Below are 68,850 nucleotides of genomic sequence, written 5' to 3'. Positions count from 1 at the left end.
ATGAAGTTCAGTTGCTAGAGCGCTAACGACTGCCTTGTTAAAGGATCGGTAGCAAAGTCTAAATCGTATCCTTTTCTATTTTTTTTTTCCATTGAAATTTTTTTCTTTCTACATTACTTATTTAGATTCAAATACCTTTAGATTTAGATTTATATCGTTGTTTTCGAATTTTTAGGCGTGGATTATAAGAAAAATAAAATTTAGGAATGGATTTATATTGTTGGTTATAACTCACAGTTTTTTTGAAAAAAAATTGAAATTTTTAGCTTTATGAAAATATTGCAAGACATTTGGACTTGATCCTACCATTTATTAGGTCCCGGAACTATTTTTTATTGAGATTTAAAGTTTGAAAACAGAAAAATATCTTTAAATTCAAGTTTTAAATCGTTGATTTCAAGTGTTTAAATATGAATTATAATAGATTTTACATGGATAAATATATTTTAAAGAACATGAATATGATAGTTTGTTGGTATGGTAAGGGAAACAAAAAAAAAATTAAAAAAAATAAAAAATAAAAAATAAAAAAATTTTAAAAAAAAAATTGAAAAGGAGGGATCGGTACGAAGCTAGCGACTTTACTTTAGTTGCTAGAGCGCTAACGACTACCTTATTAAAGGATCGGTAGCAAAGTCTAGATCTTATCCTTTTCTATTTTTTTTTCCTTTGAATTTTTTCTCTTTCTACGTTACTTATTTAGATTCAAATACCTTTAGATTTTAGATTTAGATTTATATCGTTGTTTTCGAATTTTTAGGAATGGATTATAAGAAAATTTTCACTGGGAATACATCTTGTAGAATATGAAGATGATAGTTTGGTGTTGTGGTATGAGAAAAACGAAAATTTAATAAAGTAGGGAACTGTTATTAGCACTCCACAAATCTCATTCTACACTCCTCACAAGTGTATTTTTCTTTTTAATTATAGAAAGTTTGGAGTACAAAATGAGATTTTTGGAGTACCAATAACAATTCCCATGAAATAAATCATAACATAAACAAAATTAATGGTTTGGCATAGGGAGACATGCCCCAAACTCACGTCGAAGCCCAAACTCATCCCGAGAACTCATGCCCTCGAGAAGGCCCAAGGCGAAGAAGATGCAGTGGAGGCCCATGAGGTTTAGGGTTTAGGGGCATGTGAATAGTAACGTTCTGAGTTCAAGTGTTTAGGGCCGTGTTAATAATATCTCCCTGAGTTCGATGCATTTCGGCACCCAATGCACTTGAATTTTTTCCCTCGCCGCAGCGTGGCAGAGAAACGCTTTTTCTAAAGACAAGGTTACTATTAAAACTTACGACTTTGGTGTGAATTCTATCATGGTTGATAGTGGCTTATAAATACCACACCCCCGACAACAATGCTTCGTCCGACCAACCATGGTTCTAGTCAGAGCATCTGTAGGTCTTCGGTTACATGGCCAAACATCTTGACCAATTGTCTCTCATCTTATTTTCAATTGCGATCAGTCATATTTTACATTGGATATCCTTGTTCTAAATCATGTATTTTCTTGTTCTATTTTTATAAATTTATCTCAAATTTGCATACCCCAAAGTTATATAATAGTGGAGTTATACGAATTCATCTGTTAAATTTTTCTTGAATTCTACGGGCACATTCATCTGCTTAACAATCTTTGCTGGAGGAGGATTCTCTACCCTCCTATTCTCATCTTCTTCCATCCCTTATTCTCACACATTACTTTTTGTCTTATTATCTCTATAAAAAAATCAATATGAAATATTGATATGGTTTAACCGTAACTGTTCAAATAGGAAGACATTGAAGATTAGAGAAATTAGGAGAATAGAAAATCCTCATCCTTCTTTGCTTGCTAAAATCGGCAATGTGAATTCTTAAAAGGGGACAGAGCCATCAAGGACCCAAATGGCATTTTCTTGTCCACAAATTCCAAAAGATTCCTGCAGCAGCAACAAAATAATGTGGGGGAAGCTAATGATTGTAGCAAATTTGTAAATCCCAAAATGCCATTTTAACCTAGGAAAATTAATAAAAAATATTTAGAAACTTTAAGTTTTAACAATAAGGATAAAATAAAGAGTAAATTAAATAGTACTATAATTAACTTTTTAGTGTAAAAATATGATTTTTCGTTAAAGAGAACAGTACCAGAAACTTTTCATTAGAGTTCCCTTTTAACTTTTGAATCTTGTAATCATAAGATAACACATAATTCAATGTTTCATGACTTCCCCCTATAAGGCTACACAAGCCTATAGACTAGAATTTAAAATTGAAGCCGAGCGACTCATTCAAAAGTGAGATTTTTTTATGAACTCTCTATTATATCACAGTTTAACATCAAATTTCATGTCAACGCTTTAAAATATTATACTAAATACATGAGGTGATAAAAAGTTTATCGAGAGTCATTTTTCAAAAAGTCCGATTATTATTTCTCCGTAAAATTTACTGGCCATGCCATGTCCATGTCCATGTCCTAATTGTTATTTGATATTCACAATACATTGTTCCTCCTTTGTGTGTGCGGTGAAACCAAAGCCAACCCAATGCCAGAGTGATATCTCACTCTAAATCAATCATTTGTGTTGGATAATGCAAGAGGATCCGAGTATGAATAAGAGAGGAGAGAAGTGCATGGCAGCACCACTGCACCAGCAATCCACAAATTTATTTGAGACTGCTTTCGTAGAAAAAACATGTGCTTAAGACATTAATGTTAGATCCGTTATTATTATAAATATATGTTGAAATATTTTAAAATTTTAAGTACTTTCTGCAAAAGCACTAGCAGGTTTTCTTCAAAAAACGCTTTTATGAAGAAAAAAAATTGCAGTTAAGTTTTTCTATCAAACGTACTTAAGAAGTGTTTTTATTTGTTATTTCAAAAACAATCTCAAACAAGTTCCCGTCTTTCTCTAATGCAGTTAACTACACTAAAATCAAGATTTTCGACAACATATCATAATTTTTAAGCCAAACCATCTACAATCTATCAATCATGTATGAGTATAAAAATGTAGTTGACTGGATGAGAGAAAAATTCTATGCCATATTAAACATAATGACTCAATAAAGAAAGAAGTAGATACCAACCACGCACACATGCACTGATAACTCAACGCAGAGGGTGTCTGCTCTCTTCCCTTGCTTTAACTTGTTGTGCACGGCCAAGCACAAAATCCATCCCTATACCCTTTGGCATATCCCCTATCTAATTAAGCCCACCTACGGTCTACCTCTTCAAACGCAATAGGTTGTAACACAAATTCTAAGGGGAGAGTGAATAGGCTTAATTTAATTTTCATAGATTTATTAATCACGTTGATAAGGTATGCGGCGGAACAGAAAATAAGTTGTGATCAAGAAGTGCTATGAGCGAATGCAATCAGATAGGAGGATTGAAAGCCGATGGTAATTCTGTTATGCAGTAAATAAAGTGCAGAAAATTATATCACAAAACATAATGATTCAACGAGGCAAAACTTCAACACATGGAGAAACATCATCGGGCACACAGTGAGTGAAACAAATCCACTGTGAGAAGAATTAGCTTTACAAGATTCACCTAATAGACTTACGCAAGTACCATGACGCAACCTTAGCCTAGCATGCAAGGACACCCTCGCTATGTCGTCTTTCGCCTTGATGACAATCTCGCTTTTTGACTCTTCTCCACAGAATCTTCCACGCATAATCTCAAGATATGAAATTGTGATGAAACCCTACAAAGATCTCAAACGTGGAACAAATCTTTTAGAAACGTTATAGCATATATATGAACTCATTGAAGAACTGTTTAAATGCGGTATAAAATGGAGAATCTATTCTCTTTTTTACTACAAAACAAAAAAATATCGAGGAGCACAAAGTATTTTTTTCTCTAATTCATTTGAGTTCTCTATTCTGTGTACCTCTTTCACGGCAACAAGCTAGCCTATATATAACATTTCATGTGTGAACCCTAGCATCAAAACTTCGAGTCAAATGGACTTTATTCCACAGCCTTAAATAAAACAAATAAAGACCAGCCATTATCCCACAACTAAAATTCAGGTCATAAAAGGATAGCTTTATAATTATATAAAATAACTTAATCAGTTTAATTCAAATAAGACCTAATTAGTTTTCGGACACCATAGGATTAAAATGACACTTCAATCCTTCATACACAAAAAAACATTTTATGCTTTTAAACCACCTAAGAATGAACGTAGGTCTCTAATTTGTTAAGAATAAATCTCACTTTGATGGGAGAAGTGACTTTACATGGGTTTATAAGTAAGTTGAGCTATTCCCAATATATTGACAATTAGTTTTATGGTGAAATCTTAACTTCTTCATAAGTTTCACTTACGTTCTAAACTTGAAATTGTAACTTAGTTACCATAAGACAACAAACATCGGTTGAGCTTGACCTTCCAAAACTCAATTTACACACCAAGGTTTAGGCTAGGAAAATGGCAATTACAATCGATATGCACTAACAATCTCCATCCCCATGCCACCATTAATTTTTATATGTAGTCCATCTATACCCTCTATACATACTATGAGGGGCAGATGGATTTAAAGACCAAGGTGGTCCTAGGACCACCCAAAGTTCAATAAAGATACATGTCAAAATTTTTCGAGGATTCTCCGAATATTTGGTACAAGTTCCTTTTGTGACAACAAGGTGTTTGATGTAACGTATGCTAGGCATATCTCGACAGGTTGCATCTACAGAACTCTACAAATTCTCTCTAGATTTATCATTAGATTGTTTCGACATATGTCGATAGCTGTGCGCAACTTGGTTTGCCTGAAGACAACAAGTTCACTAAATGTTCAACGAAATACATCTATGAATAAACTGAATATTTTTGTGCGCTTCGCACTTTGATTTTATCTAAAGCCTTGTATTTGACACTGGAACTCTCCAAAGTTCGAATCCTAAATCCGCCACTTTGTGTGCATACGACCCTGAAAGAAACTATATATATAATTTTGATAGCTTTGCTTGTAGTTTAAGAAAGTTGAAGTTTTACTATAAAACCAATTGGTAATATTTGGAGTAGTCCAACTTACTTATAAGCTCATGCAAGGTCCCTCATCTGATCAATGTGTGATTCATTCTCAACACGCCCCTTCATATGTGGCGAATTTTCAAGCCTAACACATGAACAACACAACGGGGTGACATGGAGAGCATGTGACCGTTTGGCTTAACGCGTGAAACAACCTGCTATGATACCATAAAGAAAGGTGAGGTTCCACCATAAAACCAATTGGCAATATAAGGAATATCTCAACTCATTTATAAGCCCATGCAAGGCCCCTCCTCTCATTCATTCTCAACATGAGTAATATTAATCGGTTTCTGTACGTATGTACTACAAACCCTAAAGCAAACTAGGTATATATGTAACACGATTCTGGTTTCTGGAGAATTTCGTACGTTCCTCTCGCTGATCCTCGTCTCTTTCAGTAGTCATACCTTTTATATACTTTCAGTACCATCATTCCACCACCAATCCCCCCCCCCCCCACCCCAAAAAAAAAAAAAAAACGTTTAATTGATTCATCACACACACACACAGATATATCTGATCAACAACTTGTATTGTACCATATGTCTTTTGAGAAAATAATATAAAATTAAAATTTGTATGGTGTATCTCTTCAATGCACATAACAGTACGACCCTTCCCAATACAAAAGAAGAATAAAAAAAGAAAGATGATTTTCACACACCATTTGTATGGTGTATCTCAGAAATATGTTGTGGGAAGTGTCACCCCATACCCAAGAGCAACTATATAATCAGTGGACGCTGAAGTTGGGGACGATTTGACTATTTTACATCAAGTTAATAATGTAAGAAGTAGGTCAACATTCCTCGGAAATTGAAAACAAATTCTTAACAAATCGATGCATGGAATAAGTTGAAATTATCCTTTCCTTCCGCTATCAGTTTTCTCTCTCCGAATCACTTAACAGACACATGCATAGAATTGCTAATAAAACATTTGCATAGGATAAGTGGTATACAATTTTGAGGCAAATATTGGACGCTTAATTTCGATTTGTGCAAAGCGTTTAGTGCGGGTATTCCATAGAGAAGATACTCACTAACCATAGAGTTGTATATAAAAATTGGGAATATGCAATTACCGTTACACACCATTACAGCTAGGGTATTATGCCAATACACTAAAATGTCATCTCTTTATTAATTTTTTTGTGATTGTAGCATTATGTTCACGTGTATGCCTCTAAAAATTGATCATGTGCATTACACGTCAACATAAAGTAATACAATTAACTGTGTAGGAATATTTAGCATTTACATGAATTGTAAGTTTAGGGTGCATTAAAATAATTTTCCATGTAGAAATACTACTGTCAGCAAACCTTGCATTTCCTTTCGACACAAAAGTAATCATTAGATAAGTAGCTATAAAAATTCAATATTCTAATTATTCACGAAAAACATAAAATAACTTTTCATTTATTTGGTTAGTTATTAGGGAATCAATACCATTCTTATGGAAACAGGTGAAGAACGTCACGATTTTTGTACTTTTTTTTTTCTATATGTACATTTTTTTATTTATGTTTTTTGTACTGAATAAATCAAAAGAAAAAAAAAAAAACACAAATAAACATGAGTTTGCATGAAACTAAACAAAAGACGTTTGAGAAAATCATTTTCCCCTCCAGTTATAAGCACGAAGGCATTTTGAACGAAAAATTGCATTTACAACAAAATCCAAGAAAAAAAAAAGAACATACTCCTTTTTTAAATAATTAATATTTTGATGGTCCAAAATAAATAATATCATCACAAAAAATTTATGATAATGTAAAGTACGAAATACTTTTTAACTGTTAGATCTTAATTTTTGTAATTGTTATAGAAGAACTAATAGGTAATAATTTCAAAGTATCTGATATTCTAGAGAAAGAAAATTCCATATCTTCATCTTCATGCCATCGTCATTATTATTGATTTGCATCAGGATAGATATGGCGTGGAGATGCTTAATTGAGAGACGTGTAAGAGGGTCGGGCGCCAACTCCAAATGTGTCAAAAGCTAGCAATAGCTAAAAAAAGGGTTAGGTTTTGTTTTGCACAAACACACACCAGGTTACGTCTGAATCAGATGGAAATTAAAGAAAAGATGGATGGATGGATGTCTGTCAATGCCATGTTGCCACTAACCCTAGCTAGCCCTGAACCTGAACCTGATCCCTCATCGCTCAGTCATATATATAAGCCCCAACACGCAAGCCCAACCTAAGGTAAGCAGCTCTTTGCGTTATCGCCAGGCCTTGTAACCATCTTATCACTCATGTCAGAAAGCAACCAACCAAACTAGACATATAACGCTTCTACATAATATGATTAGCATAGCTAGCAAATCAAGACAAATGACTCAATGAAAAAGTGCGAACATCTTTTTAAAGAAAAATAGAAGGTTCTCGATAGTTTGTAAATTAGGAATCTACTTAATCGTGACCACATATATAATACAAATCTCAACTAATCTGTTTTGGACCCGAAAAGAATGAATAACTGTAGTTTGTCATCCGTTCTTCCTCTTAAAAAAGGAAAAAGCATCGCTAGCTATATAGAGCTTATATATTAGTAACCAGAGTTACAATATTAAATACAAGTTTTTAATTAAGTGGAGGTCTATAACATTTCCATTATTTACATAAATTCTTAATATATATGTCCTCTTTTTTTTTTTTTTTTAGAGAGATTAATTAAGTGGTCCTTAATAGCGAAGAGAGGAGAGGAGAGATCCCAAGCTAGGCAGGTGGATTTTGGGATGTATGTGTGTGTGTGTGTCCTTTTTTTTTTTTTTAGAGAGATTAATTAAGTGGTCCTTAATAGCGAAGAGAGGACAGGAGAGATCCCTAGCTAGGCAGGTGGGTTTTGGGATGTATGGCGATGAAGGAGGCAAAGAAGAGCATGAAATGGTCTGTTTTGAGAACTTTGATGGTGTTGTTGAGGGGACAGACGGCATAAATTTGGGTAAAAAATAGTGGAAAATCAAAAGACATCCACAGGTATATACGGTACGGCTACTTAGTGCTATGTATATGCTCATGCACCTCCATCCCCCTTTAATCAATCTCGTGAAAGCATAACAACATTCATTGGAGGAAGGGAAGCAAAGGAATTTTGGGGAACAAGAAGTGGTTATTTGCAATATTTTTACTACGTTAATCAAACAAGGCCCCTCTTTTTTTATTTTATAATTTATTGTTAACAAAAGAGAGAAGATTTTCCGGTGTCTAGGTGGAGAAATTTTTAGTTGTGACGGGAACACGGATGGTACACCACGTGTTTTTATGTAAGTGGTGGAAAATTTTAATTTTTAAGTTATTAACCTTTTAACACACATAACCCACCATTTATATAGAGACGCGTGGTGTACCACCTCGTGTGACGATCACATTGAAAAATCTCTCGTCCAGGTGGAAGTGCATGATAGATAACTAATCAGTAATTAAATCAAAGTATTTGTCATTTCATCCAAAAGTGAAGCACATAATTAATTAGAATAATGTTAGAAATATCACATTTTTATACCACACTAATGTAATAAGTGATGTATGCAACCAATATCCATCGAGATATATTGATTAATTTATGTGACATCTATGCTTTGGCACGGCCTTGCCACATAATAATATAATACATAAATATAGTAGGAAAAGGTAATCTCCATAGCATTTTTCTATTAATTAATTAGCAGTAATAAGAAAGCATCTAACTAAGTAGCATATACAAATTAGCTATATAGGTATATATACAAGGAGACAAGCAACCCTCTAGAAGAAAATGATGCTTAAAGCAGTTCAGATATTGAAACTAATTAACATATTACAAAAGTCAATAAAAGGTAAGAATTAGACAGGCTCCAGTTAAGCCTTTGTTTGCTTCCAAATTAATGGTCGAAGAGGAATTGGTTACAGAATTACAGTTAATTAAATAATTAGACATAAGAAAAATAGGATCTTAATTAATAAGGGGATAAAATCACAAAAACAAATAATAAATTAAACAAAACCAATATTTATGAGATTCATATAACACAATAATTCAAGATCAATTTCAGTCTCTAACGAAAGAACAAACTGTGATATTGGAAAAGCTAGTTGATCAGGAGCTCCCTCTAGCTGTGTCTTCATTTCACTTGCAACGTCCACAGAGATCCACCCTACTTTTTGCATGTATGCTTAAGACTGATCAGCTGAGTAACTAGTAGGATTCTTAGGAATGTTTAGAGAGAGACATGGCAGAAGAAAAACAGAGAAAGAAATAGTACTCTTCTCTATGAGTAGTACAATTGAGTGAGTTCTTGAAAACACTTTAATGGCAGCTCTTGCTTCTTAAATGCAGCTTTTTATACATATATTTCTCTATATATATATATAAGACGAGATGAAACAAGACATGAAAGCTCAAACCTAGCTATCAATAGAGCTGAAGAGTCAATTAGATACATATATATACTTGTAATTAGTGCCAAGAAGAAACAGAGAAAAGGGGACGGTTCTGCCAACCTAAGAAAAAAGAGTCATTGAAAATCCTCAGCTGGTAACCCTCAGAAGGATAATGAAGCCGCAGCAGAAGCTTCGCCTGCGAAAGCGCAAATGGACTCAACGGTACATTCTCGAAACCCGCCCTCCGCAGCACCACCTCCCAAAATGTCTCGTAACTCTCATGCCGCTGCTTCCTCTTCTCTCCTTCGATTCCCACAACGTCCTTAATCTCCCTCCCGAACCACTCCTCAACCACCAGCCTTTCCCGGCTGTTGGGCGGCAGCGTCGCCTCGAGGGAATCGAAGACGGCGCCGTAGTGGTCTAGAGCCTCCACGAACCGGTTGAAGAAGAGATGGTTGTTGTGGTTGGCTTCTTTATTGGCGATGGTGAAAACTTTTGGGTTTAATGACTTGATCTTCTGGAGGAAGAGGAAGAGGTCACGTGAGTCGTCCGTGACTAGGGTGTGCAGGTAGAGGACGCAGTTGACGGCTAGGACTTCGTTTTGGTGGAGGCCGAGGGTTGAGGGGGAGATTAAGTCCGACGGCCGGGATGTGTTGTTTAGGACGAGGGGGTGGAATTGGAAGGCGAGGCCGAGTGACTGAGCGAATCTCAAGAGACGCTCGCCGGTCCTGAGGAGGAGAGTGAGGTCGCGGCCGGTGGCGGTGATTCGAAGCGTGGGGGGCGGGTGGAGTGGGGAGTTGTAGGACCGCTCGACAAGGGCCTGCATAAGTGGGGGCCACTGGACGCCGTGCATGATGTCGAAGTCGAGGATGTGGATTGAGAGATGAGATGCGTCTATGGCTTCGAGGATGGCTTGATTGGCCGTCAAGTGGCTAAACCGGATGAATGGGGTTATCTGGTTTAGGGTTAGGTAACACGAGTGGAGTGCCTCCTCGTTGTTGTCCTCCTCCTCTTGTAACACTGGCAAAAACAAGTAGTTGGAGGAGGAGGATGCGGACGCACTGGCCGCATTTGTGAGAGCTGTCAGTGGGCCAATAGTAGTGGGAGAGTAATTAGGGTTTATATTGAGGCGGAAACAGAGGGCTTTTACAAAATGGTGGGTTAGTCTTTCAGTGGAGTCTCCGAAGGGGGAGGAGTTTGAGGATAAGAGAGAAATGAGGCGGTGGGCTGAAGGGAAATCGAGGTGGGAAATGAGCTCGGCGCAGGTAATGAGTAAGTGGCGGAGGTGGGTTGGTGAAATGCTTGGTGACGTTGACATAATCAACGGAGGCTGATCAGAAATGTGATGGTGGTGGAGGTGGTGGTGATATAGTTGTAGATCTGAGATGTTGTTGTTGTTTGGGTGGTTTAGATGATCTTGTTGTTGTTGTTGTTGGATATGGGAAGAATTGAATGAGCCCATGAGCATTCACTCGTTGGTGATGAGATCTTCAACACAAATGATCACCAATTATATATTCTGATTGTTCAGATGAGCTTTGAGCTTAGGTAGCTAGCTGCTGCTTTCTTCAATAACTTGTGATCTGCTGGCGCAGTCATATATAGCAGTGGCAATAAGTAGCAGCAGCAAACTGTGATACCAGGTATATTTGGGGAAACTGGTCTCTCCCCCCTCCTCTCCCTCTCCTCTCCGACACACAAATTAATATATATATATATATATATATATATATATTTATTAAACAGATATGTAAGAAATTAATTACAACCTCTGGAAACCTGGAGCCTAGCTCACAAGGGTTTCAAGAGATATAACATTTCAATTTCTGATCATTGTTAAAAGAGAGATTATCATGATCAATTACGATGTTAACCACTCGTCCAAGTTCGCTCCACAATCGATATGAAAAATGAATATGAAAAGTAAGAAGCAAGAGAAAGAGATATATATATCATGACCAGATCTACTGATCTAGGAAGGGTTTTTAATAAGATGTGATCTCATCATGTGTTATGCTGTTGGGAGCAGCCTTCCATGAGGAGGATTATCTACCAGAAACTGAAATGCTTGCATTAGTCAGTAACAGTGTCACTGTACACTACATTACCCTCTCTTACGTACAATTATTGCATAAACTTATTTTTCTGTTCTTAACTTCTTCTTTTTTTATTGTTTAATAAAAACTGTATGATATATATAGTACTTGCATATTACTAACAAGCCCAATGTTCTTGTTCCTAACAAATCAATTCCGGCTGAGTCTAATATATATTAGATACCTGCAGTGAGTTATTATGATATTTTAATTGTACACCTCCATATTGCAGCCTACATAGAGTAATATGTCCAACAATATATATGTGTGTGTGTGTGTGTTAGTAATTTGTTTCTCTCTGCAACAACAATTTACAAGATGTCTCTCTCTGACATTAATATTGTTGATCACATTGAGTACACCATCCAACAATGGTGGGACATCCACAACATACTTAGAAAGTTAAAAGTATTATTACAGGATGCTTGATTCTTTTTATTAGATATTTGGCAGTATGTCAAATTTTAGTGTTATTCTAAATTGGTCTTAACTTTTTTAAATATTGTAAACAAGTGCCTAACTATTGAAAATGTCACATCCGTTAAGTCTCAGTTAATTTTTTTTCATCAAATGTACATGTGGCAACAATGGGTCCTACTTATTTGCTTACTTGGACACTAAAAAAATAACTTTAAAAAAGACATGAAGATGAAAAAATAAAAATAAGTAAACAACTTCACAAATAAAAGGGGAAACAAAAATGAAGATTGCAAAATCTCCTAACAAAGAAGAAGGTTAAGAATTCAGATATGGTTTCAAGGAGATTATTCTTGCTCATGTGATTTCCTCATTCACCAATTTTCGGCTAGTAAAGCGTCCAATTCGTCTTTGTAGGCAATAAAGGTGGTGGTCACATCATGGCAATCCATACCATTTCAATAACTTCCACGATATTTTTCTCAATGTTGACAGCTTGAATTGTAAGGCAGAGTATGCAGTCTTGCGTTGTGTTTGGAGGTGATGGCTTGAAGCGGTGATGGTGATCGTTACTTGGTGAAAGCTATGCTTCCATGACCTTCTATTGATGTTAGAGACAAAGTAAGCCCTAGTTAATTTAACAAAAAATTAATATGAGCTTAATGGATGTGACATTTTCAATAGGTTGGGCACTTGTTTGGAATATTTAAAAAGGTTGAGATCAATTTGGAATGATACTAAGAGGTAAGGGGGGTTAAGGTGCTTAATCATAAAATAAAATTCATTTGATTAAATTCACTAATAGATTAACAATTTGGCGCTAGTGACTCACACGATAGTAGTTAAGAGGAGGCTAAAATATCTATATGAGTTTTTTCGGCCTCTATAATGGTGGACTACCATGACAAAGCCATCGGCTGATCCCTTTAAAAAAAAATATGTAACACTATGTTTATCTATAATTAATCAAAGATTCAAATGTTTGAACATATGTACTGTATTAATACATAAAGGACATGTGAAATGGAGGAAAATACCGTTTCTCAAACCGTACATTGTCCAAATGGATTCTGGGTCAAGGGGAATCAATCGTTGACTTGGGAAGTCAGTTTAGTCGGTTGGATTATTAAATAAACACCCATGCTCCAAAGTATAGCTGCTAAACTAGCTAGCTATTGTTTATGTTGAAGAATGCACAAAGAATTCCATGTAAGAAATTGACAAAATAATTAAATAATTTTTTTTATTTTGTTGTCGCATGGTAAAGAATGATTAAACGCTTAATAAAATTGAGACTTTTTGTTATTAGATCTTGTACTTGATGTATTAGTAGTAGGTGGTAAGACAAAAATTAAAAATAATTGTTAATGTAATTAGTAGTGAGTCGCTAATTTATTTCTTTGAAATCATTATGTTGAAAGGGGTCGGTCATATCTAGTTAATTAATTCACAGTTAATATTCATGGAATAAGATTATTTTTTTTCCTTTATTTTTTTTGAGGGTGCGCCAGGCCAATGCAGTAGTGCAACGCAAAGGCAACGCACAAGAGCCCCAGCAGCAATCTACTGTAACAAACTCTTTCCTTAAAGAAATTAATTTAATATTGTGTAAACTATTGACTCTCGTATCAAATATTAAACTAATAAGAACATATACTACACTTGATCTTAGCCAAAAGGCCAAGAACAAATAGATTCCTTAGCAATAATTTCCTAATAAAGATGCACACACAAATTGAACATGGAGTTTCTAATCTCAACCCCTATCATCTACTCAAACCCTAGCTTTGTAGTCACATACCACAATTTGCTTTGTTTGGAAAACTACACAAAGCTTGGGATTTGGGGAGCTGAAAATACAAGTTGCTTCCTCCCTGAAAATAATTGGATTGCAAATATGGAAATTTGAAACCTCGTTATATAAAGTTTGGTAATTAACCGTATTCACTGTTCATTAACAATAATGAATTAATCAGTTTCCGTGCAGGGAAGAATCTTTCTAGGGTTTGGTAGATAATATCTTTCTAGTAGGACTGTCAGTAGGAGCATGGCTTTCTTTCAGGTCTTGAATCTTGACGAATTATCCTCCTAGCAGCTAGTTGTCATGCATCCGTTTGTGAATTATATACGCAATAAGAAACTCATATTTAAAGAATTCTTTTTATTTAAAAAATCTATATACGGTTTATGCATTTTTAAAGGTGGAGGACGTCATCGTTATTCATTTTTAAACTCCCTATATTCATTTTTAATAATGTACACATGCATAACGTAAACATTCAATGGTTGACTTACAAGCAATGTAACGTTACATATATTGTCGAAGTTAACTGCCCAAGGTTACATAATAATACTTACAGTTAAAATACATAATAATATTAATTGTTATTAGTATAGACTAACCCATTGATATAGGATACCTCCTAATAACTCTTTACATATATGGATAAGCAAAGTGTTTTTAATGGATTTCTATTTGTGCATTTTCACCTGGTAATACTTGGTGGACCCCTGCTATATATATACATGATCAATTGCACGATTGGCATCTTGAGAAAAAATAATAAAAATTTCAATAGCAGCAGAAACAGGAGAAGGCTTCACCAGGATTCAAGGGGACACATAAAACAAAGCCTCTTCTCCCGATCTCTCCTTCTATTCCTCTTACTTTTAGTGGTTTCAATCAAGTGTGTTTTCCACATTAGATCTATGCATATTTCCCAAAGTGTTAATTTCTTTGGAAAAACAGTTGAAGGCTTCACCGTGCTGTCAAAGTAGAAAATGCTACCCCATGCTTTTTTCTTTACAAAACTCATGAGAGGTAACGTAGCTAGTTGAGCCCCACGCACCGCCACAAGAAATGTCAGTGTGTTTGTACGAAAGACTTGGAAAATATCTTTACCTCTTACTTCTAACCCTCCATTTACTGAAAAATAGAACTCTATAAGTGTTGTGGCTTAAGAATTGGAACATTAGGGTTTGTCTTTCACACTACCTAGTACTTTGATATTGTTGTTATACGAACTTAAATTATAGTTTTTATAAGCATGTACACGTGTCATAATAAAAAGAAGATTAAGCATAACGTGATTGTGTGATGGACACGGTAATATCTACTAAGTACAAGATTTAATTACCTAATTAGGCCATCTGTGTACTCAAGAGATTCTATATTTTACGGTTGTTGTAAAATTAGAAGTTAAACAATCGATGATTGGTGTTCAACTAACTACTCATTATTCTAAAATGAGCCATATGAATAATTCCTGTGGTGGTACTACTAATAATTCATGCAGGAGATTAAAGAACAAGGTGTTTCACAGGAGATTAAAGAATAAGGTGTTTTCTGGACACATTTCTTTCAAAGTTACTACAGGATGCCACTTAATAATTGAAACAGAACTAAAAAAGTACACAAGTACAAGAGAAAGACTGTTGATCCTGCTGCTACAAGTAAATAAACATTGCACTTGTATGTGAAATCAATAGTGCAAATGCATAATAAATGTGTACCGGTTCTGCAGGCCAATTGTGATATGAAAGAGCTAGAAATTCAATCAGCAGAGGAAACAAAAGAAAAACAAGAAGATAAGAGAAGCATCAACCAGCAGTAATGAATGAATTAGGAAGTAGGAGGGAGGAGGAGAGAACCTTGCATGGCACAAGTATACAATTATTGTGACGTTTCTTGTTAATTAATTATACAATGTTATTGAAAAAAAATTTACACATGACACTGTATAATTAATACGAAACATATCTATTTCATGTAAGTTCTTAAAAATGAGATAGGTAGGAACCTGAGGGGTGGGAAAAGGAATTTTAGGGCAAAATAAATGGATGGAGGTGGAGCAGTATATTTGTTACTTTTTTTTTTTTCTGCTTCGATCTCCTTTCTGTATTCAATTTTCAACAACAACAACGATTACACGCAAAGCCTTAAATGTGGAATAATATTATTGCTTTTACATGCTTGCTCTTGCTGCACATGTCACCAGCGTTGGCCAAACCCTGATCTTCGCTCAACGCTGACACCTGGGTTTTCCTTGTTTGTCTCTCTTTGTTGGATTCGCTGGGTCTTTGGCATCATCATGCATTCCCCATGTGGATGGATGCGGGTGTGGCTGTCTTTTCACTTTTCAATGTTATTCACTTGGTAAATAGCAAATATATATATATATATACACACACTACAGACACACACACACACACACACATATGATATATATATATATATATATATATGTATATATGTATGTATGTATATATGTATATATGTGGATAAAAGATCATGATAAAGTCAACAAAATGAAATGGCATCCTCGTTTTAATGTTAGGGTTAAAGCATTTTAAGGCTCAAAGTATAGTTGGCACTTGGCAATGTTCTTTTGGATTTATGTACACGTACGAATGTTTATAAAGTCAGAAATGAAACTAAAATCATATCAACATTTTGGTGAGAATCGGAATTGATCAATGTGTTCATAGTCAAAGCCTTGATAACATCTATAAACATCTTACGTTACTAAACAACCAGCTAGATAACATTTCTCAAATTTTAATATTTTACTAAACAGCACTAGTAAGTTTATGCATCTTTTTCGATTGAAGAAATGTAGATGCAGATAGGCTAATATCCGTAGCCAACATGAATGTTGCCCCTAGGACTACTTCAGCCCTAACAAGCGAGATTTTCATTAAACGAATTCAGCATCACCGTAACTTTATAGCCCCAAACACCACGAGCTGTGATAAATCTGCTCCTTATCTCTTTCTCCCCAACGAGCGGCTATATGAAATTTAACCAGGCATTGAGAGAGAAAATTAAAAGTCTCACCCACTGACTCAACTACTCATTGGAGTAGGGATGTCTGCTTTGAACTATTTTATATGCATGCTTAAGATAAAAGGAAAGCACAAAGATTGTAGATGCCAGAAGGAGAAACACCCCACATACACACAGATTGTGAATCTAAAACAGGTGCAAGTTTATGCAAGAATCAGCATTATAACGGCAAACAGTGAAATATTTGAATGAAACATCCAAAATTTACCGTCCAAAATAATTGAAGAAACAGATAAAAGGAAAACACAAAGTTTGTCCAAGCCAAAAGGAGAAAACCCCCACACAGCGAAAAAGTTCTGTCGAATCCATCCCTACAGGTGATGCAATCAATGCTCAAATTACTTGCTGGAGATGGAAGCCCATGTATGCACCTATATATTTTCTGTCAGCAGTATCAAAAGGTACAGGGAGGAACAGAATCAGAAATGATCAATGATCTACACAAGCAATCCCTACAATTCTTCTGTCTCAATGTGTCTTGTGTGGTCCTACTACAAACCCTAGCACGTAGGTGTGGGTATATATGGCTGTTTATCCCGTGTTTTTTGTTTTTCTTTTAGATTATTAAGCAGCTCCCTGCTAAACATAATAAGATAATTGTCATTAGATTGGATGGATCATCAGAATCGGCGCATGCAATAGCAGTAGTGCTCAATCATGTTAACAAACTAAATAAAAGAAAATTAGAAAGAATGATAAGCTACGAAAGTAAAAGTAATCTAGCGGTATACCTTAGCTTATTTTCTTACGTAGAGGCCCTTTTGTTTATTAAAACCCATTTTATGGATTTAGAGATAGTTGTCCCAACTACACATCAAACAATTACACAATTACTTTGCATCCGAACATGCGCGTACAATTAACATTACTGTTCAACATCTGATTGTATCAAGAGGTTTGTTGGTTAGATAAAAATGCACACCTGAGATCATACCTCTGATTTCTCACTCCCCATTATCACTTGTAAAGAAACATCTAATGTCATCCCTAAAGATGGTCTCTAAAATTGACACACCTTATTAAGATGGTCTTTCTAGTTGAAAATTGATTAATGATGTCGTCCTTGAAGATGGGTGTTGCAAATCAATGTCGTCATTTCGTCTAAATTTTGTTAAAAAATTTTTTAGTACATTGACACAGCACATTGTGAACACCACCCCAATATTATGATGCCATGTGGATTAGAGAAGCAAAGTTAATAACCCTTATATTAATTGGATAGGAATTTTTTTTTTTTTTCATTCAAGTCATCATCATCACCACCATCTTCTCCTTTGAAGAAAGTTGAGGTTCCACCATAAAACCAATAGGTATTATGGAAAGTAGTTCAATTACTTATAAGCGCATGCAATGTCACTCCTTTCCCCAATGTGGGATTGATACTCTCAACACGTCCCCTCACATGTGGCAAATTTTCAAGCCTAGCACGTAAACAATACAAATTGGGAGACGTGGAGTACAAGTGACCGTTGAGTTTCACACTCGGGACAAGCTTCTCTGATTCGATGAAGAAAGTTAGGGTTCCACCATAAAACTAATTTGAAATATGAGAAGTACTTAGTCCAATATTGAAATCCACATTTCTCACAGACCCTAAGAATGAAATTCACATGGCATCCTAATATTGAAATTGGGGGCCTCACAATTTTCCATTTTATCACATTAACAGTTTTTTTTTTTATGAAATTCAGACAACTTTGCAACTCTCATCATATTCAGGGATGACATTGAACAATTTTCAACTTTAGAGACCATCTTGATATGGTAGGTCACTTTCAGAGATCGTTTGTGATAAAAACTCAAAAAATTATATTTCGTTCATGGCTTCACCAGTTTACCATTATTCACTTTGCAGCATGCATGATATGCCAGCTGAGGTGAAAAGACATCTAGGTTAGAAACAAATAACTAGCAAACAATAGTATTAAATATGCAGGGGAAATATAGAAACACTTGCTCCTAACCCTGTATGCACTATTAAGCTCTATGTAGAAATCAGTGTGAAAAAAATGAGTTAAGAGGTCCCTGAAGGTCCTTTGCCTGCTCGCACAAGACGAGAAAATATTTCATAATTTGCAACCTTTTTTCTCTCCAACTTTCATTCCCAGATATATGTAGAAAGCACAAATACAGAACTCTTTTTATCCACATTTTCTATTGGCTTTCACAAGAATTTGTTTATTAATTAAAGTGCATTATACAGATTTGTTTTCTTGATTACCAAATGATCAAGAAACGCTTGATCACTTACCTTTTATTCTCAATCTTTAATATCAAATTAAAAGGTGAGTGATTATAAAGAATGAGACTGATAATTATAATTAATACAAGTTTATTTTTTGTTTTCTAACTTTAAGCTTCAGGGGGTATGCTTTGTTACAAGTGCATGCATTTCCATGATTACTGAGTATATAGCACAAAATCATGCTCCTACCTGCAGAGGAATCTTCCGTCTTAACACTTTTGAGCACTGTTAGAAACAGTAATGAGCAAAGGATAAAAGGAAGGTGGCAACAGTGAAAAACAAAAGAGCATCAAGGTTTAAATATGCAAACATAACAGAAACCAACATATGGATCATCAACTGTATACAGAGACCTCTCTCTCTCTCTCTCTCTCTCTCTCTCTCTCTCATTGCCTGTGGTTTTTCTTGATGACTAATCATTGTTATTTGCATACGTAAACGTAGCCATATTTGTTAGAATGAATGTGTTATTCTTTGCATATGAATTTGAAATCTTTATTTTGCAGTGTCTATTAGCTTAAAACAAAAAATTGCTTGTGTCACATATAAAGTTAATTATTGTTGTTGTTATTTCCTTCGAATCACAAAGGGTTTTTTCCAAGCTATATATAAATGTGTTTTTAGTCTAAGTTTATACGGAAATATACACAAAGAAACCGTTTGCAAACTTTAACAGAAAATGGAACGTAAGGTACACTAAGACGTCAATGGGACATTAAATTAACCCTAATTTCTATACGATTTATTGTCTTTTTAATTGTTTATCTTGTTCTGTTCCCAATTGAAAGTTCGTAATCGATCTTATTTATATATATTTCTCAAATTTAAATTACTCCACGCCAACTCCATCAGGGTATGACCCAAAATTGCAAATTGAGTTCTTCAGCCTAAAGCGGATGCACCACGGAATAAAACCCATCATTGGGCCAAACCCATTCTAGCACCTTTGCTTCATTCGAGAGGCCTTTACATTTGACCAAAACAAAATTTTGAGAGGCCTTTACTACCCCAGTACAAAAAGGGGTAGTCAGTAACGAGGACCCGGCTTCTCTGCCCTCTCAATTCTCATACATTCTCATCTTCTCTTATTTTGTGCGGTCACGGTTAAACCATGTCAATATTTTATATTGATTTTTTTATAGAGATAATAAAACAAAAAGTAATAGTGATATAAAATGTTGACGTGACTTAACCGTGACCACACAAATAGAAGCGGATGGGAGTGTATGGGAACTGGGAGGGCAGAGAAGTCAGGTCCCAGTAATGAAGTGCGTCAACCGTGACTCTAACCGAAACAAACCATAACTTGAGTTATAGCAACAACAATTTACATTTAGAGCTGGTTTGGTATTGCTGTGCATTGAAAAAGAAAAAAAAGAAAAACAGCTTCTGATGTGCTGTGAGAATAAGCTCATTTTTGCTGCTTCACATTTTCAGCTTTTTTTCACCCAAAATTGTGAAAATAAGCTGTTTTTAAGTGTTTACCAAATACCCTTTTTAGCTTAACTTTTTTTTATATCCATTTTTTATAAAAAAAAACCTCAATACCAAACTAGTACTTAACCTCCCTTACCAAATAATCTTTCAGCTAAAAATACCACCTCTTCCCCCAGCAAGTATGGAGGGTGGGTGCTTCAGTAGAATCAATACTCTCCAAGTGCATTATTGAAATCACCCAAGAAAACGTACAATCAATTGGTTCGAAAGTTCTATTATGCTCGGTTTAGCATGTTCTTGATGAATGTAGAGTTGGATGTGCAGCCGAAGATCCAACACCTAAAGATCGAATCGTCAAAGATCCTGGTGCCTAGTGCATGCTAGAAAACTTTTTAAAATTGTGAAAATTCTACTATGCTCCGGTGATCAATTCTTGTAATGAAATTGTTAGAACAAGAACATTTCCTTCTCATTCGGTGAATTTCATAGAGTCCAAAGTCCCATATTAATATATAGTAAATCAGATGTCATGTCATGTTAAAAGAAAGAGGTATTCATCAATTTCCCCCCTGAACTTGTGACCATTAGCCAATTTCCCCCCTCAACTTTAATTTTGGCCAATTTCCCCCCTCAACTCTCATAATTAGTCAATTTCCCCCCTCAACTTTAATTTAGCCAATTTCCCCCCTCAACTCTTATAATTAGTCAATTTACACCCTACTGTTAATTTTTTTTAATTTGATCATAATCAAACAAGTGTGTGTAAGAAAATGTTAATCATGTTCCTATATCTTTATCCTATTACAAATAGATTAAAATTTAGAATTTTACAATTTATCATAGATAGTATTATTAGTCTGAATAAATCAGTATGGAGTAATTTTATTTAATTTTTGACTATACAAAATTGATAACGAAAAGGATTGATGTGTAAATTTTTGTATGTGAATACAATTTTCTTTATAAAAGTGAAAGCTAAGTTCAAGTAAATTGCGGAAAATCGAGCTTTAGTGAAAAAATGGCTAGTCTATTCATAATTTTCGAATCCTTATTAAGAATAACCCATTTTATTGAAATAGGTCTGATCCATGAGTTTAGGATTATTATTTCTTTTTGTTCTTATTTCTTCTTCTACATGCTTTAAACCCGATTCATAACTTTTTCTTATAATAAACCCATATCACATACTAACTATATTATGTTTTTGTACATTTTACCCTATATTATGCAAGTGAGTTTATGTTAATTTTAGTACTTTGTTGGAAGTTATTAGAAAGATTGAAAATTAAGAAAAGAATAGATGGAAAATTAAAAAAAAAAGAATTAACAGTAAGGTGCAAATTGACTAATTTTGAGAGTTGAGGGGGGAAATTGGCCAAATTAAAGTTGAGGGGGGAAATTGACTAATTATGAGAGTTGAGGGGGGAAATTGGCCAAAATTAAAGTTGAGGGGGGAAATTGGCCAATGGTCACAAGTTCAGGGGGGAAATTGATGAATACCTCTAAAAGAAATATAGATGTCACAACATCCCTTTAAGCTTTTGCCTGATCAAACTATCCTTAAAACGCCTCACCAACGACTTCACCTTTTAAAACATTATAAGTTAGATGTCACTAACATCCCAAAAGAAATAAATATGCCACCAGGAAACACACAACATACATAGTAAGTTGAAGTCAAACAGTACATTGTGTTGATCAATTAGAAGAGAAGTAATCTCGGAGAACCGTGTAGCCATTCCCCTGAAAGTTGCATCCCATCACTTCCATCATGACCGTTCAACCGAAATCTAACGGTCGAGAATTAATCTACTTTCTTTTTCACTGTTCATCTTCTTCCTCTCTTCACTCTCTCCGACTCTCTTCTCCCTTTTTCTTCTCCATCTCTCTGTCTTTGTCCAGCTTCAGAATTGAACGGTCCAGATGGAAGGGATCGGCAGAGAATCCCAGTCCTGAGCATTTGTGTAGTTCGGTGAGGTGTTGCATAGCTTGGGCTAGGTGAATTCATCAGATTATTGCAAAACCAAATCCTCAGCTGTGTAAGGGATGTAAGGGTATCCAACCATTCTGGCAAAGTCTCCACTCCGTCAAATTGGTATACCCCAAAAAATGTTAGAGACGTCAGGTGTTGAATTTGTAAGGCCCGTAAGGCTACCCAACCTTTTTGACATCCACCGTATAAATTTCATAATTAAAACCGTTCATTTTCGTAATAATCACTAAAAAATTATATCTACAAAAATTCACTCATCGGTTTAGTTATCTATATATGTATCAAACAAATGAATGATTCATTGTGAATAAGTTACTTGAAACCAACACCGTCATTTTGCTCTTGTTCGATACATATTGATGACTAAAAGTTCCCTGATGGATATTTGGTAGCCTACAAATTGATCCAAGCCCTTTGAATTTTAGTTATATTACTTGCAAAAGGATTGAATTGTGTTCGAAGCTGGAAAATTCAATTTACATAGATTTGATACGTGGAAGGGGGTTCACAACCACGTGGCATCTCTTATCCAATAATGCATTGCCAACAAGTGTTTCTCCACATGACAATGTATTATTGGATCGGAATGCCACTTTGTGCTGAGATTGAAATGGAAGGAGGGGCCTTAGATGATTCATAGCCACTTTTTTCTCCAATTGTCACCAGATAAGAGTCTGGGAAGGCTTAACAGACTATTGACCCGGGTAACACCTTCCAAGGCCGACCAGTCCTCGTCCTCTTTTGTTGAAATGCGTTCTGCTAAACTTCTTTTAGACTGGCCCTCGAACTTCGTTGGAAGCTTTTGTTCCGTTGAATCAGATATGGGCACAATCTCTTCGGAGCTTCGTACAGTACCCGAATGCTCAAGAACAACAGCATGAGAACTACCGGTTTTTGAATCATCAATATTCACATCTGTGATTGCCATCCTTTCCACTGCCTCTCCGTTAATCTTCGTCTCGTGGTCACTCTTCGTCTCGCCATTAATCTTCAGCTCTTCATTAACCTTCGTCTCTTCATTAATCTTCGTCATATCATTCTCTGTCGCAGCCTCATCAGCTGCAGACAAGTGATCTAGAAAAAGGCACACAACAGCACAATCATCGTTCTTGGAAGTAGGGTATTTGAGCCTCCAGGCTCTAACGGCACAGTCTACCAGAGCCCTGGCTGCTGTTGTATGACCGGGGGCAGAAGCTACAATTTCAACAGCCTCCTTGTTTGAAAGGACGTCCCAGACCTGTATGATGTGCAATTTATTGAGCACTTTTAGGCCACAAGAAACCAAAAGTACAAAAAGGAAAGAAGAAAGATACCCCATCGGTGGCAAGAATTATGAACTCATCTCTTTCAGTAAGATGGCGATAGCAAACATCAGGGACGGAAATTAAACCAAAATCCTTTAGACAGAAATCTCCAAAGGCTCTAGCCATTGCCAAACCAGGAGAATCATTATTCGGCAACCATACACGAGCAACCTCTGGCTCATCCTGCAAAGCAAATACCCTTCCCTTGCATTGATGGATCCTCGCAGATTCCGCTAAGTACAGGCGAAATAAATTTTCATCAATGGATAATGTACTTTTTATTTTTTGCAGTTAGTTATCAGTTTTTGTACAGAGAATTGTGAGAGAGAGTTACCCGGAAGATCTGGCTTTAAGTCTACCGTCAATTGTACAGCAATCAGAGAGTTGTCATTGTCTCTCGTTGCTAGCACAGCCCTTGAATCCCCAACATTTCCAATCACAAGATTCTGACCCTGAAAAACCATACATCAACAAATTAGGTTTTTCAACACTCACAGACCAAGTTTTAAATGCCTTTCTGAAGTTCTTGATGTTACCCTTGATGACAAAAAGCATCAGCACATAAGCTTCTTAAAGCTTAGCTTTCTGCACATTTTCCCCATTTTTTGGCAGGGGATGGCGTGAGGGTCTTTAATTATCATCAACACAGAATAAGCATACAAGAATTACGTTCTCCATTGATTCACACTATTTTTAACACTTCAAAATCTTTTACTATCAAATATTCGTGTATGCATGCATGCAAGCACACACAATGACACATACAAACACACACGTCTAGAAATATTGATTGGTATGTGTGTGACAGAAAAGCATTAGAGGATGTTTCATGAGCAATCACCTGCTTTACCAATGTAACAGCAGTCGTCCCACTGCAGAAGCAATCGATTGTTGGATGCAACTTTAGTTCCTTATCCATTAACTTGAAAGCTTTTAAGAATGACTGTTTTAGTGGTAGATACATGTCAGGTAGTTTTTCATTTTCCTTAACCTCCAACGACTCGCACCATTCATCATCAATGCTTGGTGATACAGGTTCCTCAAAATTAGAGCTCCCATTCGCATTCTCAGCCTCATTGAGATTGCTCAGGTCACCACTTGAATTAGCTTTCCACTGAGTGCATAGTATAAGAGGAAGAGAATCTCGAACTTTCTTGGCGACCATATGACCAAAAGGACCATGCCCGTCAAACACCCCACAAAATGTTGTATCACTTCTTGTGGCCAAATTCTATAGCACGAACATAATAAAGAAATCAGCACAAATTGCAAGGAATCGATTTCATATAAACTAACAACCTTCTAAAAATCTTGGTAATTTGACTTACTAATTCAATGACGTAGGGAAATCAACCTTACGCTGACGAACCATTATGTTGTAAATGAAAAAATTACAAGGCTTGCTTATAAGTAATTAAAACTATATTGATTAGGTATTCTTTATCTTTACATCGATAAAAATGTCTCCTTAGCCTCACACAGGTATAAAACCTTGAAGAAGGGTCCTTCCCCAAAACCAGCTAAAAAGAAGGTAAAACGGGCAACTAAGTACGGTACACCTACATGTTCGTGCCGACATTCCTCACAAGGGTCATTACAAGATCACAGAAATGTCAAATATATTAGTATATGAACTCAACTGGATTAGCAAAATCTTTGCTGTGTGAACAAAGTTAAAAATTAGACTAATGTAACTCACAATTCAAGTAATTCCTGAATAAAATAGCACCAACAAAAAAGCGACCTAGCAACTGTGCGATTGAAGCAACAACATCCATTTTTCTACTCAATCTTCCAAACCCAACAGCAAAAATACAGTGAATTTGCAGAAATGGGTTTTGACATTGGGGTCAGATCACAGTCAAACATGTGGTCACAGCTGATGGTAAAGCAGCAAAAGAGCAGTAAAAGTTAGAGAGAGAAAGTGAAGAGCAAACCAACCTCCCAGACAAGCATGGCGTCCTGATTGGTCCCTTTCTTTCCCTGCTGGGTATACAAGCAGGCGACTTTGCTGCTTCCATTGCCGATCAATCTGCCCGGAATATCAATCTGATCGCCCAAGTCTCTGCAATCCACTTGCTCACCTCCCGGCTTCTTCCTCTTCCACCGTTTCGAGCCGCCTCTGGCCTTCGGAGAAGCGTCGTCTGCATAATCCACTTTGCTCTGCTCCTCCACCGTGTCAATCCTCTGCCCCAAGCTTTTCTGCGTTGAACAACACGAACCCATTTGTTATTCCAATTTATTCGGTGCTCCGGGAAACACCCAGTTCGCGAAATCGGATCCGGAGATTCTTTTGACGCAGAGATACAATTCTAAAAATGGAGCACAGCGGAGGACCATAAGTAGGTGCACGCTTTGTCAACAGAGTCACAGCCATATAAATTTTAAATAAATTAAAACAGATAATAATATTAATGCTAATAATAAATTAATTAAAATTAAATAATTAAAAAAGATTCATGACAATTGTACACAACAATGACCCATTTGCAAGAATTTGTTGACCTTCAATCTTCATCCACCTTCTTTCTATTTTAATTCAGTGGTCTCTTAAAATATTTGAGCTAAAGCAGGAATAGTCATAATTCAAGATAATACGGGAGAAAATTAGTTAAAAGGTTTAAATATGTGAACTGAAAATCAACCGATGTTTCGATCATAAGACAAACTTTCAGAGAAAAATGAGTAGAGGAGAATTTAGGAAGACTTAAAAAGAGACTTTAAGATAAGACATGAAATATTTGAAGCTAATAAAAGGCATGACGCAATATCAAGCGGCTGATATTTTAGAATTCATATAACCTATCACACTTAGTTAGATAAGGATTTTTTTTTTTTTTTAATGTTGTTGTGGTTTCTTTCTTTAATTTGTGCTAAAATATAGAGTATTTTTCCATTCCCTTAATTTCCACCTTTGGGAAGAATAAAATACGAAGGAAATAAATTAAAGTTTTCTTGTATAAATAGCTCATCTACTCCAATTGGTCCATTGCACAACATTTAATAATCGGTTGTATCGTGTGACATTCACGAGAAATACACCGAAGTGTTATTAGGCCGACGGCAAATATGAATAAAAAATGAAAAATAGTAGTCATTTAGTATTACGGTTTAGTGTTATTTTCTACATTTGTAAGTGAGAAGTTTTAGGTGCAGTTGTCACGAAATGCGAATTTGAACCACATTATTACTAGCTCCTTGTGAAGCTTAACAGACTCCCACAACCTCTCAGTATAGATAATATCATTTGTTCAAAAAAAATATGTAGTGTTATCCACACACTCCTTATTACTTCTCACACTCTTTTTAATTTTCAACAGTGGAAATCGAATGAATTGAAAAAGATCAATGACAAAAAATTAAAAAGCATGTATGGACGGTAAAAATAGGTGTATGAATATCACTATCCTTTTTAAAATTCATCGAATTCATAAATCAATTTGACCCCTTTGTATTTCCTTTTTATGTGGTCAGTTAAATAACAAGTTCGTCCTTCCAACTTCGAAGGATGATCTTCCAATGATGGCTTTTAAATTGATCAATCTAGATCAACATAAGTATATAAAAAGAATTAAACAAGTTCTTAACGTCGTATTAACTTTAACACTTAGGTTGTCGAAGAAATAACAAGATGACTTTTGTTGGGAATTTGACATACGGAACTCTGAAGTGTCATTTGTTATTTGTGTAAAGTGAAGTCTTTCTGAGATTCCACATTTTGGCATTGCCATCACCGTCGCAGCCGGAAGAGTTAGACTCTTCTTTCGTGGACTGTCTAATCAAGTGGTGGGCAGTGAGGGATTATTTGAGTCACTTTTTGTTTCATTGGACGTGGATTTTGTTGTGTGCTTGTCTTGTGCAAATCACTTTGACAATGAAGACAGCAAGATACAGGAGAGAAACTTAATAGTATTTTTTTCAAGACTTTGACCATGTCAAGAGAGACAAAAATATTGTTGTAAAGCCGGTAAGTTGTTATTTATGTAGAAAAATCACGCAATACAAGACGCTTAAGCGAGTTGCATGTAATCGTTGGGAGAATGTGAATGACAAAGTCTCACATGGGTGGTGAAACACTTTCAATATTACTAATTGGTTTTATAGTAGAATCTCAACTTCCATGTGGTATACGTCAACAACCACATGTGGTATACGTCATCCAATTTGTGTTTGTTTTTTTTTGGTGAACAGAGGAGGTGAAGACATCCCAAACCAAACTAAGTCATATCATTAACAATAATAGAGCAGCCCATAAGGACACCTACAAGATCATCTGTTAAATGTTGCATAAGTCATTGAGGAATGAGCTCAAAAATATGCAAACTAAGGTCAATTTATAGCTCTATTTGACTAGTTGATATGTAACATTGTTCAATTCCTTAAAAATATGTTATAGCTCATAATCCGTGTTGTTTATATACTCGTGTAGAGGGATACTTTATGCCCCGTACAGATACACTTAAAGTGATGCTTTTTTCTTTTTCTTTTTTTGGTCTATAGGAGAATAATTGCACATCCATAAATGCATCAATGAGCTGGCATATTCTATAAAAGGTGGTGTGTTTAGTCGTTGGAATAAAAATTTGAATGAGAATGGGAAAGTAATCGATTCCATTGTTTGATTGATAATGAAAACTAGTCAAATAATCAATGTTCAATTTCATTCCATTTTCTAACAACAACGAAATTTAAAATTTCATTATACTGTTTGGTTAAACGTCATGATAAATCACATAATTAAGGGTTAATTTTGTTATAAAATCAACAGTGTGTGCAGTATAATAAATAAAATAAGACAAAATTTACGAGGTTTCTCTACAGTCAGTGTGACTGGAGTATGTCTTCGGGGCAGCGGTAGTGCTTCCATTGTAAATTAGAATAATAGGAGTACAAAAGTAACTCTCTCTATTATCTCCTCTCCTCTTCCTCTCTTTTCTCTCTTCCTCTTCTTCTCTTTTCTCTCTTCCTTTTTCTTCTTTCACAATCTCTTTCATGAACCTCTTCTTCATTTCTCATCCATTTTATAAGCAAATAGAACACTATTCACTTTATAAATTTTCCACAAATGAATAGTGAAAATACTATGCATATATAGTAACAAATTATTCATGTGGGCCATCCACATTATTCACAACAAATTTAGGATTATCGTGCTTTTTTTCAAAACTATCTCTGCTGTGTTGTAAGAATAAATAACTTTAAAAGAATAAGTAAATATTCAGTAAACTATAATGTTAAAAGTGTTTTTAGCAATAAAAAGAAGAGAGTAGGATTGTCAAATTTTTGACACTTGGTCAACGTCCTAGGTTTGACATTTGAGTCATTTGTGCATGATTTCCGGGCTTAAGATCTCGACCGTAGGGTATTAAGTTATGGGTGGTATCTTTGGGATCTTGCGTGTGAAATTTTAATTCGGATACAAAGTTTCATTTCATATGTTGTTATTGGTATTTAAAAAATATCATTGTACAATTTATTTATATAAATTAAGGGTGTTGCGCATGTTGTCAAAATTACATAAACGCAACAAAAAAAGGACAAAAACAAGCCCAAGAAGAGGGCAAGAAACAAGCATACTAACTACCAATGGGGGCTTTCTACTCTCATGAAATAGAGTCGTCAGCGATAGAATGAACGATTTTTAATGAACCGAAGTCTAATAGTGAACTTAATTAAGTTGAAAATCACTGCAACAAGTTGATAAGAATTTTTCAATCTATGATTGTCCCTCTCTTGAAAACAAATTATGTTAGGTAAACAAGACATTATAGAAGATTATCCCTTCCAATAACCAGCAGCTCGTACAATAAAAATAGGCCAAATGAGCCTTAACCAAGATACATAGAACTTGAAAGGCACTGAAAACCAAATACCCTCGATAAAAGGGCTTCAAAAATGGGATCATAGACGCGAATATGATGACCTTAAATTCAACCCCTTGAATATAGTTATGATGAAAATTTCATCATTGCAAAAAACACTGTGCCAACATATACAAGTGGGATATAAATTAGTAAATCACCAATGGATTGATTCTAACGAGATTAAGAGCTTGTTTGAAAGTACTTTTAAAATGATAGAAAACGTTTTTAGTGTAAATATTTTTGGAACCAATCTTTAGTTTAAATGCAAGTAAATCATGAAAAAATACTTAAAGTACTTACTAGAAGAAACACATAAATTGTATTTCTTATAAAAGCGACTTCAAGTGCTTCACCATTTGCTCTAAAAACACTTTTAGTAATTTTAAAAACATTTCCAAACGAGTTCTATCTAAAAAGTAAAAAAGTATGGCTTCTTTTACAATGTCATTTATAATTGTAAGTTGCACTCAGTTTCTTTTCTTTGCAATTTGATTTTCCTTTCAAGTACTCGGTTAGTACTTACAAGTGATTTTTCATAAATTACAAGTGCAAAAAAAAAAAAAAAAAAAAAATCCAATTCAAAATTGATGTTATATTTTTATTTTTATAAATGAAAGTTTAGAGGGTTTGGTGACTCTCACCACTAGCGTAAGGCATATTCACAACCTCGTCGCTGGAAGGGTTTACATATGACACCTATCTGCCAGCCGTCACTGACATTAATTTACGTAGAAATTTACAAACCGTGCATCAAGGAGGGCTGCAACAACAAACTCGAACCTTTAGGAGGGGGGCCAAAGGAGGGGAGGCACACAAGGCAAGGGACCTTACCAACTGAGCCAACCCTCGTTGGCAATTGATGCTATATTCTTGCTTTTTAAGAAGAAGTAAAATATTTTATTTATTGAAAAAATAAAATACACTACAAATATATATTCATGAAAAAATATAGATTTTAATGGTCTTTACAAATTAGATTTAAAGAGATCACTCGCAAAGCTATGAGCAAACTTCAAGGTTAAAAGCTGAATTCATAAAAAATCACAATATACAAATAAATAAAATCGTTAAATCTCATGTTATATTTATTATATGCGAGGACAAAAACTCTCAAATCATATGAGAAATAGTGCTATATATATATATATATTTTTTTTTTTTTGGTTAAAAGTCCAACAAAAAAAAAAGCAATTCTAAAATGAATACGGTAACCGTTAATTTAGCCCGGAAAAAAGAACAACCGTTAGATGACTTCAGATTCGCGCCTTTTCAGACGCGTGTCAGAGGGAAAGTGGATAACGTGACCTAACGGTTTACTTTATCCATTACAAACGCCGTTAGAGAACTCAATGCCTGAGCAGCTTCAGGTGGCATAAGAAGTCAAAAACTAGGTCTCAAGGCTACAGGTCTCCATCTCTGTCTGAAAGCCCAAGAAAATTTGCATCTGCGTCTCTCCTCTCCGGTAATTTTCTCTCTCTAGCACCACCTTCTTCTTCTCCTCCAACCTTTTGCTAGCTTATCAAATCTTATCTGTAACTTCGATGGGTGAAATAAATCATTGGTTGATCATTTCTGTCGTTTAGTGATAGATCAAATCATTTCAAGTATCTTTCCATTTTTTCTACTTTTTGAAGGAAATTAAATTCTGGGTTTGAAAGTTAGTGAATTTATCAGATCGATTAAGTGTTTCTTTGCTTATTGTAATCCCACATCGGAGAAGTGTTGGAAAGGTAGTGGGTGTGTGTGTGTGTGTATTTGAACTGTTGGGAACTTTATACTGCAAGCTGGTATTTTTCAGTGGAAAGTTCTATCATGGGATTTATTCATTTATTAATTTGGAAATTGAATATTTGACTTGGTCAAGTTTTTCTTTTGAAAAAGAAGTCTTGATTGCTTTAAGTGCTTATGGGAGTTTTTAGAAATTTGTTTTTAAAAGTCAAGCTTTATTCTAACCAGATTCATCGAACTCTAGACTTTAGATTGACTACCACACCCTTGAAACTCTGAAGTGCTTAATCGATTTGGAAAGTGCTTATTTTGGTATATGTTGCTGGACGCAATAACATTGCTGGGGTGTTTGGCTTCCAAGAAACTACCTTCGTTTATTTTAATTTTCCTTAAACTTTTGGTTCATGAAGTTTTGGTTGTATCATTGCAGTATGAGATCTAAGTGTTTGATGTATAGGGATGCAAAGCTGAGGAGTAATGCATTGTGACGGAAATCATTCATCCGTTGAGGCAAACTAACGTTATGTTGTATATGAATATAACCTGTATCTTCAGACAGGTAAAATGCAAGGAGCACTTAAAGCTTTTACATCACACGGGAGCGTTGTGAAAAACGGAGTTTTGAGACACATCCGTCTTGTGAATCCCCTGCTTCAGCCTGTTGCATTTTCACGCTTTGAGTCTGCTACGCCTGCCAGTTCCAGCATCGAAGAGCATGGTTTTGAAAGCACCAGAATTGCAGATGTCTTGAAAGGAAAAGGTAAAGGTGCTGATGGTTCTTGGCTCTGGTGCACAACCGATGACTCTGTTTATGATGCTGTTAAGTCGGTAAGCATAGTTGAGCTTTATGAAGTTCGTGTTCTTGCAGTGATTTGACAATTTTTGGCATGAAGAATTTAAGTCATAACTAATTAATCTTTCCCTTGCAGATGACCCAGCACAATGTTGGAGCCTTAGTTGTTGTGAAACCCGGAGTGCAAAATTCTCTTGCAGGAATCATAACAGAGAGAGGTAGGCTTATGTAATCTACTAATATATACCGTGCCATGCTTGTTTGAGATCATGATGCGAGTGGTCTTTGTACTGGGAGCTGGATTTCCGTCTTGTATGACCTTACGGATATTCTAGTCTGAAATTTATGCATTTCAATTTCAAATGTTTCAGCAGCGCCCTAGGGACTTGTTTAGGTTCTATAATTGTTTTTCCAAGAATTATTTTTGGAAACAATGGTATAGATCACTTTGATATCGAGCCTAACTCTTGAAAGTAGGAACGAATTCATAAGTTAAAGGTTGAAGAAAAGAACCGGGCACGCGCAGAATGAATGAGCTCATACATGCACTTGTTTCTGAACAATAAGCTAAAAAGAGAATGGTAAATTTGGTGACCACAGATAGTTGGGAAACATTTGGGAAAGTTTGAAGGGATAATCACTGTTTATAACTTTGATTACGTGATATGCTTAGAACTATTACTGCTCAAAAGCAATTTTTATTTTGGTTGGCCTCAATGTGACTAGAATTTTGGCGGTTGAGTGATGGTAACAATGTCGGATGGTACTTTTGGGTTCTCCATAATTAATTGTATTTCTGTTTGGCGGATAATTTTCAGATTATCTCCGGAAGATCATAGTTCAGGGAAGATCATCCAAGTCAACAAAGGTTGGGGATATCATGACTGAGGAGGTATGACTTCTTGTTAAAAGTTTCATCCTCCTTTTACAGGAAACTCTCTGCCATCTTACTAGGATTTACATCCCTTAACATTGTTGAAGTTTCATGAATGTTTAACATCTGATCGAAAATGCTAAAACGCGGTGACTGCAGAACAAGCTTATCACTGTCACCCCTGACACCAAAGTGTTGCGGGCAATGCAACTTATGACAGGTATTATCTTCTGCTTCTTGTAACAGAATTTTCTAACTTAAAGCTCCTTCATTTCGTTATATTTTCCTTCGATGCAAGGAAGCTTTTTTAAATTGGAAATTTGTGTGTACTATGTGTAGATAACCGAATCAGGCACATTCCAGTAATAGACAACGGGGGAATGATTGGAATGGTGTCCATTGGTGACGTGGTTCGTGCTGTGGTGAGCGAGCACCGGGAGGAGCTAGACCGCTTGAATGCTTTTATTCAAGGTGGTTACTAGATAATGATGATGACGAAGACGTGAGACGCTGTTTTAGTTGACATGCCGGAATGACAAACAGAAATAAGCCCGAGTGCTTGTATAAATTGTGTGTTCGTTTGTGCATCTCCGGTTGGTGTTGTTTGGTTCTGTACTTCCAATCACTGTCTAATTACAAACCTGTGGGACTGTCAAGTACCTAACAATAAACTGAGTACGTTCTGTTTTTGCTTAAATCCTCACTCTCTGGTAGATGGTAGCGCGTTTTGTATCACACACGTTCACACGTTCGTGTCAGTATAGTACTAATTTTTTTTATTTCACAAGAAAAAGGATCAGCCGATGGCTTCACAACATTTCATCCTGTTCTTAGCCATCATCGTGTGATTCATTAGCTGGTGATTTTGCCACGATAGTCTACCATTTCAGGAGTCGGGTAGAATTCGTTGCAATTCATAGTTGGCAACGCAAACATATTCTCATCTTACTTGGAGTAACACAAAGCACCAACTCAAAAACGCAAAACAATTTGAAACATGCATTTAAAACATGAGCACACCTACAACTTTTTTCCAAGTATTAGAAATTTTGAAGGAAACCTCAAAATAGAGAGCAAATTTAAAATAAGTTGGTCGACACATTGTCATCGAAACTAGTACTCAAATTTGACCGGTACATCGAATGCCCCGTACAAAATTGAACCACAATGAAAATTGTACTATAGCATACATTTATTATAAGGTACACAAAAAAGTTGACAACGTGACGAAGGGTATCAAAATTGGACCTGGCTTTCCATACACTCTCATTCTTTTCTATTTTTGCGATCATGATTAAGCTACGTCAATATTTTATATAATTATTGTTTTTTGTCTTATTATCTCTATAAAAAAAAATAATATAAAATATTGACGTGACTTAACCGTGATCGCACAAAATAAGAGGGAATGAGAGTGTAAGGGAACTGGAAGGGCAGAGAAGCTAGGTCCATCAAAATTAGCTCAGATATTGATTTAATAAAGAACACTTAATAATCAGTAGCACTCAGTACTATGGTCTAGCGGTATTCCTCTTCACTTGAAAACAGCACGCACACGAAGAACAATAATCTCACACAGTCGTTTGGGAGTGTTTTTAAAATGACTTAAATCATTATTGGTGAAAATGTTTTCGAAATCAATTCTTAGTGAAATCCAAGTAGATCTTGAAAAAACACTTGAAGTTCTTCTTGAAAAAAATATATATATGATGCTTCTTCCAAGCCAATCATTTTAAAAACATTTTCAAACGAGGTCATAATAAACTAAAATGATTTTATTTTTTTATTTTAATAAATGTAATAAACTTATATTTGAAATTTGTTCAATACGGTCAATATTTCTATAAAAATATTAGAAAAATCAGGAAAACATATAGAAAAGAGAGGGAAGTCTCTATACTTATTTTAGACCCTACATTATAATACAACAGCGTCCAAACTCAAAAGTCAGTACGCGTCATCTCGCTCGCTCGCTTGGACGTGGACAACGAAAGGGCATAAAAGTTAGCCTACAGATTCTAAAGTATTTATTCTTGTCTTTAACTTTATTTATATTAACTAATTAATTAATTAATTTTGTTTATTTTTTTATGCTCTGAGAATCAAAACCCACCAGGCCACGAAAGCGCTCAAAAGTAGAAAACATTGCATAAAATTCCAAATCCAATATCCATTTTCTCATCTCTTTGCTCTTCCCCGCCCGCACTCAACTCTTCAGCTAATCTCCGGTACCCTTTAATCCTTTCTCAATGAATATTATATGGTTTTTTATATATATTTTCTGCCTTTACTGTTCTTTTTGTGGTCTTTGTTTGACTGGCTGGTCCTTCCACTTGATTTCTATCTGGAAAAAGCAGAAGAAGGTTTTTCTGCTTCTGAGTTCTAAAGAGCGCTTATTAACTTGGAATTGGGGTTAACGTAAGTTGTTTTCAAAAGGGTTCTACTCTTTTTGTTGAATCTTTTGAAAGCTGACAGCTTTTTGTCAAATTGGTTTCTTTGCTATCAAGAAACAGGAGCCTGCTTGCATTTTTGTTGTTTTTGTGGTATTTGGTTGACTGGCTGGTCTTTACTCTTGATTTCTTTATAAGGAAAATCTGCTTCTGCTTTGCTTCTGATTTCAGAAGCGCTTATAAACTTGGAATTGGAGTTAATGTAAGCTGTTTTCAAAAGGGCTATTTTCTTTTTGTTCAATCTTTTGAAATTTGAAAGCTTTTGAGTCAAATTGGTTTCTTTGTTATCAAGAAGAAGGAGTCTGGTTGCATTATTGTGTATGCGGAACAGGGTTTGATCTGGAATATATTTTTTGAACAGTGTGACCGTTTAATCCAACAAGGAAGAAGTATGGTGGGATTTTCTTTTCCCTTTGGTTTAGTATCCATCTCTGGCTATCTTGCACCTGAGAAAGAATTTCACTTGCTGGCATCTGTCTTCTTTGGCATCATTCTCTGCAATATTGTAAGTTTCAATCTCTAATTTAGTTGCTGTTTGTTATGGGACTCAGTTTTCTTGAAACCACTTTGCTTGATAGTTGGGGGAGTTGCTGAAACATGTCATCCGTAGTCAAAAGAAAACTAATATTTGGGGTTAAATTTTTCTATTACTGCCCTTCAAATCCATTTGCACTGGTAGTTTTCGGAACACTTTCCCAATTTTGGCTTTTGTTGGAATATAGAAAGCGCTTCAATGAGCTTTTCAGGGAGTATTTCTTAGCGTCTTTGTTTTGGCCATTTAAAGTAAACTTTGGTGTCGTTTCTTTAAGGAAAAATCATGGTTCAAGAACATGCACCTTTACTACATTTAATGTCGACCTGAATAGCCGTTTAAGGTTTCAATATTTGGTATGGAGAATGAAAATGAAACAAGTTTTGGATGAGTCTTTTGGGTAGAAAGTCTTAATGTGATTATGTGAGTGCTCTAAGAGAGGTTACATTAATACCAGTTGTTCTCTGTTGGTTGCTCCAAAACTAGATTCTTTTTGTTAAGTTGTAGTTAATTTGGTCTATTCTGTGTTATAATCGTTTTCTCCATTTTTTACCTGTCAAATTTTCACTTTCATCTGAATTTTGGCATTTTCGTATAATGTTTTACTCACTAAAACTGAACTTCTCAAAATGAATTATCTGAACTATGAAAAGTTAAGTTCTTTCTTTATGGTAGTTTTGAACTTGATGAAAATTTGATTTTGAAGGTTTACAGATTAACGCGGCTTATTAGCCTTCTTAGCGTCGAGGGATATGACAAACTCACCAAAGCAGAAAAAGTTGAATGGAACAACCGGTGAATATCTACTGCATGCCACATACTGAGTTTCTTGATTTTTTTTTTTTAATTTTTTTTTTTATAAGAGTTTCTTGATTTTCTTCAAGAAGACAAGTATTAATTCTATTTTCTTCTTTTCGTGTACAGGGGGTTCTCAACTGTTCATGCTATTGCCGTAGCATTTGCATCTTTTTACCTTGTAGTGCTGTCAGATACTTTTCATGAGGATCATCGTGATGAGCCAATCGTGAGTAGAAGATCTACCATTTCAGATACAACATTGGGGGTAAGCAAAATTTTATGTCTCTTCGCTTATGAATTTTGAATTGATTCGACTGTGGTGCAACATGTCAATTACTCTTCTGATACAGCTGGTTTCATTGACTGTCAAATATGTTGTAGTAGATCAAAACCAATGAGCTGAATAGTTTCTCTTAAATTTTGCATCTGCGTCTCTGTGTCTACCCGTACCTTCCTTGTGTGAAGCTTCCTTCACATCATTTTCTAACCCGAATTTATTACTTTGATCTAAATTAACTTATAATGGCCCAAAAAAACTTGTAAATTGTTTCACTAATGCAGAATTTTTTTACATTTCACTCTGCATATGCATGTTTTTGCAAATGCGCAAGTGCATACCTACATGCTGCACATGGGTTAGGCAGCTGAACATCAACATCTTATGCCAATTATATCTGTCAGGTTGTTTGACCCAAGTTAAACCTAAATACAATCGGACCAACGATGAACCTGATAATGGAAGATTGGTTTGAGTCTAGTTTTCAGTTTGTATCGAAAACTGCATCTCCTATTCTTCATGTTTCATGTTCATTTCTATGCACGATGACAGTTTCCTCAATCAATAAGTGTCTTTCAAATCCCTCTACTGTAATTTTCAATTTTCTGGGTGTAGACGCTTATTATTGTAATTAATTTTATTGGGTACTTATTGCAGATCTCCATCGGATATTTTCTGTCAGACTTGGGAATGATCTTTTGGCATTTTCCTGCTTTGGGTGGACTGGAATATGTGAGTACATAGATGAAGGATATCGCCTGTTCGATATACATAAGTTATTAAAACCTTAAACCATATATTTTGGTTCTAAAATTAACTTGGCGAAGTTTGGTAAAAGAAAGTTGCATTTTAATGGATAATTGAATCAGTAGTGTGTTTTGATAATTTCTGGAGGTTGGTTATCGTACCCTTCAAGTTTGCATATGCAAGTCAAAGTCTGTATAAACTGGTACGATGATGTTCATCTGTTTTATCTTCTTTAGGTTTTGCATCATGGACTGTCTATGTACTCAATCTTTCTCTCCCTTATAAGCGGAAAAGGCCAGATTTACATACTAATGGTTCTGTTCTCTGAGAGCACAACTCCTTTCGTAAACATGAGATGGTAAGTTTAACATTTAGTAATCCCTTAAATCTCCTGTTCTTGGTTGTCGTCATTGGATGATTCATGTGATTGCATGCTCAGGTATTTGGATGTTGCTGGTAAGAAGAACTCTAACCTGTACGTCTTCAATGGCGTAGCATTGTTCCTCGGGTGGCTGGTAATGTCTAACTAACTCAATATGTTGGTTCATGTGTGTGTGTACGTGTATATATACATCGATAACGAGCCTTACATCTTTCAATGGCCGCTGGTGTAGGACTACTGTTTAATTTTATCTGCTTCATTTCCGTCAAGTAACATAATTTGTTATGTCTAACAATTTACTTCCACCAATTCATTCAGGCTGCAAGGATTCTTTTGTTCATTTACTTTTTCGTCCACATGTTTATCCATTTTGATCAAGTGAGTTCGTTCTTCATATTCATTCATGTTTCTTACTGACAACTTACGATTCTAACCCATGAAAAGTTCGGTACTTATTATATCGGCGTTGTTTCAGGTCAAGACAATCTTCCCTTTAGGATTTTACAGCTTGCTCCTTGTGCCTCCAATGTTGACTATGATGAATCTCATTTGGTTTTGGAAGATTACCAAAGGTTTGATCAAAACTGTTTCCAAGGCCAAACACAGTCATTGATCCTTCTATCTCGCAGGTCGGGAATTCGACCTACCCAAATATACATTACTCGTACGTCTTCTTCCCTTGTTTCTTGATTGAACGTGAAAGGCGAATAGAACAATCACTAGATGTGGATAACTTGTTGGTACATAAATTTGTCACAAAGTTCAGTGGTTTTGCAAGTTTTGCAGTCTTTTATGTCTCTTCCAACTTCAACTCGTACGAGTGAGTTGTGCCAAAATTGTTATCCGTTGATTATGAAAATGATTTTCACACACCATTCCTTCCAAGAAACCTCAATGGATAGAAATAGATAGGGCGTGCATAAATCATTTTCCGTTCGTTTTTTTAGTCAAATGTTAGTTTAATTTAGGATTACGCATGCGTTTTATAGAACTACCCTCTTACTCATTCATAAAGCAAAGTCCACTAGGTTAGGCTTGACAAATGGGTTGTGTTTGTCGTGTTTGTGTTGTTCGTGTCATATTCGTTATTTTAACGAGTTCTTAAAAGGTGATCCGATAACGACCCGATTCGATAATGGATTTGTGTCATTTCGTGTGGGGTTAACAGGTCATGCATTGTCATGCCTAATGTCTAGGTCTGGCAAACGATATCTTATCGGTTCTTAATGGATGACTCAATAACGATCTGACTTATTAACAGATTCTTCATTGGTGACCAATAACAACCCGACATGCTAACGATTAACTTGAAACCTATTATATTTGTGTTGTTTTGTATCGAATTAACATGCCGTGCAAAAAAATGTCAAGCCTACACTAGGTTCAAAGAGCATTCGGATTCCCGTTGCCTAATATGCTATATATAAAACATACAAAACTCTTACCTTTATAAACAATGTGATCCAAATAATAGACCTCCACTGCAATCAAATAATATATATATATATATATATATATATATATATATATATATATATATCCACACACATATATTTGCATATCGCAATTTAAAAAAAAAAAATAAAATTGTGTAGATAAGATTTTTCAGTGTACGCAAATGGACTATTCAAAGATAGCTTGCAAGTGGCTAGTAGCTTTAATCAAGAAATTTGTTAAAAAGCAGGAGTTAGGAAATGGGGAAATAATGATGAGCGTGAGATTAACTATTCTTAATTTATCAAAATACTGTTTTTTTTTTCAAATATTAAATTATAAATTATAACGTGAAATTCACACTTTTTGATCGTGTGTTATAAATGCTCGGAAATTATGAATCAGAATAATTCAAATATTTAACTGTATTGGAATATATATTCCCTTAGCTTTTGTCTTTTGGTCTGAAAGAGTCCCCTTTAGGTTTTAGCTATAGGAAAATTTTGAAGAAGTATTTGTCAATTTGTTCTCGGAACTTATATAGAGCTATCAATTTTCTCTCTAAATTTTAATTTTAGCTAGTTACCATCTTGAACTTTTATAACCAGTCAATTTTTGACCCCCCTACCTTTAATTATAGCCCATTACCTTCTGAATTTTTGTAAATAGCCAATTTCTTTCCTGATGTTAGATTTATCCAATTTTCCATCTATGTAATTTTCTATCTTTTTGCCCTCATATGGTTGTCATGTATTGTCTCTTTGATCAAGACTGATGAAAAATTGGTTGAAATTTTTTTAAATCTAGCACTTGAGAGAAAATTGGCAATTTATAAAAGTTCAATGGGTTATCGACTAAAACTAAAGTTCAAAAAAGAAATTGACTAATTATAAAAGTTCAATGGATAATTGACTAAAATTAAAAAATTCAAGAAAAATTAACAGCTCCATACAAATCAACAGATATGCCGATTTTGAAAACATGGTAGGAAAATTTTGAAAACCAGCCTTTTTTCAACATTTTTTAACCCATATTTTAGAATTAAGACTACCTGTAGTAATACAGTATTACTTTCCCCTTTTTCTTTTGGTTATGAAAAAGAGAATATTGGGATAAAGACCTTTTCAAATTTGGAAAAAAAGTTAGCAATAAAAATAAACTATTGAAAACGAAAACGATAGTTTCCTACAAAGGCTGCATTAGAGAAGCAAGCAATAAAAGCATGAAAATGACTTGTATGTCTTTCATTCATGAGGTCTCCATCCGTGCCAATAAAAATAAAAATATGTGTAAATTTTTATTTGTATATTTTTATTTTATCGGCATGACGTTACTGTAATGATATACATGTAACGTATAAATTGTCATTCTAAAATTAAATCCCCACCCACCTCCAAAAACCCAAAATCCAGAAGAACGGACGAAACTTCTTGGCAATGAAGATAAAGCTTCCAACTTTCAATACCTCCCACTTCCTTCAATTAACTCCCAAATTTCCCAAATCGATTTGGGAGAGTCAAAAGTCACTTTTTCAGTGTGACTTGTGCGTGTGAGGAGAGTGGTGGCCGTGTGAGGACATGGTGACCACGAGGTTTATTAGTCGGAATAGGAACGTTGAATCCTAGAGAGAGAGAGACCCGTCGCTATATTTATGTCCACACGAACCAATAGAGAAAGAAAACAATTGAACCAACGTAGAAGGAGACCAATTTTTGAGTTTTTTTCTCTCTCCTTTTTTTGTGTTGGGAGAAACATATGAACCAACGTAGTTGGCGGGCCGTTTTTGCTTCCTTGCCTTGTAAAACTGCAGTGTTTTTACCGCCTCCTGTTATTTATTCAACTTTCTTTCTTCCTCTTCTCAGATCCTCCCATGGCTTAAAGATTGCTCCTTTCTTTCCCCTTTCGATTCCAATCGCTCATTTCCCAAAACCCAATTCTCCAAATCTCTAAAGGATTCGTAGGCAGGCGTAAATTTGCAAGTTTTCAATAGGAAATAGGGTTCTTATACTATATAATATATATATATATATAGAGAGAGAGAGAGAGAGAGAGAGAGAGAGAGAGAGAGAGAGAGAGAGAGTGAAGAGACGGGGGGAGCTGTAAGTCACACACACAGTTGAGGTGAGTGGGAAAGTTTGAAGGTTTGGGCAGAATGTGGAGATGGTGTAAGAGCAGTGCTGTGTTGGTGAGACAAATGGGGTTGGGGAAGCCCAACGGCCCCAACCCATGTTTTGGATTCAAGGGTTTTGCTAAACACAGCCTTATTCCTGCAACTTCGTCTTTGGCGCTGATTCCGAAGAGGAGAATGTCGTCTTCTGGTGATTTCAGCGGCGGAGTGGGAGGAGCAGCAGAGCTGAGCATAGGAGGAGAGACGATATCGTTTGCGGAGGCCAAGAGGCTGATGAGGCTGGTGAATGTGGAGGCTTTGAAGGCCAAGCTTGGGACAGAGGAGAAAGAGGCAATACCGTATTCTGATCTTCTGGAGGCGTGCCAGAGCATTGGGGTTGCCAGATCGCCGGAAGAGGCTGCTGCTTTTGCTCGGGTTCTCGACGAGGCCGGCGTCATCCTTCTGTTCCGGGACAAGGTCCTCCTGCATCCTAATAGGGTATGAAACCTCCTCCCTTTAACTTCTTATTGTTCCTTTGAACTTACATCAGAATGTAATTTTGCTTTCGTGTTTTGACGATATTCTAAACTACTCTACTTTACACGGATGGCCAAAAGGGTCTGTTTCTGGGACATGTTTATTCCTTTTTGCGGCCCTATCTCGATGGCCCCTCTCTCCATTTGTTATTGTTTTTCCCTTGACTTCTCGGGATTGTTAAGTACATTGTTGGGGATCACATTGTTTTCTTGGCTTCCAAATTGAAGGGATAGGAAATTAAGTTGAAATTATTTTCAGAGATGGAACTTTGGCAAGTTTCAACGGTAATTTATTACCATCTGTGGGAGGAGATGCACCGGAATTTCGTGTTAATTACTACCCTGTTAGGCATCTACATGGAGGTTCCTTTGTGTTTTTCCTTGTGCTTCAGAATTTGGATAGATCCCATAAACCTGTATTATTTGGCTCCTTGCTGAGGTTTTATGTATTTACATTTTACATGGCGATGAAGGTTCGTAGTTCTTCCAAAACTACCGATCCAAACGCAGCATAGGATTTCGATAGTTCTTTTGGGGCCGAATCTAGTTGCTTTTAGCTTCTGTTGTTTTTCTTCGTGAATGCGAATGTGATTGTTTGAACTTTCATGTTAATACTTGGTAGTTATAATCATTGTGTAGACATCTCATCTTTCAAGTCTAGTGCAGAGATTCGAATTTGACCAAATATAGGATCTGTCCTGTTTTCTTGACTAGATTTTGGAAGAGTACTGGCATTGCCAGTTCTTTTTACCGTTATGATATGCTTCCTGCATTGGATATGAATTAAGATTCTGAGCAGGTTACGAGAGCTTTCTTGAACACAATATATCTGTTTAGAGGCCTTACATTACATTGACTCATACCGCTGCATCTCATTCGTAACTTCCAGGTTGTGGAGCTAGTTCGAAAAGCAGTACCCCTTGCTCTGACTCCGGAAGATGACCCCTTGTGGGCGGAGTTAAAAAAGCTGCAGGAGAAGAAGGAAGAAATCGATGTGTTGGCACATAAGCAGGTCCGGCGCATTCTCTGGGCTGGTCTTGGGGTGGTCCTGACACAGCTTGGGCTCTTTTTCAGGCTAACATATTGGGACTTCTCATGGGACGTAGTGGAACCACTCGCCTACTTCACGACAACAGCTTGCATTGGCGTAGGCTATGCCTACTTCTTGATCACATCAAGAGATCCGACTTACCAAGATCTGATGAAGAGGCTCTTTCTCAGGAGGCAGAGGAAACTGATCGAGCGTCATAATTTTGATGTCGAAAAGTTCAAGGAGATCCAGAGAAAATGCGGCATACCTCTACACGCCAGTGCCTCAATTAAGAATCGTGTAGGCCTGGAAATAGAGCTCGATGACGCTTTACATAGAGATTAACACTTCAATAATATACTGGGTGGGGAAAATGCAGGAGGTTTAACTCAGACTCTTCTGTTTTGTTACAATCTGGCCCCTCCTGGTTTTATGTAGGTAGGGCCAAGAAATTTTTGATTTTAACATGTTGCTTCCGACCTACCTTTCAAATTTTGTCACAAATACTTAATTTCATGCAGAGCTTCTGCTGTCTAATTCTCCTCTTTTCCTAGAGTAATATCTCTAATAGATGTCGGACCACTTGTACTGGATGAGTTTTGGAGGTTTGGTTTCATAACGTCGAAGAATCAAAACCCTAGGCAGAAGGCATTTCAGTTCGAAAGTAGAATCAGAATCACTCATCGTTGGCAACTGAAACCAATCTATTCAAACGTTACCTTACTGTCTCTTGATCTTTCGGGTTAGTTGTTAATCTGTCCTAAAATTTTAGGGTTTCACAAGTGCCGTACGAACAGTTTAACATACGTAGTCTATTCTGCAGCTTGACAACCCGTCCTTTTACAATTAGATAACCATATACATATTGTTCTTTTTATATATTAGAAAGTCAAACTTCAAGGGAGCTAAGTATATCAATCACAGATTGTTCTTCAGATCCGCTGAAGTGCTCCAAAATCTGCAAACTTCTGAGTTTTTTGAATTTGTTAGTTTTACCTTGCAGGGTCGAAAGGTGAGGATAATAAAGCTTTCCATTTCACTACACTACTTACCCCGTCTTGGTTCTTAAGCCAATCGTACATGGAACTCTCCGTTGCCTTCAATGCAACAGAACTTTTGTCATCTGGACGACCTAAGTTTTTGGCGTTTTGTTGGGAGTAAATCCTCTAAATGTTCTTTCGGTTGCTTTCCTCTTTGTCTCCTGGTCAAGGGAAGAGAAGCGGTTTCTTCATTTTTACCTTCAAGAGGTTCTTCCATGGGGTTTGCACGAGCAGAACATGGTGACGATTGTGTTTCCTTGTTCGGAACTTGACCAGCTTCTTGTGCATCATGGAGGCTAGATTGATTCACTTCCAGAGACACTCCAAGCTTTTGCATTGCTAGGCAAATCTTGATGTGTGCGTAACTTATCTGGCATTTTAAAACATGTTCAATTAGATAAACGATAATTGCACGTAAATGGCCCGTCTATATGAGTATTAAGCACATATGAAGTATAGATTCACGTACACTGCGGATATACACTTAATTAGACAGAGGCATTAATAGCATAATTAAACATGAACTGCCAAAACAAGGCAAAGGTTTTGAAGCTCACGTCTTCTGGCAATTCGTCTTTGATAGGCTTTAGTCTTTCCGTAGGGCCAACCTTTGAAATGGCACAGTGAATATCTGAGAGAACTTCATGTGTTAGTCCGACCTCGTTGCATAGCCTGATCCAATCAATTTCACATCCTTCTTGAGCTGCTTCTACCAGATAACCAAGAACAGTCTGCTCTTTAATAGGAGCGGATCTACCGGGGAAGTTCTGTGATTAAAGAAGATCTATGCAACGTAAGAAATGAAGCATAAGAAAAAGATAATGATCCATAGTAAATACTGAATATCTGAAAACATACGGCAACTTTCTGAATCGACATCCCCTCTAAATGCCACAATTTCCAAGCTTCAAACCTTGCTGGCATTAACTTTTTTGGATAGACTTTTCTCGTAATAGCAGTAGTTTGTACGGTTGCCTCTCCATCCAGTGGAAGATTTAGTCCTCGTGATAGATTCCGGATGATCCGAAGAAAATTGTTTCCATGTGTCACTACAAGGTGCTACAACAAATATAAAGGATGTCATTACAAAATTAACCTTTACGGAAAGAAATGCTTCTATTTTCATGAATTATAGCGCGCGGAAAGGCACTGTCATGTTCAATCCTGCAACGAATTTTTGACCATTTGCTTGTGCTCATGTCCAATAAATATTCTGGATAGAACTGGAAGCCATCAGTCAGTAAAAAGTGTGTTAGAGAATCGTGAACCAGGTATTGATCGGTACATATTCAAGTTCCTTTGCCAACCGAAGGACATAATTAGTTGATTACTACAAACAGAATATATTCAGTCGGAAAACTCAAACGACGTATCAGCGTCAAAACTTGTTTCACATCAATGCAATGTATCAAATCCTTGTCGTTAAGAAATAAAGAGTTTGAGAAGAAATTTTTTAACAACTAGTAAACTACGAGGGTTTAGTTGGTTTGCCAATTATAGTTAAGATCCTAGTTAACTATCACACAGGAGAACGGATATCTATACACACAGAAAGCTTTGCTATTGCTCTGTGCAAGACATACCTGGTTGACGCCATCGATTTTTGCTAGCCTTACCTGGTTGACACCACAAATAGCATATCTGAAAAGAGTAAAATCTGGATGAAAATCAATGTTTGTGGGTGAAAACATTAAAAGAAAGTTTCTTGTTTAGACATTATGGGATAAAAATATTTGGAATCGTTGTCTTGACTCTATAATTAAAAAGAGATCGTACGGAGCAGTTCCAAGACTTCTTGCGAGCTTCCTTCTCTCTTCTAAAAGCATGTGGTAGAGTTGTTTCTCCGCCTGAGAGAAAATGAAAATGCATAAAAAAGGTAAACTGTAAAGGAGAGATGAAAAAATAAACACGCATAAAAACAGTGAATCAACTTTCATCAATAACCCAAGATCAACTGTAACAAGCTTTACGTAGATTTCTCAACTCAAACGATGTCTAAGTGGTTCCGTTATTCAAGTTGGCAGCTTATTAAGGGAAGCTGAAGGGAAGGAAAAACTAATAATAAAACTTAACAGAAGAGAAAAGGAAACAGCAACGACGATTTATACCATTTGTAAAGAAAATAGAGGACTTTTTTTAAAACTTTCCACACCAAAGGTTGTAAAAGTAATTGAAAACTTGCTGCAGCTTCAGGCTTTCCAACTTTTTGCAACTGAATGACTCCACTATACTGTAAATTTTGATAATATACGCATTGATTAACTAAGGTGAATAAACACAATAATGCTTGTATTGCCAACCTTTGAGAATCCTTCACATTCCAGAGTAGCCGAACTCTTAATTTCTCCAACGCCGGATGCATGTTTATTATCCTCATCATCGACCATTTCACTGGTCACTGGCAAGAATAGGGGTGGTTGATGATCGGGTCCAGCAGAACTGAGAAATTGGTACGCCTTTGGACTAAGACTGATGCACGAACAAAAGAAAACTCAAATTCAATCATTTACATTTCGAGTTTTGAAATTGAAATTCAAGAAAAAGAAAAAAAATACCTATTAGTAACAACAGAGAAGGGTCATTTCTGTGTATGTCATCTACAGTCTCCATCAAATAACCTGTATTAAAAAGAGCATTTTAACTCATAAACTGACCAATTAAGCGTTCATATGCCTCCGGTACTAAAATGTCAAACATAATACTCAGAGCAACGAGATCAGCTGATAGAATATTAAAAATTAGTAAAAATCTTCTTGTGCAGTAATTACTACGACTTGAAAAAAAGTTACCCTTATATACCAGAAGAGATTAATTGGTAACCAAGTGCTTTCCACGAATTTGATGAATAGTCCTTCCCAAGACCATGCAGTGGAAGCTTGTCATATTGGGCATCGATAATTATTTTAGCCTTGATGCCACAAGGAAAGATCACCATGAGTAACACAATGACATAAAAGTTGAAAAAAACAACAGCAACTGAAAAATGACATTTTAAAGAACTTTGGGGCGAGGTGCTTTCAAAGTTTAACAGAAGCTAACTGTAAAAAACATTCCTATCAAATTTTTGAGTTACAACTTTCGGTTTCTATCACTCACGTGTTTATATCATTAAGTTAATTTGAATTTTATTCCTACAATGTTAGCAAGACATATATTTCTTTGAAGACCGCAAACAAAGACATCTCTTGAGCTAAAATACAAGGCTAAAAATAAAGATTTTCCCCTTGAAGGCTTGAACAATGCCAAATGAATCCAGGGAAAAACAACTTTTGTCCATAAAGTTCAACTCGTTGGATCCCCGGATCATTGAATTCCAAACATTCACATTTTAGATTCTCACAGTATTACTTATGCAACATCAATGATAAACATGGTATACTGTGTTTCAAAAATGCATTACAACTTACTCGAGAGCCACAAAGAATGTCTACAGGAATATTGAGATCCCATTTACCCCTACATGATTGAATGCAGGCCATTAGAAGAAATGCTTCTCTAGAAATGTCCCGCTCCCTCTTTGTGGAAATGCTGTTATCACAATTACCTACAAGCAAATTTAAGCCACGGCATAATTATTGGTTCAGTTTAAGTTGTAAGATTATCTGCCATGGAATATTGATGCAGGTGATGCTAAAGCTGTAAAACAATTATATTTCAATCTAATATTATAATCTAAAAACATTTTACGAAACAACTTCAACTATCATAAAAACTTTCAAACTATATAATCTAAGCAGTCCCTTGGACGTTAACATGTAATTATATCATCTCTGTCAAGTTCACCACCAGCATGTTCTATTATTTTATTGAAACAACAAGGACCCGAATTTAAGTCCTAGCATCAAAAGCTAGCAATGAGTAAATTAGGCAGATGATTGACCTATAGCACACGGATGCAGATTAAAACTTCAACGCTAAAATTTAGGGAGACTGAACTCAGGAATTCCAATGAAGAAAGCAGATCCATACCGCATTTATCAGCTGGAAACTTTTCCCCAAAGTGACCAAGCAAGAACTTCCTTCTGCAAGATGTCAGTAAGCAATACTGTTTTGCTGCCATCAATGACTCTACAACAGCTTTACGTTGACTTTCCTGGTGATTAGAAGCCCACAAAAACTCATGAGGCAGAAAAATAGAAACAAAATAAGAAGTTACAGAATAGCATCCATAAATATTTAGCCACATCCTACAACAGAAACAAAATAAGCACTTACAGAATGTAGCTCTCTAGTGTAAAACTTAGCTTTTGCAAAGTCACTTCTAGTGTAATAAAGCCAGCAGACAGATGCAATACCATCTCTACCACATCGCCCACTTTCCTGGTAATAACACTCCAAACTCTTTGGGCAACCATAATGTATCACTTGCCTTATGTTTGGCTTATCAATACCCATTCCAAAAGCAATTGTAGCAACCATGACATCGAGTTCATCTCTTATAAACAATCTGATAAAAAGAGTAATAAGCATCATGTCAAATCAGATGCAATGTAAGGTTAAGAAATGGACGGGTGCTGTACTCAACAATTACACTGATAGCACAAGGAGCAACTATAAGTGCTACTTTAAATACACATGGAATAGGGTGAGAACCTATGGGACTCCGCACGAGCTCTATTGTCCATTTGACCAGGATATATTCCTGCCTTAATACCTGCCTCCTCAAGTGACCCAAATACCTAGTGAAGGTAATGAAAAACATTAAAAGAATGTAAGCCAAGTTCTGCAAAAACGTACATTCATGAATAAAACAAGATATCATACACATGACATAATGCGAATGATAAGTTACACAGATACCATACATGCATAAAAAAAAATACATATGTTAAGAATAACAGAATGCATTTAAAGTGCTTACCTGCTCAACATCTTTAATTGTTGTGCAGTAAATGATAGTTGAACTATCTGAGCGCACAAATTTTGAAACTTCTTGGACGAGCTCCTGAACAAATGACTGACCATGTTTGAATGACTTGACACCATAGAACAGATTTGTCCGGTCAAATGAGCCTATGGCAAAATATGGGTTTTGCATCTTCAAGGAATTAACATGTCCATTCGAACCCTGGAATATGAATATTAGTATAGATAAATATTGAACAGAAAAATGAAAATAAAAAACCACCTATTCGAAAGTGAAATATACTCATGTATGTTAAGTTACAAAAGATCGTAACAGGTCAAGTAATGAATAGTTTTGTGCTACTGTTTTCTAGGCTCTAGCAAATGTCAAAACTATTAGATGACAATAGCTCACTTCCTAGTTGCTATAGTTGTTCTCTAAGTTATGAAGTTTGGGGGTGAGCAAAATTAGAGAAACAAGTGGTCCAACGAACAAAGAGATTTCTGTTGCAATATAAGGTACTGAAAGCAGACAGTAAAAGCTCCCTACAGAAAGAGAATGTTTTAAATTTTATTAGTTGAATTCTGATGATGTTAAGCAAAAGAAAGCAATACCCTAATAGAAAAGCAACAGCTGATAAGAACATCAAAATCCCAGAGAGACATAGAGAGATAGAGACATACTTTTCCGTAGCAGTTGCAGTTAAGGCAATAAATGGAACACCAACAAGAACGGCACGTAACTTGTCTAACTTCTTGTATACCACCCTGTAGAGTCCACAGTGAGAAATGCACAGATGATGATGATTACAAGTAACATTAAGATAATTATAGGCATAAAACAAGGTGAGAAATATACATACAAGGAACAAAATCAACACATGAAGCTCTGTGAGACGACTGAAAATACACTTTTGAAACAAGAAACTAGCCCTAGTGCTCCACAGTGGGCGCTTCTTTCTTCTCAAAAAAAGAAAAGACTAGCCAACTTTATTTTAAAACTGAAGTAAGTAGGATCAGTAACAAGAAACATAAACTAGAGAAACTATGTGGAACTCAATCCTGTTCTAGCAAAAAAAGTTGGAGAGAATGATGCCAAAACAAATTTCACAGGCCAAAGTCCCAACAATTCATAAACTAAGATTATGAAAATCAAGCCATTAGAATTTATTTTAGGAAGAACCACGAAATAGCACTAACCTGAAATCATAGCCCCACTGCGATATGCAATGTGCTTCATCAACAGCAAACAAACAGAGTCCAACACTAAGCAAATTGGACCAGAAACTGCAAGAAGACGTAAGAGTCAGGATACCGATTTCTGCAAGAAAAATAAATAAACTAGAATATAATATTGACATCGTAATATCCACTAAAATACTCCCATATACCAAAAAAATCTTGATACTGGACAGGCAGGCTATAAAGTTCTCATCAAAATCATCATACACATCCATGACAGTAGTAGTCCAAATTTGCCAGTCCAAACTCCCAGTTCATGTTTGTAATTGTAATATAGCACACAAGTACGAGTGCACAATAGAACGGAAAACTTGAAACTGACAAATGGCAAATAAAAGTAGTAATGTACCTAGCAGGAACCGAACATGCCTTTTCCGGGGTCATGTACAAGATATCAAACTGACCACTTTCAGCTCTGCTCTGGACAGTGGAATCAGTTTGACTACTTCCCATAAACTCGGCTCTGATTCCTCGTTGCTTCAAAGACATAACCTTTAAATAAAACATCAAAAAATTCAAACCATTTCCGACATCACAGCAATTACTGATTACTAATCTTCAACACAAACAGAACCAAATAACATGATTATAAACCATTATTCAACAAAAAAGAAAACCCCAACAAAAAGAAACAATCTTTGGTTCACCCGATCTTGCATTAGGGATATAAGAGGGCTCACAACGACACCGGTCTTTTGGACAACCAACGGAGGCACCTGATAGCTGTCAACAGAAACAACCCAGTAAATCAAACACTTGTAAAACTCTACTCGAACAACAGAGAAAGGAAAGGAAGAGGCTTTTACCAAAACGACTTGCCGCTTCCGGTGGCCATCACAATCAACGAGTCGTTTCCCTCTATGATTTTCTCAACCATTTCCTTCTGGTACGGCCGAAACGAAGAAAACCCAAAATATTTCTACACCCAAAGAAAAAAAAAAATATTAGACTGAAAACCGAAGAAAAGAAAACAAGAAGCAGAAGAAGATAAGGTTCTTCACCTTCAGAATGGACTGCATTTTCTGTGGAGACGATCAGTTGGCAAGGATTTTTTGGAGGAAAGAAACAATCCAGTAAATCAAGCACTTGCAAAACCCTACTCAAACAACAGAGAAAGGAAAGGAAGAACCTTTTACCACAACGACTTGCCGCTTCCGGTGGCCATCACAATCAACGAGTCGTTTTCCTTATGATTTTCTCAATCACTTCCTTCTGGTACAGGCCGAAACGACGAAAACCCAAAATATTTCTACACCAAAAAAAAGGTTTAGACTAAAAATCAAAGAAAAGAAAACAAGAAGCAGAAGACGATAAGGTCCTGCAGCTTGAGTATGGACTGCATTTCTGTGGAGACGATCAGTTGGCAAGGATTTTTTGGAGGAAAGAAAAGCACTTTTGAGTTCTTAGCTGCTTTTTTGTTTTAGAGTTTTGAGGTTTTAGACGTACTTTTAATAACATATAGCGTCAGAAATTAATTAAGGCAATTACCGGTAGAAATACTTTTCCCGCCAGTTCTTTGAGGAAGAAAACTTCGGCGCCCCGAAGGCCCAAAGAAACCAACCATTGCAGCCCGAGGCCCATGCACGCAATATTCTACTTTAAATTAAGAAATCTTAACGAAATGCTCCCAGTACTGTTTATTTTAACAAAAAACCATATTTTACACTAAAAAGTCAAATTTGATACTATTCACTTTGCCCTTTATTTTGTTCTTATCGTTAAAACTCAAAGTTTTCAAGCTTTTTTCATTAGTTTTCCTTTAAATTAATGTAATGTGCAAAAAGAGAGATCTGAACTCGAATTGATGGAGGGGTGCATCTGCTCTTGACAATATGGCTACGCACAAGTCTGAGTTTGTTCCTTGTATTTGGTTGTTAAAACTATTTTCACCGATAAGTCACGTGCCATTGGAGAAACAGAACCGAACCTATCCATCCACATGTCATTCTAATTTTGAAATTCTTTTGGTGTTGCAACGTAAATTGATTTTTTTTTTCTCTCCATAAATTAAGCATGCTGTATAATGGCCTTTTGTTCGACGCTTCGGTCGTGAATGTGACTACTTTCGAGATTTAGAAAAATGATGGTTGAATCTGTTCGGAATGTATGATGAAAATGTTGTCAAATAACATAAACAAACGAGTATAAATCGGGATCCGACTGACGTTAACACAACTATCAAGCTCCGACCAGCTACAATCATGGTAAAGCATCCAAATACACTGGAAACATCCAGTGAGAAAAAATTTACATATTGTGCTGTGCATATCGAACATCTGCAATGCAGATTCTACCTTCTAAAACAACTGTTTGTACTCTTTGGCTTCTTGTGCCATTTCCTCAAGGCTTCTGTCCTTCCTTTCCTGGTCTAAGTCTAGCTTTCGCTTTAATTCCTTCTCCTTTTCATCTAGCTATAGCATTGAACACAGAAAAAGTAAATACTCGAGGCTAAAACATGCGAATTAGTAAGTGTTAATAAAACCTGAAATAGACGTTCCAATCTTACTGCATCATAAATCTCATCGTTCTTCTCAAAGTCACCAACTTTCCGTGGGAGGATATGGATATGAACATGGGGTACACTCTGTCCGGCTTGGGGTCCATCCTACAAACAATGAGGACAAAGTTGGCTTGGGGGGACATAAAACCATTACTATGTGCAGCAACAAAAATTTCAGAGGCTAAGATATGAACTTGAGAATGAAGGACCGTCTCCCAACAAACATCATAAAGCAAAACTGTTGCCATGGAATACCACATGAAAAGTAGGTAACCCGCTCAACCTCAAATAACAAGTTCAAAGCATAATTTGTAGGTGATATGGAAGTGAAAAGAAACCTAACAGCTTGGAGGAAGTTTTAAAGTACGACCAAAATAAGAATATACATGAAGAAATAAATATCTAGATACATACACTCTTAGATTAGAACAGTAACAAGCAAAAATGATCTAAGTTGTATGCTTTATGCGGTGATAAACAGGAACGACTTATGAATATATGGCATTAAGTGATCACTTGGTTAAAAGTAATATCAGTAACAGATCTCAAGGGCAAAATAACTGACTGAAAACAAGGCCAAACACAAATATTGTTCACTAACAAAAACAAAGTTAAAGGTCTGAAATTCTTACTTGAATAGCAAGTGTGAGAGATGATGCTTTGTGGTAACTCTCCAGCTGATTACCAACCTTTTGCGCTGTGATCCAAAGGTCACTGGTCTCATCAGCAGTGAGATCTCCAAAGCGTTTCACTTCACGCCTTGGGCAGACAAGCACATGTACAGGATGTTAAGTCAAGCATGATTGAATCGGGCATACTATAGTGCCGCAATAAAATGGGTAAAGTTTGCACACATAACTACACGGAGAAGAGGATCAATCTGGATAGTCGGGGGTTAAATACACATGATGCTTGGCCATTGTATTTCAACATATGCAGATGAGAAAGGCAGTTAGGCACACATATTGGTCCATGATAAACTATATACAGACCCGTGGTCCAAAAGAAACCAGTCAATATCTAATAATAAAAAGGGATGCACTTTGTAGCATGCTTTTAAGACTCAAGCATCGCAACCAGCTGAATCTACCATCTGCTGCTTACATTTTGGTGCCACAGAAAACCGTTTTGGACCAAAAATCAAGCCGGATAAAAGACTTTTCCTTTTCGATCCAGAACGAAAAACCAGCACCCTTTCCTTTGACATCCATACTCACTACTCACCAGTATGATCCAATCAATCAGTAAACAAACCCACATGCTGCCTTAATTCTCCAATCAAGAAAAAGGGCACTAAAACAAGGAAATAGCCTGCAGATGGCTCTTTACCGTGGTGGCAAAAAGCAACCATGCCTATACACCTGGTGTTGATTCAATCTCTACTGATTCTCTTCCCCCTAAATACTAACTGTTTAACCCACTAACGCTATCCCTAATAAAGAAGAAAAAAAGGAAATTTGCCAACTTTTTTTTTCTTTCTCATATAACAAATTAACAACGTATTTATTCACCGATCCCAAAACAAAATTTACTTTCAAAGCAAACAAAAGGATATGACCTGCAAAGAAAAAGGAGAATTGGGTCATCAAATTTGCAACTTTTACATTCAATTTTCATGCTTGATTATTCAGCGTTAAGAGTGAGCGAAAAGTACCAGGAACAAGAGGCCGCAGGTTAACCATGGCGTAGGATAGCTTGGTGGTGTAGAACACTCCCCTCCCGTCGATCTTGTACGGCCCGAACTTGAAGCTCTCCGAAGACATCTGCGAAGCCATCTGTTTGGGTTTTATAAACAAAGTATAACGAATGGCGCCGGAGGCGGAGGTCAGGGAAAAAGAAAGGGTCGGAATTGGTGGCTTCTTGGCGGAGGTGGAGAAGGAGGAAGGAGGAAGGAAGGCAGCTCTGGCGACTGAGGACGATCGTGTAATGAGAGATCTAACAGTGGAAGCCACCGTCGAGAACGGCATTTTACGCTTTTGACTTGACTTGAACTGATGCTTTCCGCCCGTGTTTAATTTTTTTATTATAAATGGGCTTGAATTACAGGACTCAGGCCCAATGGGCTTGAACCTACTGGGAATTCACCTCAGTCGCTCTCCATCCCAAGCTTTTTTGAATTGTCACCTAAATTTTCACCTGAAAAGGATTCCTTAGACTTGACCTAAACTAGTCTGTCTACACACGCTCTGCGCATGCTGAATACTTCTTTCTTATAGAGTTTTAACTAAACACTTCCAGTACTATTTATTTTTAACGAAAAATCATATTTTTACCTTTTTTTAGTACTATTCACTGCACCTTTATTTATCATTTTTCATTAAAACTAAAGTTTTTTATTTTTTTTACTTTTCTTATTTTTTTATTTTTTTTATTTTTATTTTATCACGATGTGTTACGTGTGAGTTATTGTGAAGGGGCATGCAAAGAAGTCTTTTATTATCTGTGGTGCTAGGAGACTTGATTAAAGTGACCTTACTAGCTCTTGACGCGGAACTGCTTTTCCAGAAGGAGTAGGATTCTCTCTCCTTTTTTTTTCTCTCCCCTTTTCTCCCATCCTATTTGAACGGTTACGATTAAGCCACATCAACATTTTATATTAATTTTTTATAACAAGAGAAAGACAAAATAAAAGAATGTGAGAGGATGAAATGGAAAGAAGAGATGAGAGAATCCTAATCCTTTCCAAAAAACCACATTGTTGATTCCCAGATACTTGCCAATCGTATTATGATTTTGAATTTGTAAACTCTGACGGACAGAGATCCTGCGACTTGAAGACGTGTTTGTTGAAAATAAATTGACGACTGAAAACCACATGAGCTATTAAAATCTTATATGTAATCGATCTTTCGGGAGCAAAAGCCCCTTGGTTTTAATGCAAGTAAGATTTTTTAAGCTGCATTACACTGATTAATAGGTCTAAACTGAGAAGCAAATTCTAGATTTTCCAACTTAGGAATGAGAACAATTAGTTTGAATGCGACAATAATCGATATAGTATGTACACATCATTTATTATATCATGTAGCGTGCAAATGTGGTATAAAGATACAATCTTTTCATTGTTCTTAAAAGGACATAAGGCCACCCCTAATATGAGTATTGGAGCTTTAGGCATTGTTACAAAATCCCAATTAAACATAAAATTAAAGAAATGTGCCATTTAAAAGGTACACGTGAACTTTTTAAACGGCATTTTAGACGTAAAAAAAAAAAAAAAAAAACCATTTCAAGATAAACAGCACGTTGCAACAAAATTTATATCATATTGCTTCAATTTGCTTTTTGTAAAGAAATTTGTTCATGTGTCATGAGAAAGACTACTTGAAATTATGTCGTCTTGTGTAAATAATACAACAGATATATATATATATATATATATATATATATATATTTTTCATTCACATAATGTATTATTAATATGAAGTACTAAAATAACAGTATATCCGTATCATATAAATTGATTTCCTGTCTAACTTTCTTGAACATAAAAACACATGTAATTGTATAATGTAAAAGATAAGTAAGGTAGATAACACTAGATAAGGCTGGCTCTGCTTATTATATCGAAGGAAGACACGCAGGGGAGGAAGAAGAAGAACCAGGAGGAGCAATGTCTGCCGTGGCAACTTTCGGTCTGGCATGCTGGGCCGCCGCCGCCGTGAAATCGAAACCAATCACCGCCATCTCCCAAACCCACATCCGAAATCCAAAACCCAAATCTTTATCTCTTCCTCTCTCAGCCAATTCCAGCTGCAACCACTTCTTCTCCTTCCCTCCCAAAACCACCCTCAAATCCTCCTCCTCCGTCCGTACATCTGTCGCCGCCGTCGACTCCGACCAGCTCAGCTCCTCCGATTCCGCCGATAAGGTTCAATTCTTTCTCCAACCCATAAATTCTTTTCATTTTTTGTTTCTCATTTTCTCATGCAAGACTGTAAATTTTCCATTTTTTGTGTTTCTGAATGCAGGAAAAGCCGAGCAGGTACTATTTCGTGGTTGCGAATGCGAAGTTTATGCTCGATGACGAGGAGCATTTCCAGGAGCAATTGTGTGAGCGGCTTCGATACTATGGAGAAAAGAACAAAGAGCAGGACTTTTGGCTTGTGATCGAGCCCAAGTTCTTGGATAAGTTTCCTAACATTACTAAGAGATTAGGAAGGCCTGCCGTTGCTCTGGTTTCGACTAACGGACCTTGGATTACGTATGTTCTCCCTTTTCTTTACTCCTAAATTCACCATCACTGCGAACTTGCTCGGCTTCGATTTGTTGTTTTCTGTTTGCTGTTTTGTTCGAGCTTGTTTCGTTTCAGGATCGAAATTTACATCGAAGTTGCTAGATACATATGTTTTGTTAGTTAAGTAGTGATGTAGTCTAGCAGGATCAGAGGTTGAATGAATTGGGAATTGCTTTTGTTTATTAGTGTCAAATTGTATTGTGACAAAGTTTGATGGTGCTGAGATTCTAGATTTGATCGATCAATATGTAGAATCGGCTGTTAGACAATGGCTAGAATTCAACAGCTCAAGTTGTTAAAGAAAGAGTTAACTGTATGTCAAGCTAGCACAGTCTGTCGTGTGCAGCCTTATCCTGCGCATTGAGAGGCGGACATAGAGATTCATACATGTGGATCTTCACCTTGCATCTTCTAATTTAACAAATAAGTGATGGAAAGGGGGTTTAGAGTGGTTTTTGAATCCAGTATCTCAGGCAACTAGAGCTACGATATGATGTTAGAAAACCAGTAATCCCCAAAACTTGAAGCTTCTTGAGACTGATTACGTTGTCTACCAAGGTAACAACTATGTAAAATGAGATTCTACACGATTGAAGTGTAGATATGCTAACAACAATTCCTTCTCAGCTAAAAAAAAAATAAAATTAGATGACATGATGTTTCGATATGAGAAGTATCTTCATGTGGTGTACACAAGTAGAAATATGAAAGTTGTGACGCTTACAATGGTGGCAGTGTCTCTGAATCTGATCATATTTTGCGCCTGCAGGTTTATGAAGCTGAGACTGGACAGAGTGTTAGCAGAAAGTTTTGAAGCTGCAAGTCTAGAAGAAGCATTAGCCTCCAATCCAACCAAGATCGAGTTTGAGAAGCCGCAGAAATGGGTAGCACCTTATTCCAAGTATGAATCCGGGTGGTGGGAGCCCTTCTTACCGCCAGGATCGAAAGAGGAGGTCAAAGCGTAAATCACTTCTTTTTGCCTTGTCCTTTCAATTTTATCGACGTGGATTTCGCTGTTTGTTACTAACTAGAGCTTAAGTTGATGCATAGCTAATGTGTAGTGTTGGGAGGTTAGCACCTTATGTTAAACTTTTGTAGTTGCCTATTAATGTGTGAAGAGAGTATATTCAAGAAGTTGTGTCTATCCAAAAAGGATGAAGAAGTTTGCTCGTGTCATGCATGATTATACGTTGCTTTCGATTTCATTCACATCAGAAACTGAAATATGAACAATTACTTTTTGTTCAATCGAACAAGGAAGATGAATGATTACTTTTCTTCATCAGTACTCCTCAAGGAAAACTAAACAAGGCTACTATTGAAACACATAGAAAGCAACATATTTTTCTACATCCGAACCCGAGGGAACGAAACAAGCAAGAACGAAATATGAACCGTACCAACTATATGAAGAAGAAGAAGAAGAAAAGTCCAGCAGAGCCTCAAAACAGGAAGGTTGGCAAATAATTAGGGCTGCTTTTTGTTCTTGTAAGAAATTACTTTCTTTTTGAGTTTCTGCAGAACTTTTCCATCCAACACTGCATACTGCTTCTTTATTTCAATCAGTGCTTTCTCTGCAATGCTATCCACGCTATCCTCAAGATTCTCGTACAACGCTGGCACGGTCATCAGTATCACAAACACTGCACCAACCGATACGAAAGAGTCAGTACTCGTCTTGGGAACATATAGCAGATAAATCACGACCAACTAACTATTAGTCTAATGGTACTTTTCTTCACAATATTTAGATGTCCCAAGTTCGTTTCTGCCTTCCTATGCGGATGCAATAAATAAGCATACAATTGACAAGAGAGGCGACCACGATTAGCATATACTTTGCAAAAAATGATGTATGTACAACATTGCTTGCAAGAAGTAGAGTGAATGGAAACAATCGACTCAAAGCGCGAACAATCACAAAAGAATTATACAAAACTAAACCAACCTTGTCATTTTACTTGGCAGATTAGTGAACAAATGTTTCGATGCAACAAGAAGATGTACAAAAAATAGGCAAAACATAAATCGAGGATCAACTAAGCCTTCTAGGGGACTCATTCAAGAATCAGAAAGAGGAATCTGATGTAAACATTGCAAACAGTAACAATGGCAGTAAAAGTTCATAATCCTATAGGACTAAAAGCTCGATAGTAGGGATGAAACAGCCGGAGCTGATGCAAACCTAAGTAAAGGAAGCTCAAGAAACTGCACCGGCTTCCGGCAACAGACAGAACCCACAAAGTTGCAGCCACCTGCAAACGAGTTCATTACGTCAAAGTTGAAAAATTCAATCAAAACTTACTATTCTTAGAGCATAAACAAAGCCTAGAAGCAGATAAAAATGTTGGTACCGCGAGGAAATCTCTTATGTCTGTCCCAAAAACTACTTGCCCAAATGATCTTAATGCTTGATTATATGTAGTTGTCATGGAAATAGCAGTCCTCATAAACAGGTGCTGTGGTACTACAATCTCTGGAATTTCTGGTGCAGACCTGTTTCATGATCATATTCTATCCAGAAATCATAACACAGACACCTATGAAAATACCAATTAAAAAAAAAAAAAAGCACAAACATAACCGCTTGCAAACTCAAATAAAAAACATAACCGGAGGAACCCTAAACATACAATAAAAGGGCATTAAAACGTGATTTATATACAACTTATTGTCTGTTTGATGTCCTCCTAGTACTATTTTCGACAAAAGTTTGTAACCGGTTCAATTTATGCATATTTTCCGTTTTGAATCCATTTAAATGAAAGAAAATCAAGGAGCTCACACATGGATTAAGGAACCAAAATTCGACCACAAGAACAAGGCTGTCAAGGAGAGCAATGAAGCGTGGCAAAAAAACACAACCAAACTATAACCTAATCTCTCAAATAGAAGCCATGTGAGTGTTGCACCCATAAAAATGTAGGCTGAGATCTGCTTGTTCCTCCAAAGTATAATATCAGCAGCTGAAAAACAATAATTAATTTCACTTTAGATTAATAAGTAGTCTTGAATTTACAGCAATCAGAATGGAAAAGAAAAATTACAGTTACAATCTACGTACATACACCGGCGCCAAGGACAACATGGAGAGGCTTCTGGCGACCAAACAATCGGTTCTTGCATGTAAAAGCCAAGCAGTAATTATCAATGTCGGAGTCGGAAGAGTCATCAAGATCTGATTGGTTGGTGAGAAAATCAGAATCTGCAATATCCACATCCACCGGATCCAGCATTTTATGTATACGTTTAATGTTTCTATGCATGTATAAATTGTAATTACATTAATCACTCTCTTAACCACTCAACCTGCAATGCATGTCACCAACAAAACAGATTAAGAATTGCATGCAAAAATCACATCAAACAACGTTTCATTGAACTCATTCTCTCTCTCTCTCTCTCTCTCTCTCTCTCTCTCTCTCTCTCTCACAAATCTGAATCCCAACTTAAATATGAGGAAGAGGAAGGCTTTGATCTTCTGGCGCGGTGCATGTTTCTCTACCCTCCACAACACCTCTTGTCTTGTGACCACGTGTTTTTGGAAAGTAGTTTTGTACTATTTCTTTTGATAGAAGAGATAACCGCGAAGGGCCAATAGAACATCGGGTGACCATTTGGCTTCAAATCTCTTTGTAGTTACATTTTTTATGTATACAATTGTAGAACAATATTAGTTCTTCGGTAATAGTTGTGTGCAAGGCACTTATCCTCTCTGAAAGCAAAGAGGACTATAGTACCCAAAAAAAAAAAAAATCCCCCTGCTCTCTCGTGTAAATTTGTATAAGTGTTATTAATAATACAAGGGTGAAGACAAAACCACATTCGGACATCATCAACCAAAACCTTGCAAAATGAAGTAATAAAGGGAACTGTTAATTTGAAAATCAGAAACCAATCAAGCTTAGAAATTCAACTGCAAATCAGCAAGAAGTACTGAAGTAGGGAAGTCATGCCACATCAAAGATGAATAAGACAAGCTCAGATTATCAAAACTATCCGCAAACACATTCTCTTCCCGACGAATGTGAAAACAACAAAAAGTCAATATATCAACCATGTTGATATATTTAATAAACAAATACCACACCAATAATAATTGCAAATAATTATGTAAAATATGAATTGTATGTCTGATAAATGTATAAAAATGTGTCACACATTTATTCTATGTTGATCTATCTACTAGTTTTAAAACATTGTTATAAAGTAGTTAGGGGCTTAATTATAGCTCAAGTGATTAAAAACATTTGTTATAAACTAGAACTCAAGGTGTGCTCAAATATCTCTCTCAATATAGCTTGTATAAATGATAAATTTTTATATAATTGTAATATATATATATATATATATATATATATATATATCATTCTTCCTAAACTATATAGTTCTTTAAACTTAACAAGAATATTTCTATACCAGAAGAGTATTGCTAATTAGAATACTCAGGTATCGAACTCGTCAATTAAGTGAGTCAAACCAGACTTGTCACTTACAGTTAAAGAGAAATACCATTAATCACATTGTTTCTTTTAACTCAAGACCTTAATTTCTTGAACCTCAAGAACAATAATATAGACACCCATTCATAAAAGCCAACTCATAATATCACTACTACTACTGCTACCACTACTACATTATAGTAGTATTCTTCTTTATTTGTACATGAAAGGCCATATGTTTAACTTTCATGAAAAGTGAATTCATTACCACATTATTATGCAAACAACTTGTTTGTAACATCCCACATCGCCTAGAGGAGTGGATCATGTAAGCCTTATATGTATATTCTCATCTCTACCTAACACGAGGCCTTTTGGGAGCTCATTGACTTCGGGTTCCATTGGAACTCCGAAGTTAAGCGAGTAGCGCGCGAGAGCCATCCCATGATAGGTGACCCACTGGGAAGTTCTCGTGAAAGTTCCCAGAAACAAAATCGTGAGGGCGTGGTCGGGGCTCAAAACGGACAATATCGTGCTACAGTGGAGTCGAGCCCGGGATGTGGTGAGGGCTCGAGCCGGGATGTGACAATTTGGTATCAGAGCCAATCCCTGGCCGGAAGTGTGTCGATGAGGACGTTGGGCCCCTAAGGGGGTGGATTGTAACATCCCACATCGCCCAGGGGAGTGGATCCTGTAAGTCTTATATATATATTCTCTCATCTCTACCTAACACGAGGCTTTTTGGAAGATCACTGACTTCGGGTTCCATTCGAACTCCAAAGTTAAGCGAGTAGCACACAAGAGTAATCCCATGATGGGTGACCCACTGAGAAGTTCTCGTGTGAGTTCCCAAAAACAAAACCGTGAGGGCGTGGTCGGGGCCCAAAGTGGACAATATCATGCTACGGTGGAGTTGAGCCTCGAATGTGGTGGAGGCCGAGGCCAGGATGTGACATTGTTGGTATAGCTCCAATCCCCCACTTATTAATGCAAAATATTGTTGTATAGCAAAAGGCGACTCATATGTTGTAAACATATGGACATGTCCAATTGCAATACATAATAAAAGGATTAAGTACCTAAAACTCTTCAACCTTTTAGTGTCATTTCAAATTGGTCTAAACCTTTTTAAACATTTCATATAAATATCCAACCTATTGAAAATGTCACATCAATTAAGCCCCAGTTAAATTTCTGTTAAATTAACTAGGACTTACTTTGTCTAAAAAATCAATAGAATGTCATGGAAGCATAGCCTTCACCAACTAACAGTCACCCCCCATCAGGCTATCACCAACAAACCCAATGCACAATCGCTAACTCCACACTACAACTCCAGCCGCCAACATCGAGAATAAGGTAATGGAGGTTACTAAAATGGTATGGACTGCCATGATGCGGCCACCATCATTTTCAGTGCCCACAAAGAAGAATTCGAAGCTTTACGAGTCAAGAATTGGCGAAGGAATTGACATGAACAAAAACAAACTCCTTAAAACTCTATCTCAATTCTTAACCCCTCTTATTTGTTATGAGATTGCCTGATTGATGTAATTTCAATTTGGTCCATTTTCGACTCAATCAATATCCATTTGATCATTGAGTTCCATATTATTTAGTCTATGCTTGAAATTTAGATTTTGAGACAACTAATATTAATGTTAACCATAATATTCCCAACTGGTTGGTTTTAAATATACAGGTTGGGATGGGGTTTCAGTGATCGCAGATTAAGCTTGGAAATGTGAGGGGGGCTTGATATTTTCCAATCTTCATTTTTGTTTTCCATTTTATTTGTGAAGTTGTTTATTTATTTTTATTTTTGGGCAAATTATATTTTACCCCCTCAGGTTTGGGGTCGATTGCAACCTCAAACAACATCTTTAAAGCATTTCAATTTCATACATTTACTTATTATTTTAGGGTAAAATACAAAAAACTACCTCAACTACTGGTGTCACGACACTTTCATACCTCATCTTTTAAAATTGACAATGTCATACCTCATCTTTAGAATTTGGTCAAATGTTATACTTTCCGTTACTTGGCCGTTTACTTTTCAGTTAAATGCTGACGTGGCTTGATTCGAGGTCACTTTCTATTAAAAAATTATTAAAAACTAAAAAAATTTATTTAATATTTTTTAAATATTAAAATAAAAAAAAAAGTAAAAAAAGAAAAAAGAAAACAACCCTCCTTCATCCCTCCCCCTTCCCCCCACCTGTAACCCAAAAAAAAAAAAAAAAAAAAATTCCAATCTGTCTCCCCCCCCCCCACACCCACCCTCAGTTTGTCTTCCCCCCTCCCCACCCCCTCTTCTCCCTCCTGCAACCCAGAAACAAAAAAAAAAAAAAAAAAAAAAAAAAAACCCAGATCCCGTCGGCGGGAAGATGGGTGCGGAATAGAATGTGAAGAATGGATGAGAGTGGTGGATTTGGGATTGGCAGGGGGTTAGGTTTGCGGTGGGGGGGGGGGTGGAACAAACTGGGTTGGGTTGGGTTTTTTTTTTTTTTTTTTTTTTTTTTTTTTTTTTTTTCTGTTTTTTCTTCTTCCTCCTCCTTCTTCTTTCTAGGTTGCAGGGGGTTGAGGGGGCCGAATTGGGTTGGGTTGGATTTTTTTTTTCTTCCTTTTCTTCTTCCTCCTTCTTGGGTGGTGGTGGGGGGGGTTGATGGGTTTTCAATTTTTATTTTTTTGGTTGAAGATTAAGAAGGGAAGAAGATGAAGATGGGGAGAGAGAGAGGGTTGGGCAGGGACGAATAGAGGGTTGGGTTGGATTTTTTTTTTCTTTATTATTTTAAAAATATTAAATTTTTTTTTATAGTTTTTAATAATATTTTATTAAATTTTTAATAGAAAGTGGGTCCCGAATCAAGCCACGTCAGCATTTAACTGAAAAGTAAACGATCAAGTAACGGAAGGTATAACATTGGACGAAATTCTAAAAATGAGGTATGACATTGTCAATTTAAAAAAATGAGGTATGAAAGTGTCGTGATACCAATAGTTGAGGTAGTTTTTTGTACTTTACCCATTATTTTATTTCAATTTCATACATCCGTTAGAAAATCTGTTAAGTAAACTGTTAATTGATGATGTGGCAAATATGAGATCCACATTTGTGCTAACGTGGCTAACAAACGTGTGCCACGTGGCATAAACAATTAATAAAAAATTAAAATCTAATTTGATTATTAACATATTAAAATAATTAATTTAAAAAAATTACAAATTCTTTATCTTCCCCGCCCCTTCTTCCACCACCACCCCCTTGCCTACTCGAGCCACCCATTCTCTCGTCACCAACCCCGTCCCCCATCACGACCCCCTTCCCCATCATTTATGCACCAAGCTTATCCCTTCAGCACCACCATCACCACCCCCTATCACCACCTCTTCCCCTCACTTCTGCACCAAGCTTCTCCTTACAACACAACCACCATCAATTTCCTAATCCGCAAAGCTCCGAGCAACCCAAAGACCCCCAATTTTCCCCCCACCTTTATCACCACCCCAAACCCTTGCCTCGATTTCTTCTTCCAAATGGTGCCCTTCACCCTAATGTTAGCCAGCAGCTCTCGTTCACTCTCAAGGGACGAAAGTGAAGGCCAGACAAAGCCCATCACCTCCTCATCTCCTCCCGCTGCAACATCTCTCCCTTTGGTAACCCGCTTGCAAGCCGCCACTTGTCTTACCCCTTCCGACGCCCAGAACTCCCGCTTCATCAACAACTCCAACGTCTTCGCCACCGTCGAGATCCTTGACACCTGGCTCAACACCCCCATCAAATTTCATGTCCGACCTCCGATTCCAAACTATGGCTGCCCAAAATTGAGTCATTTAGCGACAACTTGATCCAATGCTCAAAATTGGGGCTAACAAAATTTTGGGGATTAGGGTTACGTGCAGGTTGATCTGGGGAGAGAAAAAGGGAGAGGAGGTGAAGAGTGTGGATGAGAGGGAGAAGGTGGGTTAGGGAGGTGAAAAGGGAGGAGTGGGTCTCTAGGGATAAAGAATGGAAGGGAGGTGAAAAGAGTGGAGTGGAGGGAGAAAGTGGGTTGGGGAGGTGAAGAGGGAAGGAGTGGGTCGGAGAAGACATGGGTTTTAGGGTTTCTTTAAAAAAATTAAAAATAAAAAAAATTTTCTTTAATTAATTATTTTAGTATTTAATATTCTGATTAAATTATTATTTTTTAATACATAGATTTTTTTTTTTGCCACATGGCACAAATTTGGCAACTACGGTAGCACATATATGGATCCCATATTTGACACGTTATCAGTTAACTGTTTACTTAATGAATTTTGTAACGGATGTATGAAATTGAAATAAAATGATAAGTAAACGTATGAAATTGAAATATTATAAAGATGTTGTATGAGGTTGCAATCGACCCCAAACCTGAGGGAGTAAAATGTAACTTACCCCTTATTTTTTCACCTTCATGCCTTTTTGAAGTTAGTTTTATTATTATGTAAGCTAAAAAGTGAGACCCGTTGTTGTCACATGTACATTTAACAAAAAAGTTAACTTAGGCTTAATGGATGTGACATTTTCAATCAGTTGAGTACTTGTGTTGAGACCAATTTAAAATTACACTATAGGATTGAAGGATTTTAGGTACTTAATTCTATAATGAATCACACAATAATCACATAACATAATTTATAAAGGAGTATCTTCTTTAAATTTAAATGCTCAATCAAGATGAGCAATTAAAAATATCCCCTTTTAGGCATTCAAAACAGGCAAATATTGCGAGTTCAAATCTTCTGCACAAAAAAATATGCGATAATTGTCCACTTACTTAGGTCATGTCCAATCGAAGGCTGGCCAGATGACTTGTTTTAGCCCTCTAGTCCTCCAAGAAATTAATATTTTAATGAACATTATATTGTCATATTTCTTACCATCTCCAACTGAGGGCTAAAGGACCAAAGGGCCATAGGGCTCGTTTTAGCCCTATCACTAAAAACCATCTCCAACCGAGGGCCAAAGGGCCAGACATAATTTATTATTTAAATTTAAAACTACAACTAAAATTTAAAAACTATAACTAAAATTAAAAAAATACAACTTATATATTTCAAGTCAAATGTGAAAGGTTTTATTTAAAAACTAGTAAGGGGCTGCTTGCTGTAGCGCGCAGTGTGCTAGTGAATAGGAAAAGCGAGTCGAGATTCCTCGAGTGAGACGGCGGCGAGAAAACCATTCCTTTCTAAACGGGCGAAGGGTCAAAAGGACACGTAATCGGGAGCGGGCCAGATTTTTTAATTCGCTACGGGAGTCCCACATTGGAGAAGTGTAAAAAATAAAATAAAATAAAAAACAAAGGAAGTGGGTGGGAGTCCCACATTGGCAGTGGGAGAAACTTGAGCAACCTCCAAAACTTATAAAAATAACACCCAAATCTTTAATTAAACATACTTTGTGGGCCTATAATTAAATATTCTTTAAAACATTTTCGCCTAAAACCTGTAGTTAAACATTTTTCTAAAAATAAAGAAATTTATAATGGCTAGCTGATGTTAGCAAGTAGTCGTTGGAAATTTGAAATCGAGCCCGACCTGGGGCAGGCCAGCCAGCCGGTTGGCCCTTTGGCCCTTTCAGATTTCATGGGGCCAAAAGCCCTTTGGCCTGACCTTCGATTGAAGGTGGTTTTTGAACTATATTCGATCCTCTGACCTTCTAAACACACCATAGCTAGGTTAAAAGCATGATCGATTTTACACACCTTAAATGCATTTTACTCCTTTTTTATCTCTTAAATTTGGAAAAAAAAAAGGGAGGCACACGTGATCACAGATGGAGACCAAACAGTACGCGTTCCTCAACTTCGAAAATACCCTAACGTCGCACGAGTTCTCGAATTGCAATCCTGCAAAATCCCCAATTAATTTTACAATTTAATTTTATTGGAAACAAATACGAGAACAATAGTTGGAGAACGAAGAAGAAGAAAGACTTAATGATTGTCATAGATTGAGGGCGACGCCTAACTGCAAGGTACGAGTCTAGAAAAGCCTAGGGTTTTGGATTTGTAAAGTAGGGCACCGTATAAAACAAGAGTAAATGTCTCCGATAAGGTTTCGGCTACCGGCTGCGAAAGGCGATGAGGAGGACGACGGCGCTGGCCAACCTAGTCACGGTGGTTTCCAGTGAAATTGGGGTCTCTATTGGTAGAAATGAAGGTGTGGAGGATGAATATTTATTGGTGATTCCGTGAGTCTTTTTTTCAAAAGGAAAACTAATGAAAAGGGTTTGAAAACTTTGAGTTTAACGATAAGGACAAAATAAAGGATAAAGTAAATAGTATCAGGATTAACTTTGATTTTTTCATTAAAATGAACAGTACTATGAACTTTTCGTTAAAGTTCACTTTATCAAATTTGTTAGAAAATAATAGAGGAGTAAATGCAGTGAAGGTGTAAAAGTAGGTGGACACAAATGTCGCGTTTTTAGAGAGATCACATCCTTTTTGGGATTTGGATTCCATCTGGATTTAAGTTATGGGAATCCTAGAGAATCTTATATCCTAATCGTTTATCGTATATCGTGTGGTCATAAATAATTTTAAATTTATTTATTTAAAATTAAATATAAATAGTACTTAACGAAAACTGACCGCATAATATACGATGAATGGTTATGATGTAAAAATCCCTAAAATCTCCACAAAAGAATCTAGAAAGTATCCTCATCCCCCTTTTTTTTATGCGGAAGATATCACAAAAATTATAGCATAGTTTTTACAACTGATGAACATTCATCTTTTACATTCCATTCTTGTCTCCTTTCACTCTAACTTACATTACGAATTTACAACGCACAACGTTGCGCAAGTATGTGCATGTGCTTGCATGCAGAAATAGATTCTTTCCAGATTTCTTCCATCAAAATTATTGAATTAAGTGATTTGAGCTTTTGAAATTTTATCAAATGGTCAATCTATTTTGATTTCTTAAAATTTATAATAATTTTTACCATTAAATAAAATTTTAAAATATCCAAATCATTTGATCTGATAACCTTGGTGGAAGAGATGCGGATAATCTCTTCCCCGCTTGCACTTGTTTGATCCATCAAGTTAGGCTAAGAAAGTTTTTCTTTCACGAGTCAAGGCATGTCAAATCATGGGTCAGACATAATTATGGGATCAATTTTACCATTGACCCTTGACGCCTTATTATTGGAGGACGACAAACCCTCAAAACAAAACAA

The 68,850-nt window shown here is 36.3% G+C and overlaps 9 protein-coding genes, 2 long non-coding RNA genes and 1 other non-coding gene across 16 annotated transcripts; 4 read left to right on the top strand and 8 right to left on the bottom strand.

Moving 5' to 3' along the window:
- Positions 1 to 9,511: 9,511 nt before the first annotated feature.
- LOC137741629 (scarecrow-like protein 18) lies at positions 9,512 to 10,903 on the bottom strand. Its single transcript, XM_068481325.1, has one exon. It carries the CDS (start codon positions 10,901 to 10,903, stop codon positions 9,512 to 9,514), a length of 1,392 nt encoding a protein of 463 aa, XP_068337426.1.
- Positions 10,904 to 13,445: 2,542 nt separating this feature from the next.
- Positions 13,446 to 13,640, bottom strand: LOC137743941 (U2 spliceosomal RNA). The gene has a single exon (XR_011069551.1). It is a non-coding gene; the product is annotated as a U2 spliceosomal RNA (small nuclear RNA).
- A 9,248-nt stretch (positions 13,641 to 22,888) lies between these two features.
- LOC137742194 (probable protein phosphatase 2C 6) lies at positions 22,889 to 26,105 on the bottom strand. The gene is made up of 5 exons (XM_068481985.1): positions 25,715 to 26,105; positions 24,615 to 25,004; positions 24,108 to 24,225; positions 23,783 to 24,006; positions 22,889 to 23,706 (listed from the first exon to the last, which is right to left on the bottom strand). The coding sequence occupies exons 1-5, from the start codon at positions 25,997 to 25,999 to the stop codon at positions 23,104 to 23,106; spliced, it is 1,620 nt and encodes a 539-aa protein (XP_068338086.1). The 5' UTR covers positions 26,000 to 26,105; the 3' UTR covers positions 22,889 to 23,103.
- Positions 26,106 to 31,004: 4,899 nt separating this feature from the next.
- Positions 31,005 to 33,729, top strand: LOC137741582 (CBS domain-containing protein CBSX3, mitochondrial-like). Of its 2 annotated transcripts, none has more exons than XM_068481277.1 (6): positions 31,005 to 31,099; positions 31,925 to 32,193; positions 32,295 to 32,376; positions 32,977 to 33,050; positions 33,192 to 33,252; positions 33,372 to 33,729. In XM_068481277.1, the coding sequence occupies exons 2-6, from the start codon at positions 31,930 to 31,932 to the stop codon at positions 33,512 to 33,514; spliced, it is 624 nt and encodes a 207-aa protein (XP_068337378.1). In that variant the 5' UTR covers positions 31,005 to 31,099; positions 31,925 to 31,929; the 3' UTR covers positions 33,515 to 33,729. The 2 variants fall into 2 exon arrangements, with proteins under 2 accessions (XP_068337378.1, XP_068337377.1); XM_068481276.1 differs by having other exon boundaries at positions 31,921 to 32,193.
- A 1,384-nt stretch (positions 33,730 to 35,113) lies between these two features.
- Positions 35,114 to 38,995, top strand: LOC137742343 (uncharacterized). 4 transcript variants are annotated; one of them, XM_068482188.1, is made up of 10 exons: positions 35,171 to 35,260; positions 35,390 to 35,450; positions 35,844 to 35,987; positions 36,721 to 36,809; positions 36,939 to 37,077; positions 37,747 to 37,821; positions 38,073 to 38,194; positions 38,276 to 38,351; positions 38,537 to 38,596; positions 38,694 to 38,995. In XM_068482188.1, the coding sequence occupies exons 3-10, from the start codon at positions 35,874 to 35,876 to the stop codon at positions 38,829 to 38,831; spliced, it is 813 nt and encodes a 270-aa protein (XP_068338289.1). In that variant the 5' UTR covers positions 35,171 to 35,260; positions 35,390 to 35,450; positions 35,844 to 35,873; the 3' UTR covers positions 38,832 to 38,995. The 4 variants fall into 4 exon arrangements, with proteins under 4 accessions (XP_068338288.1, XP_068338289.1, XP_068338290.1 ...); XM_068482189.1 differs by having other exon boundaries at positions 35,190 to 35,260; positions 35,387 to 35,450; XM_068482190.1 differs by lacking the exon at positions 35,171 to 35,260 and adding an exon at positions 35,654 to 35,684 and having other exon boundaries at positions 35,406 to 35,450.
- A 1,628-nt stretch (positions 38,996 to 40,623) lies between these two features.
- On the top strand, positions 40,624 to 43,862 carry LOC137743701 (calcium uniporter protein 6, mitochondrial-like). The gene is made up of 2 exons (XM_068483633.1): positions 40,624 to 42,257; positions 43,185 to 43,862. Exons 1-2 carry the CDS (start codon positions 41,805 to 41,807, stop codon positions 43,668 to 43,670), a joined length of 939 nt encoding a protein of 312 aa, XP_068339734.1. The 5' UTR covers positions 40,624 to 41,804; the 3' UTR covers positions 43,671 to 43,862.
- Positions 43,863 to 45,039: 1,177 nt separating this feature from the next.
- On the bottom strand, positions 45,040 to 45,979 carry LOC137743702 (uncharacterized). The gene is made up of 3 exons (XR_011069515.1): positions 45,949 to 45,979; positions 45,224 to 45,424; positions 45,040 to 45,132 (listed from the first exon to the last, which is right to left on the bottom strand). It is a non-coding gene; the product is annotated as an uncharacterized lncRNA (long non-coding RNA).
- Positions 45,980 to 45,989: 10 nt separating this feature from the next.
- Positions 45,990 to 46,830, bottom strand: LOC137743703 (uncharacterized). Its single transcript, XR_011069516.1, has 3 exons — positions 46,666 to 46,830; positions 46,142 to 46,212; positions 45,990 to 46,006 (listed from the first exon to the last, which is right to left on the bottom strand). It is a non-coding gene; the product is annotated as an uncharacterized lncRNA (long non-coding RNA).
- A 2,009-nt stretch (positions 46,831 to 48,839) lies between these two features.
- On the bottom strand, positions 48,840 to 50,941 carry LOC137743208 (uncharacterized). The gene is made up of 5 exons (XM_068483091.1): positions 50,802 to 50,941; positions 50,411 to 50,497; positions 49,895 to 49,978; positions 49,227 to 49,310; positions 48,840 to 49,044 (listed from the first exon to the last, which is right to left on the bottom strand). Exons 1-5 carry the CDS (start codon positions 50,939 to 50,941, stop codon positions 48,840 to 48,842), a joined length of 600 nt encoding a protein of 199 aa, XP_068339192.1.
- Positions 50,942 to 52,535: 1,594 nt separating this feature from the next.
- On the bottom strand, positions 52,536 to 54,943 carry LOC137742424 (bifunctional bis(5'-adenosyl)-triphosphatase/adenylylsulfatase FHIT-like). The gene is made up of 4 exons (XM_068482286.1): positions 54,606 to 54,943; positions 53,585 to 53,732; positions 52,959 to 53,057; positions 52,536 to 52,863 (listed from the first exon to the last, which is right to left on the bottom strand). Exons 1-4 carry the CDS (start codon positions 54,917 to 54,919, stop codon positions 52,750 to 52,752), a joined length of 675 nt encoding a protein of 224 aa, XP_068338387.1. The 5' UTR covers positions 54,920 to 54,943; the 3' UTR covers positions 52,536 to 52,749.
- A 1,548-nt stretch (positions 54,944 to 56,491) lies between these two features.
- Positions 56,492 to 58,360, top strand: LOC137742423 (protein YCF54, chloroplastic-like). Its single transcript, XM_068482285.1, has 3 exons — positions 56,492 to 56,823; positions 56,924 to 57,156; positions 57,959 to 58,360. Exons 1-3 carry the CDS (start codon positions 56,566 to 56,568, stop codon positions 58,152 to 58,154), a joined length of 687 nt encoding a protein of 228 aa, XP_068338386.1. The 5' UTR covers positions 56,492 to 56,565; the 3' UTR covers positions 58,155 to 58,360.
- Positions 57,959 to 60,455, bottom strand: LOC137742422 (reticulon-like protein B4). The gene is made up of 5 exons (XM_068482284.1): positions 60,254 to 60,455; positions 59,975 to 60,155; positions 59,544 to 59,685; positions 59,375 to 59,444; positions 57,959 to 58,832 (listed from the first exon to the last, which is right to left on the bottom strand). The coding sequence occupies exons 1-5, from the start codon at positions 60,453 to 60,455 to the stop codon at positions 58,657 to 58,659; spliced, it is 771 nt and encodes a 256-aa protein (XP_068338385.1). The 3' UTR covers positions 57,959 to 58,656.
- Positions 60,456 to 68,850: the final 8,395 nt, after the last annotated feature.

The sequence above is a fragment of the Pyrus communis genome, chromosome 8 (genome assembly GCF_963583255.1).
Source record: "Pyrus communis chromosome 8, drPyrComm1.1, whole genome shotgun sequence".
Classification (NCBI taxonomy): Eukaryota; Viridiplantae; Streptophyta; class Magnoliopsida; order Rosales; family Rosaceae; genus Pyrus; species Pyrus communis.
The sequence above is the reverse complement of the archived record's forward strand: the minus strand, read 5'-3'. Positions and strand labels throughout refer to the sequence as shown.

Excerpts from the sequence above, each read along its gene's own strand:
- LOC137741629 (XM_068481325.1), bottom strand. The coding sequence starts at position 10,903 with ATGCTCATGGGCTCATTCAATTCTTCCCATATCCAACAACAACAACAA.
- LOC137742194 (XM_068481985.1), bottom strand. The coding sequence starts at position 25,999 with ATGGGTTCGTGTTGTTCAACGCAGAAAAGCTTGGGGCAGAGGATTGAC. Across the intron at positions 24,007-24,107 it reads CTTAAAGCCAGATCTTCCGG|CGGAATCTGCGAGGATCCAT; the intron begins GTAACTCTCTCT and ends GCCTGTACTTAG. Across the intron at positions 23,707-23,782 it reads TAATTCTTGCCACCGATGGG|GTCTGGGACGTCCTTTCAAA; the intron begins GTATCTTTCTTC and ends CACATCATACAG.
- LOC137741582 (XM_068481277.1), top strand. The coding sequence starts at position 31,930 with ATGCAAGGAGCACTTAAAGCTTTTACATCACACGGGAGCGTTGTGAAA. Across the intron at positions 32,377-32,976 it reads AGGAATCATAACAGAGAGAG|ATTATCTCCGGAAGATCATA; the intron begins GTAGGCTTATGT and ends GATAATTTTCAG. Across the intron at positions 33,051-33,191 it reads GGGATATCATGACTGAGGAG|AACAAGCTTATCACTGTCAC; the intron begins GTATGACTTCTT and ends CGGTGACTGCAG.
- LOC137742343 (XM_068482187.1), top strand. The coding sequence starts at position 35,874 with ATGGTGGGATTTTCTTTTCCCTTTGGTTTAGTATCCATCTCTGGCTAT. Across the intron at positions 37,078-37,746 it reads TTTCAGATACAACATTGGGG|ATCTCCATCGGATATTTTCT; the intron begins GTAAGCAAAATT and ends TACTTATTGCAG. Across the intron at positions 37,822-38,072 it reads CTTTGGGTGGACTGGAATAT|GTTTTGCATCATGGACTGTC; the intron begins GTGAGTACATAG and ends TATCTTCTTTAG.
- LOC137743701 (XM_068483633.1), top strand. The coding sequence starts at position 41,805 with ATGTGGAGATGGTGTAAGAGCAGTGCTGTGTTGGTGAGACAAATGGGG. Across the intron at positions 42,258-43,184 it reads TCCTCCTGCATCCTAATAGG|GTTGTGGAGCTAGTTCGAAA; the intron begins GTATGAAACCTC and ends CGTAACTTCCAG.
- LOC137743208 (XM_068483091.1), bottom strand. The coding sequence starts at position 50,941 with ATGTCTTTGAAGCAACGAGGAATCAGAGCCGAGTTTATGGGAAGTAGT. Across the intron at positions 49,311-49,894 it reads ACTGCAACTGCTACGGAAAA|GAGCTCGTCCAAGAAGTTTC; the intron begins GTATGTCTCTAT and ends TCATTTGTTCAG. Across the intron at positions 49,045-49,226 it reads CAATTAAAGATGTTGAGCAG|GTATTTGGGTCACTTGAGGA; the intron begins GTAAGCACTTTA and ends TACCTTCACTAG.
- LOC137742424 (XM_068482286.1), bottom strand. The coding sequence starts at position 54,919 with ATGCCGTTCTCGACGGTGGCTTCCACTGTTAGATCTCTCATTACACGA. Across the intron at positions 53,058-53,584 it reads CTCTCACACTTGCTATTCAA|GATGGACCCCAAGCCGGACA; the intron begins GTAAGAATTTCA and ends CATTGTTTGTAG. Across the intron at positions 52,864-52,958 it reads ACGATGAGATTTATGATGCA|CTAGATGAAAAGGAGAAGGA; the intron begins GTAAGATTGGAA and ends TCAATGCTATAG.
- LOC137742423 (XM_068482285.1), top strand. The coding sequence starts at position 56,566 with ATGTCTGCCGTGGCAACTTTCGGTCTGGCATGCTGGGCCGCCGCCGCC. Across the intron at positions 56,824-56,923 it reads CCTCCGATTCCGCCGATAAG|GAAAAGCCGAGCAGGTACTA; the intron begins GTTCAATTCTTT and ends TTCTGAATGCAG. Across the intron at positions 57,157-57,958 it reads ACTAACGGACCTTGGATTAC|GTTTATGAAGCTGAGACTGG; the intron begins GTATGTTCTCCC and ends TTGCGCCTGCAG.
- LOC137742422 (XM_068482284.1), bottom strand. The coding sequence starts at position 60,455 with ATGCATAGAAACATTAAACGTATACATAAAATGCTGGATCCGGTGGAT. Across the intron at positions 59,686-59,974 it reads TTTGGTTCCTTAATCCATGT|GTCTGCACCAGAAATTCCAG; the intron begins GTGAGCTCCTTG and ends ATCATGAAACAG. Across the intron at positions 58,833-59,374 it reads CTTGAGCTTCCTTTACTTAG|TGTTTGTGATACTGATGACC; the intron begins GTTTGCATCAGC and ends CGGTTGGTGCAG.